The sequence below is a fragment of the Oenanthe melanoleuca genome, chromosome 5, assembly GCF_029582105.1.
Source record: "Oenanthe melanoleuca isolate GR-GAL-2019-014 chromosome 5, OMel1.0, whole genome shotgun sequence".
Taxonomy (NCBI): domain Eukaryota; kingdom Metazoa; phylum Chordata; class Aves; order Passeriformes; family Muscicapidae; genus Oenanthe; species Oenanthe melanoleuca.
Window position 1 is genome coordinate 48,917,248 of NC_079339.1, and position 70,727 is coordinate 48,987,974.

The following is a 70,727-nucleotide window of genomic DNA, read 5'->3' on the forward strand; positions in this document are numbered from 1 at the left end:
TTTATTTAAAACATCTTTGTCAACAAACATAGGAAGGTGCAGCATCCTTCCTAATGCCCTCATGCATTTGTGCAAAGCATCATCTCCACCCAGGAAAGCATATATCCAAATACACACATACATATATATGTATCTATCATAGAATCATAGAATGGTTTTGGTTGGAAGGCACCATAAAGATCGTCCAGTTCCACCTTCATCCCCTGCCATGGTCAGGGACACACCTTTCACTAGACCAGGCTGCTGGAAGCCCCATTTCCCTGCTCTTGAACACTTGCAGGGACAGGGCATCCACAACTCCTCTGGAGCACCTGTGCCAGCGCCTCACTATCCTCACAGTAAATAATTTATTCCTAATATCTAATCTAGACCTACGTTCTTTAAGTTCAAGGCCATCCCTCCACGTTATACCACTAGAAGCCCTTGTAACAAGCCCCTCTCCCGCTCTCTTGCAGGAGCATCCTTATTCTGCGGGCAGAGCAGCTCCGGCTCTCTCAGCCTGTTTCTACAGCAGAAATGCTCCAGCCCTGCGAGGATCTCGCTGTCCCCTGTGGCCCACGGGCGCAGCGTGCAGACACTGTGTGCGGTGTGACACGCTATGTCCGTCTGTGCGAGCCGCTCTAAGGGCTCTTTAAGCCGGGCTGTCCCTCCCCCGGCCCGCCCGCTCGCCCTTTGCTCCGTGAGGGGAGGCGCTGGCCCCGGCGGGCATGGAGGCGCTGTGGGCAGCGGGGGGGCCCCTGCTGGCCCTGGCCCTGCTGGCCTTCCTCCTGTACTGCTGCTACGTGCGCTACATCCACGCCAAGTACGACCACATCCCCGGCGCGCCGCGGGAGAGGTAAGCGCAGGCCGGAGCCGTGAGGCGAGGGCAGGGCGGCAGAGAACGCTCCAGCCGCTCTCCGGGGCCGGGGCTGCCGCAGGCCGGCACGGCTCCCGTGTGTGCCCGCTCCCGGGGAGCGCTGGCCCCGCTGAGCATCGCGCTGCCTGCCCGGACTGCGTGTCCTGAGCTGCATCTCCCGGGGGGCACAGCCGCCCCAAGGGCTCTTCGGAGCTGCCCACCCGCCCTGTGCCTGCTCATGGCCCTGAAGGGACCGGCAGCACCGCCCGCCGTCCCGCACTGCTCCGGGAGGAACGCTGACACTGACTCCGCGCTCTCCTTCACAAGCCGGGTGTTCAGTTTCTGCCAAAAGTAAATAAAAATGTCACAAGTGAAAAGGGACGATGAGAAAGCTGCCAGCCAGGCAGTGGCAGCGCTGTCACAAGCAGTCATCGTTCCTGCAGGTGTGTGTGAGCTTCCCACGTAACCTCACCTGTGGGTGCACATGCCCTCCAAAATATGCCACGGGAAGAGACAGCAGCACTTACAGGGGCACCACTCTCCCCTGCCCACCTCCAGGCTTCAGCCTGCACGTGTAATCAGGGTCAGGTACCAAAACTAGAGAGAGGATCCTCTTTGTCATCCCTGAACCTGCTCGTCCTTAGGTTCATTTTGAGGTGTGAAGTAACACCGTAGAGCGATGGCACACCAGAGGAGCCATGAGTGGGACCTTGTTTCCTGTGCTGCAGATAGAGCAGTTTCCAGAGCTAACAGAGCAGTTGTGTTGTATTTGAGGCTGTCACATCTTTTTGGAATACAGTTACAAAGGTGGAGTCAAACAAGTGGAGGATTAAAAGTTTCTGTAGATGTTGAGTAACTTTCTTGAGTTCTTGTTATTTTAAGCACCTCCCAGTTCAAACAGTAATAAAATAAGTGCCTGTTTTTCCCTGTAACTTATTTATACTGAAAAGGATGATAGCATGGCTGTCTGTCTCTCAAATGGAAAACAAACTTTCAGTGCAGCTTTGTTCATTTAGAGAGGAGCTTGGCCAAATCTTCCCTCAGCTTTATGCAAAGCCAGTGGGAATTCACTACTCACAGCTGAAGGAAGGAATTATCTCTATGTTTTTAGTGCAGCTATTGTATTTGAAGAGTTAACATTTTTTATTAATTTCTTCAATTTCCATATTAACCAGTAATTATCCTCCTCAGTATTTGAAATAATACAGTTTTGGACAGAAGGAGATGGTTCCTAATTTCCCTTAACAGAAGTCTATTGACAGAAATGAAGTTATACTTACCAGGGATGAACATGTATTAAAGAGTATTTAGTGCAAATGTCTCTTTCATGTACAGCAATGTAATAGCTGCAGTCAAGATTCAGTCAGACAGGCAAAGAGCAAAGCAATTTCATGGGGGCTCCCATCCAGACCCAAACATCTCCTATAATACAGCATGAGAAAAAGATCTCATCCTTCATCTCTACTGGTCTTCCTGGCTGTATGGGAGCACCAGCCTGTCTTTGGTCCCCAATTTTCCAGCTTGGTGAGGGCAGGGTGTTGGCACAGCTCAGAGTTATTTTCATCTTCCCTTACAAGGAAAACATGAGCAACACTCACTGAACAACAAGGATTGCAGTCCATACAAAACCCTATGTTGGCATCCTCATGACACTCTTCACCTTCATATTCTGCAGCTTTTTATTTGGACACCTGCCAGTCATATGGAGAATGGTGAGGAAACAGGAGTTTACACCAGACCTCTTACTGCAGTGGTAAGTTGGGGCACACTGATAACATGAATGGGGTAGTCCTGTAGCACATATGGAGAAATCAAGGCATAAAGACCATTACAGAATTACATAATTAGCATCACTGAGAAGGTTGGAAAGGAGCTAGAGGGAGCATTGATCTTTCAGATCAGATTAAATATTAGAAAGAACTTTTCACCTAAAGAATGGTTAGCCATTTGAATAAGGATGCTGGTGGAGTAAATTTGAGGAAATGTTCAAGAGATGTCTGAATGTGGCACCTGGGGATAAGGTTTAGGGGTGATTATGGTGGTGATGGGTTGACAGTTGGATGAGATGATCATGAAGTTGTCTTCCAACCTTGATTATTCTGTCCTGTGATTCTCTTAATGGCTTTATTGGCTGGGGACTGTGGCAGTTCCCACTGCAATGTGCTCTGGTCCTTCGAGGTATTAGGTCTGAGCTGTTACATGTTGCTAGTTTGTACCATCATTCTCTTTTTTTAAAATTTTCTCTTCTTACAGGGCAGAGAAATATGGACCTGTTGTACGAATGAATGCCTTTCACAGAGTCTCAGTATTGATTGTGAGCCCTGAAGGAGTGAAGGTACTGAAAAATAGAGCCAAAGCAATAGTAGGGATCAGCCCATCCCTCTGTAATGGGAGAGCTGGTGCCTGATGATCAGAGCAGCCAATCTGTGCTTGGCTCTGACCAAGAGAATGAGGTGCTTTGCTCTTCAGGCTGTCCTGATTTATTTTTTTTTCCTTGATCACTTAATTTATTTTGTTACTTTTATTTAAAGAGCACATATAGCAAACATCTTCCATTTGTAAAAAGCAGGCTCTCTGCAAGAGCTTAATATCTCAAATAAATGGGACATGAGATACCAAATTTCTTTCTCTTTTTGCAATTACAACTGAGTGAGATTTCAGGTCATTGAGCAAAAAAGTGCTAGAGGCACAGGAACTAGGGAATCAGGGCACACCAAATAATTCATCTACTCTTCAGACTAGTGCTGCAGAAGAAGAAAGTAAATGTGTTGTGAGTGAAAGTTTGTGTTTTGTCTGGGAAATGGATTGCACGCAGTATTCACTGACCTGAGGTTTCGTTTTAGGAGTTCTTGATGTCACCACAGCACCCAAAGGATCCAATAGTGTATGGTACTCTCTTCAGCCTATTTGGTGAGAGGTAGGCAAAGCCCATCTGGAGCCACTGTGATCTGAAAATAAGTGCAAGATTAGTAATATCACAGGCATGATATTTTGACTCAGACAATTTACCTTAGTGTGGGGATTAATTTCTAATTCCAGACACATGTCAGCAGCATGTATCTATGAAGTTATATGTCAAATCAAATGTCTTCCCAGTCAGGGAGGAGGATATGCTGGATTTTGTTTTACCTTGATCATGAATCCTTTTTCCTGCTGGGGATGTCCAGTTAGTGTCAGAGCAGTCTGCTCAAGATCATCATCAGACTTCTCAGATTTTAGATCACTGATTTTAGAGCACTCCATAAGGCATGGCAGTTTGCAGCTTCTAAATTCAATTCCAAAAAGAAGGAATTCTTCTTTGTTTTTCTGAAGCTTTTAAAAATAGAATACTCCAGTTATTATATCAATTATTTGCATAACTGCTGTAATGAACCAGCAGTGGACTCAACAGTCCACACCTACCTGGAGGAAAAATTGGTTTGGTTTTTGTACACAGTGATGCAATGGTTGCATACTCAAAGGTGCTCCCTACATGTGGGAAAAATAAAATAAAGTAGATGTGAAAGATTAAATTTGTGACTACATGGGGCTCAGCAGGCTCCCTTGCATAAAACTATTCCTTTCCTTGTTTTCCTGTGTGCTAGGTTCTTAGGGAATGGCTTGGTAACTGTTTGCAACCACGAACACTGGCACAAGCAGAGGAGGATAATGGATCCAGCTTTCAGCCGAAGGTAGGACAAGTATTTCTGGGATGACCTAGCTGCTACTTTTACTGTATTGTCATGCTTCTCCCTGCCATTATTTGGTATTTGGATGAAAAAAACCCCAACATTCAGTGCCAAAATCATATTTAACGTAGAATCCAGCACTCCATTCCCACGCTAAGTATGATTTGACCAGACTTTCCATGGAGCAGTGACACCCCTGTGAACTCAGCAATGGCAGAAAGGTCAAGGTTGTGTATCCTGGAGCATGGTTATGGCTGCCTTATCCTGTTGGAAAAGATAAGGCAGAGGGTTGGTCTAGTTTTCTTGTGCACCTTGATGCATTGTATGTAGGGTCCAAAGATAAAGTCCATGTGCCTTGGTGGGCCCAGGCCACTGCCCTTTGCCATGGCAGATGTTAATTACTTGGGAGGGCAGAACAGGGCTGCTGTATGAAGAATGTAGCTCATTCTATCTGTTTGCTTTTTAATGTATTAAGACAATTATAAATTTTAAAAAGTTACCATTTTCTATGGAAAATAAGGTTATTTTGTCTGAGCAAAAATCTCCTCTCCAGAGTCCCCATTACTCATCTTTATTGATTGTTCAGCTACCTGATTGGTCTGATGGATACTTTTAATGAAAAAGCAGAGGAGCTGATGGAGAAGCTAGAGGAAAAGGCAGATGGAAAAACAGAGTTTAGCATGCTGTCGATGATGAGCCGGGTCACTATGGATATCATTGGAAAGGTACCAGCTGCCCCTCTCTTGTTTCCACTGCAACTGGCAGGAAGGGATGGAAGTAATGCCTACCAGCAGCAGGGTGGGATCAGGAGCTGGAGGCAGGGAGAAAGACCTTTACCTAGCAGTGCCAGACGACCTGCAGGACTAATTGTGCCACTTCCATTCAGGCTGAGCCGTGGGGAAGGGCAGCTGGGGAAGGGTCTGCATAGTCTAGGTGTGGCCTTTGCAAAAGTTCTTTCAGCCTCATAGCTCCCAGCCCTCCATGCCAAAAGGGACACACCAGGGCTCCTTCATGGATGGAGGTTGTATTATTGCCATGAAGTCTGCCTTACACTTTGCCTTTCTATGCAAACTAGTTTGGGAGGAATGGAGAGTAGTAGTAAATTATTAACCCACCCAAATAAGGAGAAAACATAATGTTGATATTGCCCTCCCCTCACAGCAAGGTAGGATCTAGCTTGAGATATTTTTAGGGGAAAATCTGGTGCTGTGAGGCTATCCTGCTCTTTCACCCCCACCCTAACAAGTTGCCTTTTTCTCTCCTGCTTCTCAGGTAGCCTTTGGCTTGGAATTAAATTCACTGAGTGATGACCAGACACCTTTACCCAATGCTGTGACTAAGGTTATGGAAGGACTGAACAAAGCACGTGTCCCCTTCATGAGGGTCTGTACTCTCCTCACTTCTGTCCTCTCCTCACATTCAGCTGCTCCTGCTTGAGTTCATGGAGCTGTGCAAGGTCCATGTATGTCAGGCAAACAGTCATCTGTAGAACTTTCTCTCCAATGTGCATCAAGATAAAATTAATTAGTGCTTTAAAAAACTAATGAAATTAACATTAATATTTAATGCTTCTTTTCTTTTTTTTTCTTTTGTTCCTCCCTGCATGTGTCTCCTTCTGATATGGTTTTATGCTCTCATACCCATTAAAAATTGAGAGTTTTGCCATTTGTCCAAGAAGGATGGCAGCCTTCACTCAGGGTGGAAGAAATTTGAGCATTCTTGCATTTTCAACCCAAATTCACCTACCAAATTCATCTACTAGGAAATGATGGATGTAATATGAAATATTTAAGTAAAGAATTATTCCAGAGTCTCATGAAAGCTGCAGTTCAGGCTTTTAGAGATCCTGTTTTCATTTTTGAGATGAGGAGTGAGATTCTGCATTGCATGCTGCTGTTTTTTTCCATGGAGAGATGATGAATTTTGCTCACAATGCCTAAAACATCAGCTCTGACAAGACACTACACCAGCATGCACAGATTGAAATATTTCGTATTCCAGCCCAACCCTTCACCCTGTGGGCATTCAGTTTGTTGCATGGAGAGCAAATGTTTTTGTGACAAGCGTCATTTAGTGGGAAACGAAGTGCTCACTTGTAAAATAACACATTATTTTTTACCAGCCAAAGGAATAAAATGACAAAAGAAATTCTGTATTCAGTTCATGCCAGGGAAGCAGAAGTTTGTAAAGGAGGTCAGGGAGAGTGTGAGGCTGTTGAGACGTGTGGCAAAGGAGTGCATTGACCGGAGGAGAGAAGCCATCCAGAATGGGAAAGAAGCCACAATGGATATCCTTACACAGATACTGAAAGGAGCTGGTAAGAGATACTTTGCTGTTGGAGTGAATTTCTCTGGGGTATGTTTTGCTGTGAATTTCAGGGAGGATTGTTTCGGGGATCTAAACTTGGATCTTCCTTTAAAGTTGTTTTCACACCAAGATAGTGAGAGTCACTTTGAAAATTCCCTGTTTCTTTGTGTTGGATCAAGTATTGGTCACTGAAATGCTCACTCAGCATCCTTTCCCAATGCCACCTCAGCCAATATGTGCTAAACAGGGCAGAGCATTCTGGCTGGTCCAGCTGGGGCATGGGGGCATTTTCTAATCCTGCTTGGTTTTTCTTGACAGCTCTGGAGGAGACCAAAGATGATGAAAACATTCTGGATAACTTTGTCACTTTCTTTGTTGCAGGTTGGTAGCTATTTTAATATTGGATATGAGCTGTACTCATGAACTGTCTACAAGGTCATAATTAACACCCTTGTTAATCATAATTAACATCATAATTAACATCATCACTCCATGTGATGCTGCTGCAACCAAGAGTCTCTTGGTTGGAAGACTGGCATAGGACCAGAGGGTGAAGTCTGAAGAAAACTCTTAATTTTTTCACAGGCAAATTATATATTATATATATTATAAATTAAATGTATGCTATATATTATATATATTAATTATATTATATTATATTATATTATATTATATTATATTATATTATATTATATTATATTATATTATATTATATTATATTATATTATATTATATTATATTATATTATATTATATTATATTATATTATATTATATTATATTATATTATATTATATTATATTATATTATATTATATTATATTATATTATATTATATTATATTATATTATATTATATTATATTATATTATATTATATTATATTATATTATATTATATTATATATTTCAGTTATATCAATGCAGCAAATAATGCCAGGCTGGTGTTTTCCAACCACTGGCTTCCCACTCTGTTTTCCAGCCTCCGTCTTTCCACTGCCCACTCAGGTGCAAGGCTATTCCTATGGGGTTCTGGCCCTTCCACACAGATTCCACGAAACCTCACCAAAAACATATTTTACATATTCAATGTCTTGTTGCATCACCTCACTCACATGCTTAAATGCCATTCTTGCCTAAGCAGGGAGAAGGCACTGTCAAGCCAATCAGAAAATGTATGGGCTGAGTATTTATGTGAGATAAACAATATTTTGCAGATCAAGAGGATTTAGGTTCATAAGAAGGTGAGGTCAAAAATACTGTTCTTTGACAAGAAAGTTGTTATTGCAGCAGACATCTTTGCAGGAGTCTGTTTTCTGTAGTGCTTTAAAATAGCACATGTCTATCAATGAAAAAAAGGGAAAAGTGTCAACATCAGAGAGTCACAAAGTGGGTAAGGTAGGAAGGGTCTTCTGGTCCAACCTCCCTGCTCAAGCAGGGTCACCCTTTCAAAGAAAGATGGTAAGGTGCTCTGTTTTCCCTCAAAACCAGTAAATCCTTCCTTTTTGGGTCATATCTTTGCCAGCTATGTCTTTTTCTTGTCGTTGTTGGAAGGTATTTACATAGGCTTTACATACCTTTTATTATTTCCTTTAGTTTCTAGCATATTTGAAATAAAACAGTCAGGGTTTGATGTTTAAAGCTTCCCATTCACAATCACCCTAGTAGCCCACCTTCATATCATGTTATTATTTCATACTAACTTTCAAACTGGTTTTTGTTATCACTAGGTCATGAAACCAGTGCTAATCAGATGACATTTGCAGTAATGGCACTGGGTCAGCATCCTGAAATACTGGAAAGGTATGTGTGCTCCAATTTGCAGACCCAGCTTGATGTTAATTTCAAGGTGAAATTAATTGTAAGGGTTATTAAAAAGATAGGATCAGTTCCAAATAAATTCTAGCCTCCCTTCCAAAATAAACATTTTCCTAGTACTGATATATCCAAAATGTATAAAAAGAAACACCTTAAGATGGATTATTTCAGTTTCAGCTAGGCAATTTTTTCCAAAGTCTTTATACACGTGGGGCCCAAATCCCACCTGATTCAGCTGCCCTATGTGCACATTGCCTAATCCTGATATGAGCTCAGGAAGCCTGGATGGGCTTTGGTTGGCATTTTGCCTGAGGATGGGTGTTTAAGTCCAACTCAGTGTCTGGAAAGTAAAAGAATGTAATTTGTCGACTTGCCCAGCAAGAAGCAGGCATCTGCAGCTAACAAGTTTTAATTGAACTGCAGGGCTCAGGCTGAAGTGGATGAGGTTCTTGGTGCCAAGAGAGATGTTGACTATGAGGATCTTGGCAAGCTCACCTACTTATCACAGGTACTGTAGGAGTGAGGTAAGATACCAGGCAGAACTGTTTGGTAGCACCTCTGACATGTCATGGAGACATGACACACTTTTAAAATTTTAAAAACTGTGCTAATATTTTATCCTGATAGTGTTTGTCCCCAGAAAGTCAACAAGCAGGTAGCCCAACACATTTGCAGCAGCCCAGCCTTATTGGGAAAGATGCTCCTCAAATTTACAGGCTCCTTCACTGCTTTCCTTAATTATTCCCAGTCTGGGAGCTAGAGTAGAGTTGCATGATCCCTATCTGTTTAAGGTGAAACAATAGCTGTAATTTTAAGGAAGGTGTGAAACTTTGAGCCCAACCTCTGTGTGAATCCCACACACTTTCCTAATTCACTGCTCTATTTTTGTTTGATTATTGTTAAAGCATTTCCAGCTATGATCTCACCATATGCAATAAAGTGGGATTTGAGGATAGCCAAAAGTAATGGCTGAGTTGTCTAATGTCAATTTTTCATTATTCAGTCTTGAAACCCTCTTCAGTCACTTGGGGGTAGTGGGGAAAAGAGTTTGGTCCTAAAGGAGGTCTTGTGTATAGAAATGCTAGTTGGTAATGAACTGCAAATCCAGGGTTGGCTATTAGCCAGTGTTTGTGCTGCATTTCCTTTTTTTTTTTTTTTTTGAGATGGGGGATACCAGTAGCCCTCAGGAGAGGCTGAATCACAGTCCTGGCAGCTGTTCTGCATAAATTGCCCTGTGATTTTAGTAGTCTGCCATGATCCTTTTTGTTTTAAACTTTCCTGCTGAGGTGAGCAACAGTGTTTTACCATTTGGCATATCCCATGCCACAAATTACTGTGCTTTGATAGCAGATAGATTTCATAGGCATATTTCTCATAAGGAAAAGGCAACTCTGTGTGATTACAGAAATCAGCAGGCTTCCTTAGGCTTCTCCAAACACCATCACAATTATACCATTCCAATTAGGATGAGGTATCTAAGCCTTTCAGTTTTAAGACAGATCACATGAGAGCTTCTCAAAGCAGACCATTTATTTAACAGCATAAGCTTGGATCTGTACAACCAAAATCAGTCACCCTTGGTCAGAGCCAGTCCATCACTGGAGTATCAGGGACTATGGGACTCCTCTCCTGTTGTTCAGGCAATTCTGAATCCTTTAGTCCAGGTTTCTTTTCCATTAGTCCACTCGTGCATGCACACTGTTAATTGCATTTTCAGTGCGATGCTCATGTGCACTGTTAATTAGGTTTCACTTTGATGAAATAAGCCGTTCTTACAGCTCACTGGCACCAAAAGAAACGGTCTTGTTCCTTTTTTTTTCTCAACATTCCCTATTCATTTTCCTTTGCCAGGTTGTTCTTTGTCTTTTTGAGGCTCTGACCTGGCTCAGCTCCTCAAGCAGCAGAAGCAGGACAAAGGCAGAGCTGGGAGTGGGAAGGAGGTGGGAGCAATCACCCACCCTACAGCAGCAGTGCCCAGAACAGCTCATCAAGGGCAGGAGACTTCACTCTTAGATATTCCCTTTGCTTCCTAAGACTTTTTCACTTAGTTGTTCATCTGGCTTGAGGTGATCTGTTCCAGTGTCTCTTCTGGGTTTTGTGTCTTTTTCTCTGTATTTTACCAGCTGTAGGGAAGAACCAGGCCTGAAGGAGCTGACTTAGCCACGTATTTGCCCTCAGGAGTCCAGGGCAGATAGACCACCATGTGTTCCAAAAATCAAAATCTCCCATTTAGCAGAAGTGCAAGGCCATAGGGAGGTAATTAATTTTATTTCTGCTTCCTACCATGCATGAGCTGACTGTCCTGTGGTGCTCTGTGCTGACACAGATTTTGAAGGAGTCGCTGCGGCTGTACCCGCCCGTCTCAGGCACGCTCCGCAGGCTGGAGAAGGACAATGTCATCAATGGCATCAGAATTCCTGGGAACACCACGGTCTTTGTGAGTCCCACCCACCAGCAGCAGCCCTAAGCTGCCCCAGTTAATCCAAATATAACTGACCTGTGGATGAGAGGGCATAAATCTTCCCTGGGCATATCTGTACATATCTCTAAAAATTTTGACCAAAACTGGGGCATGAATTAAGACTCTCAGTTGGGACTGGGGAGTGGAAGGCATTTTTAGTGTGTTGCTCCTGACTAACAAAAATAAACTCTTTCTTGCCAGCTCAACACTTACATAATGGGAAGGATGGAAAAGTTTTTCAAGGATCCACTTACTTTTGATCCAGATCGATTCAGCAAAGATGCACCTAAGTGAGCTGCTTTTTACTCCCATGTTATTAAATATGTATGGAGGCACCATTACAGGAAGAGATTTCAAGGGAAAGAAAAGTAGAATAAACCTATTTTTCCAGTATGAGTAATACAAAATCATCCAAATGTAAATAGAGAGCAATAATGCACAGCATTTGTTCAATAATTCTGTAGACTACATTACCCTACCAAAAAAACCACCAATATTATTGTTATTAAATGTTTATATTGAGGTCAAAGCTTTGGGCCCAAACAAGATTGAATATTTGCCTTAGTACAATGCCAGCATTTAATGTGTGACAGCCCTGGTGCCAGGGTGATTGAAATGTCTCCATATTGGAGAGGGGAGAAGGGGCTGAGGGAGAGAAGATGCTGCTCAGCCATGTGGGCAGGCAGCCCAAGTCTAGTCAGTGGTCAGGAGTGCAGTAGAAGGGACCAGTGAGTGACCAAACAGATGGAGATCAGCACCAGCTACTTCATGAGTAGGAGTGTTCCTTCAGCCTAGAGTTAGTCTGGTCTCCTAAACCAATCACCCCCTCACTCACATGGTTCAGAGCTGCCCAAAGGAGCAGTAATTGGGCAGGTTGTGACATCCTCATGACAGGCTGAAGAGCATTTAGAGTGTGCTTGACATTCAGCTTTGAAATAAGGCTGGCAGGCAACAAAACAGCTCCAGCAGCTGAGCCATACAGTAAAGAATGATGGCAAGGAAACATGCTGCTGAGCTGTATTGCTGCTCTGGAGCAAAAAAAAGAGTTAATTTGGAGAATGCTTTAACAAGTCCAATGGGCAAGGGGATATTTAGAGCATTTCCTTGCTGCCATGATGAAATATTTGTTTGTTTCTTTACAACCAAGTTGCCAGAGTGACAAATTTGAACGTTTTTCTTTGCAGGCCTTATTACTGCTACTTTCCATTCTCTCTGGGACCCCGATCCTGCATTGGGCAGGTGTTTGCACAGGTGAGTAGAGGTCTGGAACAACACTGGGCCAGCTCAGGGTGTGCTGAGCACAGGTGGTGGTGGGCACCAGGGGCCACACTGATGCCCTGTGCACTGACCCTCCTCTGCTCAGAGGGAAGATCTCCCCCATGCCCATGACATGTCTCTCAGTGCTATCACAGGAGCAGACATCCATGCAGCCAAGGCGTCTGCAGGGAGGGGCAGCAGGCTGCACTCCCTCCAAACTGTCCTGGGTCAGCCTGCTTGAATCCAAACCCATTAATGGGAATGAATCACAGTCAACATCCCTTTGTCAGCCAAAGTCAAGCACACAGGGATGTGCAGGGGGTCTTGGGGACCATCCCATGACTGCCACTGACACAATCAAGGCAGGAAAAGCATCAGCTGGAGGAGGACACAAGCCAGAACTGGCACAGAGAAGGTGAAGAGGTGGCTACATGGAGAGAAGGAACAATTTTATGTGTGTGAGCATGGCAGCCAGAGGCCAGCACTTTGGGTCTGTGCTGTGAGCTCATCTAAGCACCAGTGCTCAGAGTGCTTTAGTGTTACAGTCTGACTTCCAAAATGGGTTTAACACATAAACAGAAAGACTGATTTTAGTGCCTGTCAGTTGTCTTCAAATCCAGGAAGCCCCAAGTTTTCTGCCCAAACACAACCAGCTGCATTAGCAGAGTAATATGTAACTTCTAAATCTCTGTAGTGACAAAGCAGTATAAGACAGCAGACTGACTTTAAGCAGCTGCAGTCCAAGCTGTATTTGCTGTCACTGACAGTTTGTTTTTCTTCTTAACAGATGGAGGTAAAAGTGGTGATGGCAAAGCTGCTGCAGAGGTTTGAATTCCAGCTGGTGCCAGGACAGAGTTTTAAACTCTTGGAGGCTGGAACCATGAAGCCACTAGATGGAGTAATATGTAGATTAAAGCCAAGGAGCTCTGCAAGAGGCTGCCAGGCATGACTGCTCAGGGAGGGGAGCATAGCATGCTACTCGTAGTGTTTCTTCTGATTTTGAAGATCTTGACACTAATCAAAGTTTAGATTTTGTGGATCCCTTTAGAGGATTACTAGACTGAAGTAATTTCTAACCTTTCTCATAATTTATTGAAGAAAACCTTACAAGAGTCACTCTACTGAGCACCTTCAATCTGGAAGTGTACCTGGAATTGCCAAGTTTGTTGTTTTCTTGGGGAAAGGATTTGGTTCTGACCAGACTTGGAAAAAAACATCCTTTTACTGGAATATCCCTGGAGTGCCACACAAACCTAAGCTCCAATCCCAGCCCATGGTTTCCACTAAGCTTATATACAATACAACATGGTCTAAGTAAGCCCTTGTTTGGGGAGTTTCTTACTTACACAATGAAATCAGAAAAGAGTAGAGCACAGATTTGGGCTGAATTTAGGAAGAGATGTTTGGAGATAGAAAAATTGCTTTGATCAAGAGACTATCCCTGCTCCAAATATGAATAGCAATTGATGGGGACAATCTGAAAAAAACCCGCAAAAAATCAGAGTCCGAGGCCCCTACTTTCTCCTGATTTTTACTGTCTCTTCTACTTTTCTTTTGACATTATGCAAAGCACAGATTCCCAGTCCACACTGTAGAAAGGGACTCTCCTGCTTCCTCCTACCCTTCCTCACAGCCTGTGCTCATTCTTCTGAGACATTCTTCTTTGTGGGGTAAGTGTTGCTGCATTTATTTAGACCTGGATCATCTTCCCTGTCTTGTTTGCCACAAAGCTACAGTAACACTTAGACCAGATGCTCTAGTAGGTACAGGAGGGCTGGAAATAAGTGCCTAAACTAAATGTTGCTTAAAATGGTATTGTCACTGAAGAAATGTGTCTGCAATTTGAGCCAGAGGCAGGAGAAGGAAGGTCCTGCACCCCTGTCTTCTGCAGATGTGCCTGAATAGCTCACTGTGTACAGGCTTGCAGCAAGGCTCTGCTAGAGAGAAAAACTGTCATTTGAAAATGCTGCCTTCCAGAAATATGTGAATACCTAATGGGAGTTTGGGCCTCCTCTATAATGAAATACAGAGAATTAAAGGCATTTGATGCTTTCACTGTTGTTTCTTGCCTTTCTGAATTAAAAGGGCAAGAACACAGTCTGTACACTGTCAGGTTCCTGTGGTGGTTTCCATAGCAGGAGAGTAACCTCCCAGAGCTTCCCCTGACTTTGCTGCTGTTGTGCACCATCTCATTCAGTGCAGCAGTGGGATAGCAGGCCCAGAAAGTTGATGCTGCTTTTAAAAATGCAATCAACACCTCACAGTGTACCAAAATTACTTGCACCTGGGGTACCAGTACCTGTATTGCAAGGGGAGGTTTAGTCAATCTATCAGTAGATTAGATAGATCAGTAGATCAGCTTTTCAAGACCTTGTGCTGGAAATCTGATTATATCCTCCTAGACATAAATAAAATCTCATTGGAAAGACTGAGGACTCTTCAGCTGGACATGTGTTCCCAGGAGCTGCTGCACTAGGAAGTGGGATGTTCCAGAGAGGCTGGATGTGCTGGTGGTGTAACAAATCCTGAGAATATGTCAAAGGCAGGGCAGTATCTCCATGCTGTGAGGAGTGGGGGAAGCTGTGACAGGAGTGGCATATGCTGTGAACAGCACATACACAGTTTGACAGACACTGGCAAATAGTGCTGCTTAAATGTGAGATGCCACCACACCAGGGCTCTGCTCAGTGCTACCAGTGAAGGAGATGAAATTCATTAATCACACAAACACCTAACTGCCTTCTGCCACCTCTGCAGTGAGGTCAGGCACCTCCAAGGAGGGCTCAAGAGGGGTGCTAGCATGTTAAAATCCTGCAGTGAGTTTTGTCAGCCCTCATGTGCCCAAGATCAGAGCTTCCTGCCTGCTTTGTGCTTATCCTCCTCAGAGGATACTCTTCCTTCTCTCTCTGCAAGCCCAAATGCCCTCCAGCTCTTCAGGGAATACTGGCCCAGGCCTTTCTCTTTTTCCTGTATCCAAGTGTCTGCTGTCAGGCTGATTGCCTCCCAGCAGATGGCAAGCACTCATTGCCAATGCACCCAACAGCAGCAGGACTCCTCAGCCTTCTCACTCCCTTCTGAAGTCAGGCTGCCCTCATACCACAGGAGGAGGTGATGGCCTGTGGGGCCACACAAATGCCCTGCAGTGTTCTCATGGTTTCATCCTGCGCCTCTAGATAGGATATGAACCAACAAAACCAAAAAACAATTAACAAAAAACAGAGCAGGTTCAGGAAAGCTGCTTCCTAGTGCCCTATATGCCAGTGGCTGCTGGCAGAAACTTTGCTAAACCCTGTTGAGAAACCTCAGACCAGAAATGCCTAGGGAGACACAGTGTGCCTGCCATGGGCTGTAAAAACACCTGGGAGCTGCAGCTGTCTTGGACACCACAGAAAAGGACAGTTTTTCTTCCTGCTGGGGAAGAGAAACATATTATTTTACTTCTAGGGCAATCATTATTGCACCAAGCCCTTGGCTAGGGTTCCTGTCCAGTAAGGCAAAAAAACAGAGCAACTAGTTCACTTGCTTGTAGGAAGGTATCATACCTGCATCTGACTTTATTATTTTTCTTTTCCTGGCTCTTGTGCAATAGAAAGAGAAATCTGGAAGTGGCTGGTGGGGTGTTTTTTTCCTGGGTGCCACCCAGGCATGGCCACACACAGGCCAGTGTCTGGAGGCTGGATGCAAGAAGGTTTCTCAGTTGACATGGAAATGCAAAGTCAGGCTGCTCAGGATGGCTCCTGCCCCTGCACTCTGCAGGTAAGTGCCAGCCCTCCAGCAGCTCCTCTGGCTTTCACCCTGCCCCAGATGTGCACACTTGCAGCTGGACAGGAACTGTCTGGAGACAGCCAGAAGCTCAGCTGGCAGGAGTCAAGGTACCTGCTGCCCTCAAAGGCAAGGGCACCAGTGATGACATGTATTCCCAAGAGTCCTTATTAGAGCTAAGTCTTCCTTCTGTTCTGAAGTGGCTGCTGCAGGTTTCTTTGATCCCTCTCCCAGACCTATAAACTCCTGGCCTCCCTCTTCTGGACTGATGCCCAGGACTTTCATGTATGTGCTCAGAGTGAAAACTTTCCCCCCCAGGATTTCTCCCCAGGTTTTTTATGCTAACCCGAAAGCTTGATCTTATCCCTTCTAGATCAGTGTTATAGACATGAATAGGGAAATGCTGCTGCCTAGATCTCTTGGGATAGGAGAGAACCAGCTAGGGAAATTGCACCCAGAGGTGTCTGTCTTTCAGCAGGCAAACACTTTCAGTGCTGGCATGGGAAAATGAGATGCTTTCTCACACCAGTTAGTCTGGAGCACAGGAGACTCCCAGTTTTTCATCTAACTTCATGTACAGACTCATACATTTTGAGAAAGGAGCCCAGCTAGCATTAGTGCCAGGACAACTTTTCATGGGAGGAATCTCACCCCAGCCCTTGCAGGAAGCCAGAAGAAGCTAAGAAGCATGAGATTCAATCACACACACTGAAATTATAGCACAGCCTGATATTTTCTGAACAGTGGGTAGCCTTCTTCTCCATCTGTAGCCTATAAAGGAATGAATGTAGATAAGAAAGCATAAGATACTGGTGGGCCTAGTGAAAGCACACAGGTTAACCCTATGTGGATTTGCACTTGGAGGGGTTGTATGATGAGAGCTGCAACAGGAGGCCTTCCCTGGGTTTAAGCAGCCTGTGCTGCTGAGACCATACAATCACAAAGCAGGTATCTGTAACACATACCCATCTATTCCATACAGTGCTGACATGCTATCAAAGGCAACAAGGTCAGGAAGAACCCTCCAAGGAACTAAAAGACACTCAGATGACCACATGCTGCACTGCTACATCCTTGCTGCAGCACTTCCCTGCGCTTCCCATTTCAGATGTCAGCTATGTCAAGCAAGGCCACCTCTTGTGCCATAGTCTGCAAAAAACCTGTCACAGCAGAGCTATGATCTTGGCAGGAATCCTTAAGTGCTAGTGTAAAGCAAGCAAATAATCGTTCATTGTTATTTTTATGTATCTGTGAGTCTTCTCTAATAGGTCTTGATACTATTACAGTGCTGAGGACAGGCTGAAATTAGATAATAGTACACACAGCTGGCATCTATTCCCTTGGAAACACAGGTAAAAATTCATTTAATACCTCTCCAGTGACAATGAATATTCATTAATATGACACAGATGTATACTTGATTTGAAAATAAGAACAGTAATTAAAGAGCTATTAAGGTTAAAAAGCAACAAAGGAAATTCAGCTACTGAAAGAGCTGTTCTGGGATTAACTCCTAACCTGTCTGTGCATGGGTAAGCACAGGAGACCTGAGATTTTCCACTTGATTATTTTACATGTAGGCAGAGCGTTTGTTTTTCCTTCCCTCCCCAAACTCTGCCATCTGGAAATTACCTGAGTTCAGAATTCTTTTCTCCTGCTCTCTTACCAAACAACTGTGCTTGATCTTATTGTCTCATTAGCTGCTCCAGTGGTATTGAACCAACAAGAAGTGAAAGGGAAACTTTCTGCAGGCTCTTGGGAAGGAAGCTATTTAAAACTGATTTATATACATTATTTTTGTTAAAATAGCCTTGGGGATCACCAGTCATGATAACTGACTTGCTGTAATCTCTGAAAATCTCCATCCCACTGGACGTGACATTAAAGCTGAATTTCTTAGGGGTATTTCACAAAGGTTCCTTTGCAGGAGTGATTTGTGACCGTGACCCAAGCAGTGCACACAGAGAGTGAGTTAGGAGTGAGTCAGGAGAGAGGTATTGGCACTGCTGTGCATGGAGGGGGGGAAGATGGAGCAGATGTGTCCCAGGGCAGTGCAGCACGGCAGGACTGAGAGGTCACTGCTTGATCACAGCCAGGGCACACCCTGTGCAATCTCACCCACTGTGTGCCGGTGGGTGACTGCCAGAAGCTGCAAGCTCTCAGCAGGGCTGTGTCACTAGGAACAGAGCAGCAGCATCCTCCCCAGCTGTGCCATGCATCACCTGCTCCCTCTCTGGGGAGGGTCTAGTGGCTAGTTATGCCACTGAAAACAATAGGACAGAAAATGAAGCAGACTAGGTGGAGAGGAAGACCATTATTTTAATTTCTAACCCAGTAGCATAAACATAAATAAAAAAGTGAATCCACCCATTTGGCTGGTGTTTCAGGCTGCTCAGTGAGGAGAGTTAACTGCATATTGCCTAAATTAGAAGCAGAGAAACTCCATCTGCCTTTACTCTAAGCTAACCTGACTTTCTGCACAGCAGAGCCCGGTGCAGAGCCGTGTCTAAACCCAGTGACAGAGGCGTGACAGGCACCTGTCCTGCTTCTCGCAGCCGCGTCGGAAAGGCTTTCCTGCCCCGCGCCGGTACACGTGTGTCACACAAGGCACCTGAGCTGTGCCACCACACCGATCGATCTGATCTCCTCACAAACCAACGAAAATGTGTGTTCTCTGCCTGCATTGGCTGGTTTTGCTGGAGCACGGGTTTGGTTTGATTTTTTTTCCCATGGAAAAAATTATAATTCCGTGCTTAGGCAGTGTACTGCTGATTTAGCCTAAGAGGGTTTATCCTTCTAATAAGAGAAACTGCCAGTGTTTGCTCTTCTTAGAAACCTAATCTGAGAGTTTTAAGCGGCAGGGAAATGTGATGTCCCGGTTCTCACTGATTTTAACCCGTTGTATATCCCATCTGCGGTACCCTCTAGCAGGCTGAAATTCACGCCCGTGAAACCCGCGTGTTCTGCTGTAGCAGCCGCCGTCGGAGGGTGGGCGGGTGTCTGCGGGGATGTGCAGCTCCGATTCCCACCCCGGGCCGCCTCCTCCAGACCCACCGGGGCTGCCTGGCCGCCTCCGCTGCCTGGGCGGTCCGGGCCGTGCCGTGCCGGCGGGTGGGGGCGCGGGGAGCCCGACACGCCCCTCGGCGGCGCTGGGCTCCCGGCGCGGCGGAGCGGCATTGCGGGGCACGGTCCCGCTGCCCATGGCTGCGGCGGGGCGGGCGCGGCGGAGCGCGGCGCTGGCGCTGCTGGCGCTGCCGGCGCTGGCGCTGCTGGCGCTGCTGGCGCTGCCGCCCGGCCGCGGTGCCGCTGGTGATGGTTTCCATCCAGCTGCCGGTGCTGCCGGTGAGGCTCAGCCCGGCTCCTCGCCGCCGCTCCTGCTGCCGCCGGGCTTGCGGGAGGAGCTGCGGCAGAGGCGGCGCGACCTGCGGCGGCTGGAGGCGGCGGCGGGCGGCGGGGAGGCGGCGGCGGCGGGAGGGCTGGGCTGCGGCGACCTGAGCCGGGCCACGGCTGTCGGCGTGCTGGGCTGGGGCTTCACCAAGGTGGTGTGGCGGGCGGCGCTGGCGGGCGGCGGCAGCGTGGCGCTCAAGTCGGTGCACGGCGCGGGCCGGGAGGTGCGGCGCTGCGTGCAGCGCTACGGGGCCCCCGCCGGCTGCCGCCGCCTGGCCGCGTACAAGCTGCTCAAGGAGGTGACGCTGCTGCAGCGCCTGCAGCACCCCGGCATCGTCAAGGTACGGCGGGCGAGGGGCTGGGGGGCTGCGGGGGGGTTGCTGCCGGTGCCCGCGCCGTCCCCGGGCTGCCGGGATCTGCATCGCCCCGACCGCGGCTTCTGCTCTCCCGCAGCTGCACGGGCAATGCTATGACAACAGCGGAGATGCTGAGCTGCGGGTCACAGCCATGCTGGAGCTGGGATCCCCGCTGGAGATGATTCAGCTCCTGCAGACCCCCTGGGAGGAGAGATTTAAGGTAAGAAAACAAAGCAAAGGAGTTTTATCAGTCGCTTTAGACCGCAAACTGGGCAAACCGGCAAAGAGCCGGTGGTGACCGCTGGGGCAAACGGGATTCTTCTGCCGGCACTGTTTGATCCCGCAGTGTCTGTAAATCGTTTCCCTTTCCTTCCTTTAAAATCACATTAACACAGCCCTAGCTTGGTGACTCCCGGTGAGTTTCTTTCTCTGTAGAGCGCTGTTAAAAGAACTTCATCTGGGACAAGATAGCCACAAAATCGTACTTGGTGCTAGTGCGGTGATTAATACCTTCGATTACACGATAACATTAGTTTTGCCTCTATACTGCTTATATATATATATATATATATATATATATATATATATATATATATATATTTTTATATACACATATATATAAATGTAGAAGGGGTTTGGTCAAGGTGCCCCTCAGCAACACGAGCTTGACTTGGGAAAACCATCTCACCACGCTCCAAGTCTGTGGTTTGCTGTGTGTTACCTGTTCTAGGAACAAGCTCACCATGTGCTTGTCTGGTGTTTCTGATTTTGGCCCTTTAGGAATTACTGTAGTAAAATCACTACTAAACTTCTTTCCTCCTGCTGTAGATGCTAGGATTGCAGCCCTTCTGGTGAGATCTGCCTCATCTCCTAGGCATCCTGCATAGGGACCCATATGCTCCCCAGGAATAGAAGTGACTTGTGACAGGACACTTACTTTGGTTATAGCTTGTTTTACAGTTTGCCTCAAGGGCTCAGTTGGGGGTTCAATACTACTTGGTTGGGTGCCAGGAGGAAAAAAAAGCATCATGTGAAAAAGCAAGGGTATCTTAGTGTCTGGAAGAAATGCTTTGGGCAAAATAAAAGCACAGCAGAAGTCCTAAAATAAAATCCCTGTCTGCATGTGGTCCTTAATGTTGAAGCCTTGCCATCTGAGCCAGAGGGGGAGTGTGGCAACCGCCTGCTCATCTGTGGGACACGGAGCTGGGATTCTTATGATTGCTCACCAAACAAGTTTAAATAGGATCAAAGCTTCCACTGCCATTTCTCTTGGCTTGGGGAGTTTTATTTTCTTCAATTTCATACTGGCTTCTACATAGCTTTCCTAGCACCTCATCTTCTTAAACGTGCCAAAGTCTCCTGTAAGAAGCCCATGATGCTGGATTAGCTGGTGGTAAAGTTTGGTATGGTGGCGTTAGAGATCTTAATAATCTCTTGACTGCAGAATACACTAATTCAGAATTTACACTGGCACTGTCTAGTCCTGTTTCCTAATTAGGGTGTCTAAACATATGGGATTCCCCTGTGATGAGCCACATCAGATACCAGGGATTGTGCGAGCTGTTCCAAGGGAAAAATCCCTCGCCTGCACAGATCGCTATCGGCAGTGGCGAGGGGTGACGTGGGGCTGCCTGGCACACCTAGCTGAGATACACTTTGTCTGGTGCCAGGGCTCTGAAACTGAATGAAAACTGCTGCAGAAAGTGCTGGTGCAGTATAAATGCACTCCTCTAGCTCTAGTTTGTTTAAAATAATTTACGAAGCTTTCTGCCGAGTCAGGTATTGCCTGGCCTTTCCCTGCTGCCAGAAAGTTGTCATAAAAGCAAAAAAGCTGCAATAAATACATTGCAAGCCTTGAGTAATTCTTCAGAAGCATGATTGTGTGCCCAAATTCATACTGCTGAGTGATGCAGCAAGGCATGAATCTGGTATTAATGACCATGGAGCCTCAGTCTGTGTTAAGCAGCATGGGGGAAGGGAGGGGAATCTATTAATTTTGTGCCAGACTGGGAAAAACCCTTCTGATTTCAGCTAGCAAATCAATATAGCTCCTGAAACATGAAGGCTGCTATTGTTTTCCTCACAGCTTTCTCCTCTAGTTCTTCTAACTGCAAATGTCTCTTTTTGTGTACACACATTTTTAAAAAATGTTGCTAAACTACTTACCAGTCAAATCCTGTGGCAATGTTGATAATAAATTTTGTAGCATACATATAATTACCTTTTAAGTTCTATATGCTTTTTTCCCCCTTTTAATTTAATTGAATGCCCTCCCCTTTGTTCTACTTCCAATTTAATAGCTGTTTTTCATCTGTTTTTTTTTCCATGCATATTCATCTTCTCTTTCTCAGATTTGCCTGAGTCTTGTGAAACTGCTGTTTTACTTGGCACATTCCCCCCTGGGTTCAATAGTCCTCTTGGATTTCCAGCCAAGGCAGTTTGTTATGGTGGATGGAAACCTAAAAGTGACAGACATGGATGATGCCAGCACCGAGGAGCTGTCTTGCAAGGAAGATAGTGACTGCACACTTGACTTCCCTACCAAAAGTTTCCCTCTCAAATGCTCCGTGGCTGGAAAATGCGAAGGAATAAATGAGAAGAAGAATCTGTTCAATGCATATCGGTATGTCCAGCCACGTGGGGGAAGATCTGGGGTGCTTGAGCTCACACCCTGCCATGTAGCCCCTAGCACCTTGTTCTTCTTCCAGGCAGTGATTCCCCTCACCTCTGTCAAAGGTTAGTTAAGGATCACTTTGAAACAAGTTATTTTCCTTATAAGGCAGGAAAATAGTGTAGTTGTCTGGTGAGAATGAAGGCATCTTTCTTCTGCTGCTCCCTTTCCCCAACGCTCTCTAAAAATTTGCCCCAGAGCTTGCACCTGTAAATTTTCTGTTTGCCAAACAAGCCTTGGTGCTTGACATCCATGGGCTGTGCTTGCTGGAAGCAGTGGCAGTGCAGGGTACCTTCAAAACCCCACCAGCTTTGAGTCCTCATTGTTTGGAACAGACTGGCCAGTGCTTCCCTTCATCTCCAAGTCTCCCTGTAGGGTCCTGTGGAAGAGCAATGCAGCAGATGACAGGCAAGGGGCTGAGGCTGCTGCAGCACTTCATGTAGGCTGAAAATGCAGGGACTTCTGGTCACCACTGATGCTTGACAGGTCACATCCTGGAAGGAAGCCTTGGCAGCTTGGATATTTACACAGAAGGACTTAGTAAGGGAGCCTGGATTTCCAGGATTCAGTGCTAAAGGGCAAATCCCTGTGTAGATTATTGCAGCCTTGCAGTTGCACTTGTCTCTTGTGCACTTGTTGCATAGAACAGGAATTTTGTGGAAGGGTCAGGAGATGAGTCATCCTGACTTTCCAGGGGCAATAAGAGGATCAAACCTTTTCAGGGCAAGAGAGAGATCTTGTATGAGTCTTCTGTTATACAGGTCTTTTTTTTTTTTTTTGTGGGAAATACATTGCTTAGTATAGAAAAATGACCCAGGGGAATAAGGGGAGGCTTTATTACATGAAGCTTTGCAAGGTAGATTTCGTGCAGCAAGGACCAGGCTTTCAGCCCAACTCACAAGGAACCATCTGAGACACCAAGATGTGCTCAAACATAACTTTATAACCAAAGCAGACTTACTAGTTGCATATGGATAATCAAGTCACGGGAAAATGCAGACTTCTTAATCACCAGGGAAATGAAGGCACTGTATTCTAATCAGCCTGTGGGATTTTTTGCAGGTACTTTTTCACCTATCTTTTGCCACACTCTGCACCACCAGCTTTGCGGCCCCTTTTGAGTGATATTCTGAATGCAACAGGTATCAGCTGACATTCATAAACTTTATTATTAGAAGTTTCTAAATGGTATTTCGTGAATTGCTTACTTTGTCATCTTTTTCCTTAAATGTAGGTGATTTACGATATGGAATAAATGAAACCCTGAGAGCTTTTGAAAAGGTTTTACATCTGTACAAGTCTGGGCTCTATCTGCAGAAAAGACCTCTTCTTTTAAAAGGTAATTGATTTTGAATGCTCCAAGTGAAGTAGTTACTGAAGGAGTGAGGCACTTGGTAATTGGTCAGATTCTGATCTCCTGTACATTTAGGCAGTTTATAGTCACTAGAATAAGCACCAAAAGTGTCTATTTTGAGCAGGCTTTTGTTGTTTGTTTGTTTTTCCATGGGAAGTATTCATGATTGTACTGCTTTGCAAACTAAAAGCAGTGCAGACAGTCTGCACAGACATGTGTTTGCACTGCTACTAAATACTCTTCTCATAATGAACATCAGTGTTCCAAGGGAATGTATTTGGGATAGCAAACTCAGTGTCTCCTGTCTTGGGATATCCTTATCTTTATCCTTTGGACCAACAGGCCAGTTTTCTGGGCTGATATTCAAACTTCCCATTTCAGTGTGTGGCTTCTGTCTGCTGAGCACAGGTTATTATGGAAACATAGAGTGGGGAGGTGACAGCACCAAGATGAGTGTGGCAGGGTGCCTGGAGCCCTCAAGTTCCTTTTCTCTGAAGATCATTCTGTTGGACCTGTGGATGGATAAATGTGCCTTCATGAGGTGCATTCCTCTGAAAAGGCATTTCACTCACCACCATTCAGTGGTAGAGATGAGGATGATCAAAAGGAAGTTCCAAAAATCCAGCAGCTACTCGCCTTGTGTTTTCCTGAGCATTCACATAAGGTGGTGGGTGATGGTGGCTTGCAGAAGGAAATCTCTTTACATGTGAAAGAACTGTAATTTGCACTGTTATGAACAAAGATATCTGGTCATTTGCATGGAGGGACCAGCAGCTTTAACAGGAATTACTGGTATTTTCCAACAACACCTGTCAGTTGGCTTCGCGCTGTGCCAAAATGATCACCATGCTAGAGGTGTGGGAAGGTGAGGAGAGACTCCCAGGAGTTAGTGAACAATAGCCTGAACAGCACCTGCTCAGGCTTGTCAGGTCTTTTGTGAGGTCTCCTTGTCAGTTGAAGGATCTGGCCTCCCTTTCCCTCACTGGAGTTCCTCAATCTCCTGTTTCTGTGGGTGGCACCATGATGAGTGGGTCAGTCTGTGCCCCGTGTAGTTTGGTGCTGGATCTGTGAGGAGCTCCTGCTGTTGAGGCTGGGGTGTAGGAGAGGCTATTTTGAGGTTGGCTTCTCCAGGGAAAACATGGAGAGCCTGTGGCTTTGCACAGCAGCCTCCTCCTCTTACCCACCCCTGAGGTGGCACCCCTGACCCTCTCCTACATCTGTGGGGGAGTTGCTGTCCTGTGCTCCACTGTAGAACCAAAGGGCAAGATTTGGGTTTCTTTTAACTTTGCAGCTCCACCCCACTCCACCTTGGCAGGTCAGTTCAGTCTGTCACTATTGCAATTCTTCTGAGAGTTTCACTGATTGTGTAGCTAACCAGTCTCTGAAAGTGCACCTGGAGTGTTTCCCTAGACACCTCTTTCTGTCCCCAGACTACATCTCCCTGAGGGGTTTCAGAACAGTGGAAGGAGAAGGCTACAAGTGCTGGCCCTCCTACAGCCACCTGGGCTGCCTGCTGTCCATCCACAGCGCCGAGGAAGCCGCTGCCATTTGTAACTCCCAGCTGCAGTGTCAGAGCTTTATTGTCACCCAGCACAGGACGTGGACAGGTGAGCTTGGGCAGGGTCTGCCACGTGGTGCTGCTGCTTTCCTGCACAGTGCCTTGAGTCTGCAGCACATTCCTTATTCTCTAGCTCAGATGGCTGCCACTGTGGGCATCCAGAAATCCCCTGAGTGTTTGTTTAAGGAGATACAAGGGCAATTATGTTCTCTATCTGCACCTTTTTTCCTCTACAAATTTTGCCCAGGATTGCCAGGTATTTTTAAACACTTATTTCTTGAAGAGATGGATTCACTTTGGTGTTAGGCTAAACAATCCCTGTGGTATGTACAGTTTGCAAAGCTGTGGGGTTTTTAGAGATGAAAGAAGCTGTGTAAAAGAAGGTGGTTACTATTGTTATAATTAAAAGAATCATAGCTTAGAAGTTGCTATCCCCTTTATCAAAACTAAAGCCCCAAGCCAAGGGATTTCCAGAATGTCCCTGTAATTAGCTCTGATTATAGCCTCTTACAGTTAGCCTGTTTTCAGAATTATTTTAAATTATCTCATTTAGCTGACACTTCAAGCGTGGGCTAAATTGTTTCTTGAAGTAAAACACTAAATGAGGTAAATGAGTGTTTTCACTCACAATGGTGCTGAAGAATCATGTTTTGTCAGCTCACATGATATTTAAAAAAAAACCCCCAAACTACCAAAAATGCAGTTTTTCTGTGGGCATATGTACAGTTGGCATGTGGTGAACTAGTTACATAAGAGCACTTACACGGATGTAACATAAATCTCTTTGAGCCACCAAGTTTCACACCAGCAATGGATTGTGAGAGTTGTGCCTCTCACAGCACATCTGGCTTCCTCACGGGGCAGCTGTTAGTGCTGTGTGTAGTGCCTGCCTGGGAAGAGTCCTGCTAGAAACCACAGTGGGGATGCAGGAGAAGCATGTGGGACAGAGACCCTTTCTGCAGTGCCTTGCTGGGGTGCTGATCCCTGACATCCTGCCCCAGGTCTTTAGTATTTCCCTTCCTGACATTTTTCTTCCTTGCAGTTTCATGGCTCATCCTTGCAGCCAAAGATGCCAGAACTGTGTGGCTGAAATGCCAAGTGCCTACGTTTGCCAGCTGGATTAGTGAGAGCTGTGGGAATGTGCTGGTTCTCTCCTGGGGCTGCTTGGTAAAGCAAAGCAAGATGTAAAAGCCTCTGGGGTTGGATGATGCATTCCTTGTGCACACTCTGAGCATCTGGAATTTACTGGGAGTGTAAAACGCATCTATGGCAGGGCAGAGTGACCCTCCATTGAGCAAGCAGTGTGTTCCTGTGCCTTTTACAATATAAATAGCATGGGTCAAGGTGAGCCTCTCTCCTCTATTAAACTTGCATTTTTATTTCCTTTCCAGGACGCCCACTCGCCTCATTTCAGAGTGGCTGGACTGATTTAATACCGGATGCTAACGCTGTAGTCTATATTAAACGTTCAGCTTCCTCTGGGGAAGGACTTTAAAGACAATGAGATCACATAAAATGATCCTGGGAGGAACAAACTGCTGGGGAGAATTTCATCTGCTGGAAAGAATGACATATTTTATTTTGCTTTGGAATGGGATCTCCCTGCCAGCTCAGATAGAGTCAAATGTTGCTATCTCCTTGATCAAAGCTCACATTTCTCATTGCTGCTCCTCTAGCTTCTTTTCTGTTCCCACACTGCTGTTCCACATAAATGGTCTCAGTTTTAGTCAAATTTGCTAGACTCTGCAATACTTACCTTTGCTGCTTTGGCCAGCTTGTCAGCCAAGAAATAGAAATAGCTGCAAGGGATTCAGCTTGGGCAGGCTTAGTTATTTCAGTCACCTCCAGAAACCTACAGATAATGCACTTTGGAGAAGGTAATGGCTCTTTCTGCAGCTACAAACTGAGTTTTCTTACTACTGCAAATGTAGAGGACTGGATTTCAGTGATGAGGCCAAGATTGCAGGGTTGGGATCCATAACCAGAGGTTGATGATGGGGGTGGTCCTCCAAGGAGGGTCCTGATTCAGTTCCTTCCAGTGTAGGGGAGGGAAGTGGTGTGCAGGTCAACACTGGATCCAAATATCTGTGTGTTCAGATGCAGGATTTGGGGTTGATCCTATATGATTTCTAATACCAGCTCCCATGTATCAACCTTGAAGGTTTTTCTCTGTTACTTTCCATGAAAGAGCAAGACATTCAAATTATTTATATGTAAGGTGTGACTTTGTATAATAAAGAATGACTGTTTATTCTAAGCATGCTGTGAAGTTTTTCTTTCTTTAGTTGCCTAAGTCTTTACTGTAACAAAATGAAGAAGTGCCAATGTTTCCTACCTTCAGCTCACCTAGCATTGGCCAACCTGTGAGTGCTCCAAGCAGGGTATGAATGTTCCTGAGCCCCCGTGGACACTTAGGTCTTGAAGGACACTGGCTGTACTTGCAGGCTCCTGAGCCTAGAGGAGACAGTGTGGTCCCAAGAGCCTCCTGCAAATGCCCTTTGCCAAAATTGTAGGTGTGGCCTCTGAAAAATAGCTGGAGTTAGTATAATTTCAGGCTGTGAGAGGTGACAGTGTGTGTGATGAAGCAGCGACCACCCAGCATCTCTTCTATAGCACCTTTAGGAAAGCCTAAATCACTCTGACCTCATGCCTTCTTAGGGAAGGTCCCTGGCTTTGGGCAGGAGAGGACAGCCTGTGAGTGATGCCACATTGTTTTCTGCCTATTCCACACCGGAAATTACAGCTTTTGGGACAGGGGCAGCCACGGTGTAGCCATTTCCATGTGGGACCCTCTGGCAGCTGGGCACCCCTGGGCTGGAGCTGCAGCTCTTGCCGGGAGCCGGGCTGTGTTTTTGATGGTCTCTGCCCGTGTTTCCTAGGGCAGGAGCACACCTTTTCACCTCGTTAGTACTCAATTAACCCACAGCAATGCCTTTGCATGGTGTCTTTCTCATGCACTGTAGCCCCTGCTGCTTACTCCGGGGCTGGAGGTCCCATAGTGATATCAATTAGTGAGAATTCCTAGTTAGCACAACAAGAAGGTTTTTGTGATGGCCACATTACTGCCGGCTTTGTGACAGCTAAGTTTTTGAAATGGACACGGACAGACCCCTCTCAGCAGGTCCTGTGAAAGTTGAGATCTGCTATTGTTCTACATGGACCCCACTGAGCAGGGCTTCAGACATCTGCTGTGCTCTACATTAGCAAGAGGTAATGAGAGTTTATTCCATCTCTCAGCCTCCTGAGATACACATCAGGAGTATTTCCCCCAAAACAAGGCCTTGCAAGGGTCATTTCAGAGAGGAAGAAATAGAATGCAGAAGTCTAAGTGGTTCCAATTTGTGTTAGAAAGACCTTCCCATCATAAAAATTTCTCCTGGCAAACAGAACATTGTGTATTTTAGTCGTATGATGCTTCTTTCATGTGGCAGGTTTTTCTGTCAATGTTCATTGCAGGGTTGCTGCCAATCACGTGCAGCCCCTCGGCAGACGGTGAAGTTGAAGGGAATGCCAGTGTCACTTGTATAAGTGTAATTTCCAGCATCAGACTTGCAGTTAGACCTTGGGAGAAGAGACCACTGGTCATGTCTTGAAAGTTTCGAGCACACAATGATTAACAAGAAATAATAATGATACAAAAGTAAAGAAAAAGGGAAGCTAAACTTTTAAGAATTTCAATGCTCAATCTGCTGCTGTCACAGTATCTTTTGTAGGGCATTTAGACCACCCTGTGCAAAGGAGTAAGCACATTCTTAGAGCCTGAACTCTCATGAACAAATTCATCTGGCTGGCACAGAGAAGTAGTCAGAACACAAGCCTACATCTAGGATCAGAGACTTAGAAGTTGCCACAAATATGCTGGTGCATGCACTGGTTTTCCTCCTACCTCTGTGCCAGCTCCAGTCTGATTTGGGGCGACATCCACTGCAGCCCAATGGTAAATCCTGGGTGATGGAAGATGTTTTCCCACCCTGCCACATCTAGAGCTGTAGTTTGACATGCATTTAAGGAAACACAGTCGCTGGGAAAAGCAATTCCCACCCTGCTTTTCCCCAGCTTCTTGCTGTTATTGTCTGCTGAGAAACTTTTCCCAATGGCTGTGTCAGTTTAAAAGCATGTAGGATCGTTTCTCTGCTAGACTGCAGTGAGCAGCTTGTCACCCCAAGTTTGAGGCAGCTCACACATGGCCCAGGTGCAGATTCTGTGCCAGGTCTGTGTGAAGCACCCAAGCTGTTCCCAGCCCTAGGGGGAGGCTACAGGAGGAAATATCTTCTATACAGCTTTTGGGCCCATGTGGCTGTTTTGTAGTTCATTATCTTTATGCTCCATCTCACTCAGTCAACCTTTATTCATTCTATCTTTTACTAAATCATAACTGGCTCAAGCAATGCCACTGAAAATTTCAGTGCATGCCTAAAAACTGTATTTCAATAACTACAGTACATGAACACTCAGATATAAACATTTAACTGCCCTTAAAACCCCTGGTTGCTGGAGTCAATTTGCCTCTGCTATCGCTGATCAGTATTTCAGCCACCATCGTGGAACATGTAACAGAGGAAACTGCTTGGAAGGGAACAGCAGGGGATCAATTGCAATGGAAACCATGTGTGTTGGAGGAATGATGTTTACCTAAATGTGTCTATCACATCTTCCCAAAGGATGCTGCCTTTAGGAGAGAATGGATATGAAAATATTGCCTCCATAGATAAAAGTTAGGAATATAATTTTTTAGACACAAACATTAATACTCTTAATTAATTCTGTTTGTAGTAATAGAGATAAAGCCACATCTATGAAGGATAATACCATGTACTCCAAAGATATAAACCACAGTTTAATAAATAGCAACAGATGCTGCATTACTCATGTTCAGTGTGTTTGCAGAGACATTTACATGGCCAGTGACTGCATGACAGATTAAAGAGCAGAGTGAGGCAGACAGAGCCCAGTGATGAAAAATCAACTCCTGGTGCATCAGGCAGGCATCAAGTACTGATGAGTGTCATACCTCTATTTTCACATGGCATATTCTGCAAACTTTGATGCTCTAAACAACACTAATTAGTTTGGAGAAAAAAAAGAGGAATCTGTCACAGTCAGCTGGAGATCCAAATCACACATCTGGATTAACACTGATTTCTGTAAGGGCACCTCTAAATTGGTACCAAACACTGAACTTTGTGGCCAGAAGTCAGAGCACTTTGGTCCTACTGGGTTGGAAGAGATGGGTTTGGGCTTCAGTTTGAGGAATCAGTGAAGTGTGACTCCAGTATCCAGAATGGCCCCTCGTGATGGATTGGTAGGACCTCAGAGTGGACAATTCCTGCTAACTGCAGTACTTGGATCAATCTTTCCCCTTGGTTCCATTGTCCCAGTGTACCAACATGTCACCACCAGCAATGTGGAGATTGAAAAGTTTACAGAGAAGAATTTTATGAAAGGTAACACTGAGCCCCTCTGCCTCTTCTGCAGCATTTGCTTAGCTCATGATGGTGGATTTTCCCTGAATTAGAGTTTTTGGCTAATGTGAAAATTTATCAGATTACATCAAACAGGTCTGGGTGTACCAAGGATGAGTGATAGCTGAAGGGAACAGCTGTCAGATTTCTCTAACTGGAATTCAGCTCCTGGCTCTGTGTGGGAGCTCCAGGCAAGGGCTGGTGCTTTAGGGCCTTCTGAGCTCCAGCCTGCCCAGCTGGCAAAAGTGCTGGGTTTATTGGTAGAGAAGAGTTGGCATTGCTGTGGAGGAAATGGAGATGCTGATGGTATTTTAAGAAATGCATGTGCTTGACTTTCTGGGCACAAAGTTTTGTCCCTTCAGTGCTCCCACTGCCACAGCTGCCTTATCCCCATCTGCTCCCAAGGACCACAGCCACTATTCTCCCTCAAACTCAAATCTATGCCTAATGCCTGCACATTCAAATCTCTCTATCCTGTCATTCACTCACACCCCTGCTCCCCATGTGCCATCCCAGAACACCTCTTGTTAACCCCTTGTAAACCCAGACCCTCAACACCCACACATGGCCCCACTGCCTCTTGCAGCCAACACACAGAATCACAGAATCAGAGAATCACTGAGGCTGGAAAATACCTCTAAGGCCATTGAGTCCAACCACTAACACACCAATCCCAGGTCCATCACTAAACCATGTCCCTAAGTGTCACATGTCATTTTAACACTTCCAGGGACAGTGATTCCACCACTTCCCTGGGGAAGTATTACCACATATCCCAGGTGAAATAGCCCTGTGTGTAGCAGGGGCCACATCTGAAAGGTGTAACCACAAGATCAGCCTGCCTTTGATTTGTAACCTCCCTTTTCATTTACCATAGATGGTTTCTAGATTAGCAAGTGCTAAATAGAATGTAACAAAACAACCAAGTTTAAAGCTGTGCATTAAAATCACATTGCTTTAACTACATTGTATGTCACATGGTGCATCACAGCTTCTGAATCCAAGTCTAGACAAGGCTTAGGAAATGCAAATTCCAACATTATGTTACATTTATCAGTATTTATCCTCAAACCTCATCAAAATCAATAAGTCTCAAATTGACTTTCTGGCTAAAATCTGTTGCCCTACTTACAGGCTTGGAAATGTAAGATATAGTCTCAACATTAAGTTAAACAAGAGCAACCCCCAAAATGACAAAACAAACACCCAAATTTTCAAATTGTTATATCTGTGAGTTATATCTCCCACATAATGTCTTTAGCAAGTGAATTGTTTTTCTTTGCTGGGGAAAACCCTGCTGCAAATTCCCTCACTAATTCAGATGACAGATCAGAGAGTTCAGGCTTAGATTAAAAACTTGATAATGAAACTTAAGGACACAAGTCATCATCAAAAATGGGTAGCCAGATAGGTGCTTTATGAATGTCTTGGAAACACTGGAGAACAACAGAAATTCTCTTGGACCTCCAGTAGAAAATGTCAAGAAATATTTTGGCACTGCTGCTGTGTCCTGTCCAGTGGTGTTGTTCCTGATTCACTTGGGGAGGGAGCAATTTACTCCCACTCCTAATTCATCTTGCCCTTGTTTGTTTGTTCTGATTCTTTAAATACACAAGAAACAAGCCATGGTCCCTCCCAATGGAGTTAGTGACATGGTTTGCATTTTTCTGGGCTTGACTCTTTCAGTTTGTCTAGCAAAACTATTGCTAAATAACTATATCAATTAACATTACCTCTGAAACAAAGTAGTGGCACCAGCCTAAATTCACTTGAATCCCAGAGTTTTTTCAAACCCCAAAGTTTTATTGGCAGGGCTAAAGAGCAGTTCAAGATGTACTATGGAAATTACCTATCATTGAAATTGATTTGTTTTGATTTGTTTGCTTGCTATATGAAAACAACAATCAAAATCTCTATCAAGACCCTTATAAATCAGCAACACATGGTTTGATTCACCCAGAAAACCTTTGGTAGAAGCTGCTTTCAGCACAGAAAAAATAACTTTTCCTAAAAAAAAAAGTTATGGTGCTTAAGAACTGCATCTCATTAAATAGTGCTCAATTTTATTTTAACAGAGTGCTTCATCTTTGAAAAAAATCTGTGAACCAGTGTTATTTAGCAGAGCTTCCTCCATCTTACTAAGACAACGCAGCAGCATCGGTCTCTCAGCCTCACCTTGTTTTCGTGCTGATAGCAGCTGTCATTCCATGCTAATGGAAAAACCCATGCCAGTGCTGCCTCCAGGGAGAGGGAGGATGGTCTGCAAAGCCTCACTTCGAATGACCCTGCAGGATGTCAGCGGGGCTGTCAAGGGAGCTGCCACCCTGAGGCAGAGGAGATGGACACAGCATCCCCCTTTCACAGCACCTGGCAGCATTGCCCTGACCCTTCCCCAGAGAGATAAGGCAGTGGCTGCAGACAGTGGTCAGGCACCTCTGGGATCTGTCCATGGCAGGAGGGACACGTAGGGACACGTAGGGACACGTAGGGACACGTAGGGACACAGCCCACCCATGGCTGTCTCTGGCAGCACACATGGAAACAGAGCTCCTGCACCCACAGAGCTGGGCTGGGTGGGACTGGGACCAGCTCCCCGTGTTTTGGCGTCTTTCCAGCTCATGATCTGAAGGATCACCGTCCTAGGGCTGAATCTGATGGTGATGTGCTAAGAAAAGCAACAGCCAACACGCGCTGTAGCTTCTGTTTGAAATACAGATATCAGGAATTCTTTGTTTGCAGCCATTGTTTAGCAGACGAGCTTCATTCCTGCTAGTCTGTAGATGAGCTATCTTGGGAAAGGGGAATTGTTCCCACGCCAGGAACCAAATCAAAGTTGTACCTGCATCCTTAGAAGTGCAGTTTTACCTCACCTGACCCTCCCACCCTCCGGAGGACCCCACGCTGGAGAGGATGGGCTTTGCACGTTCATGCTCAGGAAAAGAATAGGGAGAGCAAACAAAGCACCCCACCCTCTTCCACTTATGTAAGATCAGAAGGAGAGTGTAGGCTAAGCCCAGAGGACTGGATTTATGGTTTCAGAAAAACCTAGTTATTAAAATGTTATGAAAGTTTTCCTCTCCTTTAAATGCATAAATATGCAGATGAAAGGAGCCATGTGATCTGGCCACTGGCCATGCTGCTGCAGGCTCAATCTAATTATCAGCTGCCAGCTCTGCTGCATTTTAAGTGGTGAACATGATTAAAGATACACAGACAATTGAAGAAAGTTAGATCAGTTCTTGAAGCCTGCTTTTATTTTATAACCACATGGCAGCTTGGCCTTGAGACTAAATCTGTCCTTAGATGCTGAGGGAGAAAAGTTCTGCTGATCAGACGGGTTTTTTCAACCACAAGCTCCACGTGCTCTTGGATTCATCGTTTTCATAGCCAGCTATTTGCCAAGTCAGATTGTTTCTCTTCCCTGCTCTGAGCAAAAGGGGGCTCTAAAGGGGGGAAAGATGCAGGTGGGACCAGGTTTGGGGGGTGGGTTAGGCATTGCAACATGTGGCCAAAATATTCAAATGCTCCCAACCAGAGAGGTGCAAACTTGTTTCAGATGGGTTTCAAAATCAGCATTTCCTGAGGCTTCTTCTTTCTCTTGGGACTGGAAATATCATCAAGAAGCCCAGATGGTCTCATGCTTTTGGGGGAGAGCCACAGTTCTGTGGGCAGGACAAGGAACTTGGACTTCTCTTCCAGAGCTGCCAAGTTTTTGAGTCGAGTGTCATTTGCCATTGCAGTGACAGCAAGGCCAAACAGTCTGGCAGCATCTGTCCTTTTGTCATCCTATTCACCAGGGGCTGCAAAGTGACAGACCAGTCAAATCTCACACTCTGGGTGTGAATCTCACACTGTGGGTTTTTGCCTCAGTGCTTCCCACAGCTCTGGCTGGGTCTTGTGCTGTCCCCAAGCCTCACCCCAATCCCAGTGGTCTGCAAGGTGGATGCATCTGCCTGGCTCTGCCTGGGAGCTGCTGTCAAGCTGCACCATGCCTGGGGACTTGAGAAGTGGCAGGCTTGTGAGTCACTTGTTTCCATGTTGTTTCATGGCTTTCCAGAAAGACATGTCTTTTCAAAAGACAAAGGTTTGGCTGGTTTTAGCACCATTGCATGTGTGGCACAGCTATCCACATGGCCTTGGGAGTGAGCTGGTGTCTGCACAGCTGCCATGGCCCATTCCAAGAGGGATGAGCACATCAGCTCTGCCCTGCCTCAGTCTGCTGGGTCACTGCAGAGCAGATTGGTGCCCATGCATTTGGAATCTGCAAAAAAAGGCTGTTTCTTAAGCCAGGTAAGCAATTTGTGCTGCAAGGTTGCACCCTGCTTCAACCTAGCCAAGACATCCTATTTCACACATGTTCTACTGTTGCTTCAGCAGAGTCCCAGCTTCAGCTGGGATTTCAAGATGCCATGACTACCTGTGCAGGTTCACTGCTCCAAGGCACTATGTGTATCCCAGCTCCCCAGCAGCCATGAGATGAGATTCCTGTGCCCAGCTTGGCCAAGGGCAGCTGCCTGGGTGCCACTGAGCTGTGCTCCAGGGCACTGCTGTCTCTGTGACCAAGCTGAGGCTCTCCACAGCCATGTGGCCATGGTCCTGTGTGGTGGCAGCACCAGCTGTAAGTGCTGTGCCACAGCAGGGACATTTCCCCAGGGCTTTGTGGGCAGCTGTAGCAGAGGCAGCAGGCTCAGCACTCCTTGTAATCAACAGAGAGAAATGAGCTCTTTCTGGGGCAATGCATTTGACCCCTATTAGATATCTACTCCTGCACAGGGTGAATTACATCCTCAGAGCCCCTATTGATTATAGGAGCAGTGCAGGGTGACTAGCTCAGACACAGACTTGTGAAATGAATCCTACTCCAGGAGCCTGGTGCCAATACTTGTCTCTATAAGCCAAGAGACATGGCTGGTGCACTCCCTGTGCTGCTGGAAATGTGACTCTACCCTTCTGCTGAGCCAAGGTCTTACATGTCAGAGGCTGGGGAGAGGGGAGCCAGGCTGTCTCCTTGCACCCTGATTTATGAGCTAGATGCTGACAAAGTCACTCCATCCTTTGAAAAGGAGCAGCACATGAATCCATGCAGCTCTCTCTTTCCAAGGTTGGGCCTCCTCCAGTTTCTTGCTGATTTAACCATCACACGTCCACCCAGTAAACCAAAGGGACACAAAGCTGGAAGATAAAACTGATTATTACATCTCACACCTGGGCAGCCCCAATGCCCCCCGCCCTGCTGCACAAATTTTGGGTTTTTAGCCTCCTTGTGTTATGTTTGTCAAGACATAAACCAGTCAACAAAATGCATTTCCTCTGTGCCAAAAGCTATGCCTTAGGGAGCCCACTGTAATTTTGTGTTCCCCTTCAAGACCTTCTGTTTCACTAGTGGGACTGGAGCACTGCTGTTCTCAGATAACCAAAGATCCCAAAGGCACAGTCTGTGATTACAGATTTGCTAAGGTGGAAATCTGTATTTTCCCTATTCTGCTCACCCTGCATTGCTTCCCAGATCACATTCTCTCTTTTAGGAATAAAGTAGTGTTGTGCTCTGTAAAGCACAACTCCTCACTAAAGGCTATTTCAAAACATAATCTCTTTCACCCTTTGACAAAATAAACATGCCTCTTCCTGGAGATTATTCCATTGCAAAAGATAAGCAAAATGGACCAGTTATCAGTGCTAACACTGCTATAAAGGCCATTCCATACTGATCCAATACATACAGGCCACAGAAGTCTGTTTTTTCTGACACATTAATAATGCATAAACATGCTACTCTTTCTAGTCTCAGCCAGATGTCTCTGCATTTTTAGCCTACCCTTGCTAATATATTCTCTGGTAGAGGAAAAGAGGATTAATAACATGCAGCGAATGGCAGGAATATATCTATATATGTTAATAATTCTCTGTTTTCTGTTCTCAGTATTTGTTTGCATTTAAACATGAGGACAGGGTGGGAAGGGATTGCTTGTCAGCCTGCTGGCTCTTCTCTCTGCTTCTCCAGGGCTGCCCCTGAGGTACAGCACAGCCAGGACTTCTGACATCCTCTGCCCTTGGAGTAAAATGTTATCTGTAGATTTGCATCTCAACCCTGCTATCAACTTACTGTTTATCCACACTCCAGTCATATAATAGCATACATTTTGAGTTAGGGAGCTGTTAAATGGTTCAGTGGGGGGGAAAAAAAGTGGCTACATTTATAAGCTCAATTCACATTTCAAAAACTCCATTTTTATCAGTACAGGGGAGGAAAGAACACAAATAATTAAATTGGAGAGTGAGAACAAACAGGAGCATCTGACTTCAGTCTGTCAAGCCAAAAGGGTCTCACAAACTCCTTGTCTGCCTTTGCCTCTGTGCTTCTGCCAGGTACCTCGAGCTCCTGCTCCCTGAAAACCAATTTCACCCATTAAATGGCAGAAAATTTTCTGAGCAAAGTAATTAAAATTAGTATGTGAGGTTAATGAGAAAAAACTGGTGGGATAGGTGCTGGATGAGGAGGGAAGTTGCTGATGGGTTAGACTATATTGTTAAAGAAAGGCTGGAGAATGGGCAGGGGGACATAAAAGGACAGGAGAAAGGGCAGAGCTGTGGCAGGTGTGGCTGGAAGCACCATGGTGCAGGAACATTGCCCTTGTGGTTTCGTGCCCCACTAAAACAGATAGGAATCTGTGTTTCTGGAGAAGCTTTACCACCACTTCCCTTGCACCACCCCCTGCAGCAAGGCTGCTTCACAGCCAGACAGATCAACAGGCATAAGAGACAGCAATGAACCTGAAGCAGGTATTAGTGTTAAGTCAGGGAACTCCCTGCTGGGAACATGTGGCTGCATGAGTGTGGTCTGGAGGCCAGGCAGGAGGGAAATGTGGGTGCCAGAACCAGGGAGCTGCACAAACCCCACTTTTCCATCCACTTGGTGCAGACTGAGACTGACTCAATTAAGGAACTGCCCTCTGGCTCTCCTCCCTGGGGCTGGGCCTTCCACCCTGAGGCTCATGTGCTTACACCTGCTTCTGCACTGGTTTTAATGGGACACAGAATGGTTGAGGTGGGAAGGGAGCTCTGAAGGTCATCCTGTCCAACCTCCCTGCTGAAGCAGGGCCACCCACAGCTAATGGCACAGGGTTGAACCTTGGTGTTTTTTTATTATTTCCAAAGAGAGAGATTCCACAACCTCCCCAGACAGCCTACTTGCAAACACAAGGTGAAGAACACAAGTGCTCATCAGCTTTCTTCTACAAGGGACTTCAGAGAACATCTCAAATTTGAACTTGTGAGATACTGCATTTCATCACCCTGCCTGGACTCCTGTGTCTCTTTGTATGACAGGGCAACTGAATATGCTCTGTCACACTGCTTTAAAATTACTTTGGTTGGCACTGGCATGGTCTCCCTCTTGCCTAATGGAAGTACTTTCCCAGATGGAGATATGCCCTGAGAGGCACTCCCAGACACTGCAATGAGCTAGAGCAGGAGCTTACCTAGCAAAAAGCAATTTTTTTTTTTTTTTTTTTTTTTTTTTGCCAGGTCAGTTTTCTGCTGGTTTAATTTCCTGAGCTGACTTACCCCACGGCCAGATAAGCATCATGCCAGCAAATGGGTATACAGGAGGGGCTGGGACAACAGACCAGATAAAACACTTGGTTAGTGATGTTTAACTATTGTGCAACTGCAGCTTGCACAGTTCATGTAAGTAGCAGTAAAGCTCTTGGCCTCAGAACCCCCAAATCTCTAAACACAGTACTGCACAAAGGGATTCTGCAGACCCATTAACTTGGATTATGAAAGCACAATGAGTAAGGCCAGGATGGCAGCAGTGCTAAGCATTTTGCATGACCCCAGTTACAAGAGTTGCAGGCATCTCCTTTGGACTGACTCTTGGCCTCATTACTGGTGGCAGGAATCTGCTCTCTCACAGCAGCAGCTAAGGCAGCCATCCCCTTGCTCGGCTGCCCCAGCTGTGGGGGCTCTGCCAGGCTGAGGTGATGGCTGCTGGGGAAGGGGCTGTCATGCACTGCCCTTGGTGAAGCCCCAGAGAAGGTCCCACGTGCCCTTGAGTCTTTCATACACTGGTTATTGACTTTCTCCCAGGAAAGGGGTGTGTTCTCCACGAGCCTTGTGCTTGCTCTGAGAGCCAGGCATGCAGCTTCCATGATGTCCTGGTCTCACCCCAGCCAGCAGCCACTTGCACAACCCCCCACAACTGGGACTGGAGAGAGAATCAGAAAGGTACAAGGTAGAAAACTCTTGGGTTGAAATAAAGACATTTCAACTGGGGAAGCAAAAGCTGCACAAGCAAGCAAAGCACAACAAGGAATTAAATCACTGCTTCCCATGGGCAGGCAGGTGCTCAGCACCTCCAGGACAGCTGAGCCCCATCACATGTGATGATGACTTGGGAAGACAAACACCACTCCAAATGTCCCCCCTTCCTCCTTCTTCCCTCTGCTTTATGTACTGTACATGTTTTATGGTCTGGAATATCCCTCTGGTCAGTTGGGGTCACCTGTCCTGGCTGTGTCCCCTCCCAGCCTTCCCTGCACCTCCAACTTCCCTGCATGGCTGTACAGAAAGGAGAAAAGGCCTTGGCTCTGTAAGCTCTGCTCATCAATAACAAAAACATCTTTATTACCAACCCTGCACTCAGCATAAATGCAAAACAACACTCCATACCAGCCACTGGGAAGAAGATTAACTCTCCCCCAGCCAAAGCCAGCACACATGATCATAAGTCTCCTTTTGGCTTGTTTCACCCTCAGTCACCCTTGCTGGTGGCAGCTGGTGGGCAGCTTTGTCACTGGGCTGCATCTTCCAACACTGCTCCCAGGATGAGGGCAGCTGAGGCTCCCTGAGAGTTGGCATGCTCAAAATCACTCTTAATGGTTTCATTTCCTCTCAAGACATTTACAGTTTGGGTCTGTGAGACACACGGTAAATTTGAAAGGGATAAAAGCGTGATGGGTATAAATCATTTTGATCACTCAGCCTTCTAACAGAGGCAAATTCTTCCCCTCATGTGAGTCAGTAGAAGAGAATCCACAGCCATGACTCAAGCCCACAGCTAAAAGTCATGAAGGAAGTATTCAGCAGTTAAAACAGTCAGAACTTCAGGGTTTTCTACTAATTTCTGAAAAACATAAGGGGAAAACAAAGAGGGAGGACTAGATCAGCAGATGGTGCTGGGACAGCTGTGGATTAACACTGGTGTACCAGATAAGGCCTGTATGGGAAAAACACCTCAAAAGAGTTGGAAAACTGAAAATATCACTCTGCAAGAATGAAACTGATGGATGTTGTGATGCATAAACAATAAAAAAGCACTGGGATTCAGGAGAAACATGCCTTCTGAGCCCTATTTCTTAGCCTGCCTTGCAGCAATTGCACCTGCATTTCAATGTTCCTGTTTGTTAACAAAGGACCCCCTTCCAAGAAGAGCTGCTGGAATTCCCAAGCTCTCCCTCTGGCAGTGCTGGTGGAGGCAGTGACCCCGGGCTGCTTTGCTGTGGCTCCCCTCCTTGCCCAGCTGGCTGAGCCCCACGGCAGCAGAGCTGGATGGAGCTGGATGGAGCTGTGCTGACTCCGTGCTCTGCTGCTGTCTGCACAGGGAAAACAGTGCCTGCTACCAAATTATTTTAAGATGGTTTAATTAAACTGATACCAATCTCTCTAATGTAAACACTAAACAAGAAAAAAATGTGTCCTTGCTTTAAACCTGTGTAATGTAGCAAATGGGTAGTAAACAGAAGGTCGAAGGGAGGGTGAGCTGGCTTGTGCATGCTTAAATTTGGAGGCTGCACTTAGTGTTTGATGTAAAGGCAGGTAAGCTGCTGCCTAGCGTTGAGAGAAGGTAGGACAGCAAAAAGGCAAATTTGCAACAGTGAAACCTTTCTTATTATTGCTGTTGAAACTCTCAAAATTTCAATTGTCTATGGATTTTAGTGTGAAATTAGAAAGCTTCCCAGGAAAGGTGAGAGGAGAAAAGAAGATGGTGCCTTTGCTGGTTTACTGCATTTATCCTCAACCTGAGGAGTGCAGGTGAGGCAGCACAGGAGAAAGCCTGTGGAGGAAGAGCTGTTGTGGGGAAAGAGTGGGGTGGAAAGGAGGCAGGAGAGGAAGGGGCAGGCAGCACTGGTGATGCTTTGGGCACAGACTGGGCTGTTGAGCTCAGGGGGTGGCAGATTGCTGGCTGGAAGGATGTGCTGGGGACTGTTTTAGATCCTGCCCTGGGAATGATCACACTCTGGGAAATCTCTCACCTTGACCTCAGGTGCTGGGTATTCCAGCTATTCCCTCTCTGCAGCTGCCCTGAGATCACGAAGACTCCAGTAAGAAGTACATATATGAACTGGAAAGTAGACACTCACAGGCTTTCTGCTGCACTGTCTGGGATGAGGTATTGTTGGGAGCAACCACGTCTTGTTCCTTAAGGACCATCTGCTGTGCTCTCCAGACAGGCACCTCTTGCCAAGTGCACCATATGGAAGTTTGATTCATCTACCAGACATGCCAGGGGATGGGAGAAGCCGCGGGACAGGCTTCCCTGAGGCTGAGGGAAGGATAGATTACGTGGGCTGTGCCTGGTGTGGAAGTCAGAAGAGCACCCAGGATGGGCTGAGAATGTTTCCCTGCCATTCACCCAAAAATAACTATCCCATAGTGCTCATTACTTCTCCAGGCACTGACACAATGCTGGTGATGGGTTTGGTAGGTCCTGCATGCCAACTTAGTCTGTTTCCTGAACACATTAATAAGGCTTGAAGTGGAACCACAATGTGCTATCCCTCACCAAGCTTCATCTGATTCAGTGGACAATGTGGTGCTTCCTGTCCTCATTTTCAAGCCAGATTTGACAGATAGAGCTGCCACATTGCTATCAGCTCATGGCATACCCACGTGAAAGTACAGAATCAGAAATGAGTTTCTGCATAGTCCAACCAATGAGAAGCAGGGCTGGTTTGGGGCAATTTCTTTATTTGTTCTGGTGAGTGAACTGAAAATTCACAAATTCAGATGATCCTAACTTGTCCACACAGGCAGTCACCTACCATCACCCTGCAAGTTTGTAGCAGAGCTACATATAAACCACAAATGCCTCAAGGTATTTTTGCTGGTGTTTCCCAGACTGACTATAAAAGTATTTATTAACTTCAGCACAGAGCACTGCTTGCAGTGGCTGCTCATCTCCTGACTCACAGAGCCCTATGTCCTTGCACCGTGTGGCATGGAGAAAACAGATCTCTCTACAAAAGATTGTACAGGAATTACAGATTTCTGGTCTTAAGCCTTATTTGTGAATTTAGGTTTTATCCTCATTGCAGGTGAGGTATTCAAAAGACCCTGATGTTGCTGGTAAACTAACACTTGAACACCTACTATAGTAACTGGTTATGATAGGGAAGAATCATACCATGTCCTGCAATACAATGTGGAGAAAGCATCCTTGCTGGGAAAGTCATATACTTAAAGTCTACACTGCAGCACACCAGAGGAGTCATACAATTAAGTGATTTCACTCTTTCCACCTTCCATTTAGCAATCAATGAAAGTTCTCCCTTCAGGGAAAAGCTTGATGGGGGGAAGCTCTTGGCCCATTGTTTTGCCTGGGGTGCCAAAAAGAAATACATCATGATTTATATGTTAATGAGGAATTCTCTTTAGGCAATGCATTCTGCAAGGTGTTGCAATGGGGGACTGGGAGGTTGATCCCTCGGAGGAAGCTAATTCATCATCAAAGTGAGCCAGGGAGCTCCCTGCTGAGAGCTGTAAATAGGGCATTGGGAGAGTGACAGATCACTGGGTGGCATGTGTCCCCCCCATTAGCACTCCCACTGACAGCCCTGCCACTGCCAACTCCCAGGCTCCAGCTCACGCACGTTATTTATAGAGCATTTCGCATTCCTGGTTGGTACCCTGTCGATGTTGGTTTCAATTAGAATAAATGCTTATTGATTGAGAGGAGATGGGCTGATTAGCTCCTTGGGAAGCAGAGCACGGCTGGCTGGGGGCAGGCTGGGCTCTGCGCTGAGGCAGGAGTGCATGGGGCTCTGAAAATCTGTCAGGGAGAAGTCTTCTAGATTGAATCAATTCATTGAAGAGTCCATCTAATAAAGATAAGCGGCTAACTTCATTAGGGAATTAATGATAGGCCTCATTAAAAAGCCCTGTGGGAGCCCTGTTGACTTCAACAAGCTCCGGATCCAGCCCAATATTTGCCTTGAAGCCACAGCTCCCCGCCTCTGATTAAGCTACTGAACGCTGTATTCCTACAGCCGGGCAGTGACCAGAGCAGGCACACCATGAGCTGAGAAGCATCTAGAAATATCCACCCAAACCAGAAAAACAACTGTATGTACATTAAGGAGGGAATTTTTGATTTTTCTAGTTTAGGTTCTCTGAAGAAGAATCTTAGCTGGTGGATAAAACTCCCTGCCCGGGGCTCCTGCGGTGCCCCAATCCCGCAGCGAGGGGCTGGGCACAGCCCCGCTTCCCCAGCCGGGATCCATCCCCCAGCCGGGATCCATCGCCCCGCAGGGTCCATCCCCCAGCAGGATCCATCCCCCAGCAGGATCCATCCCCCAGCAGGATCCATCCCCCAGCCGGGATCCATCCCCAGCAGGGATCCATCGCCCCGCAGGGTCCATCCCCCAGCAGGATCCATCCCCCAGCCGGGATCCATCCCCCAGCAGGATCCATCCCCAGCCGGGATCCATTCCCAGCAGGGATCCATCGCCCCGCAGGGTCCATCCCCCAGCAGGATCCATTCCCAGCCGGGATCCATCCCCCAGCCGGGATCCATCGCCCCGCAGGGTCCATCCCCCAGCAGGATCCATCCCCCAGCAGGATCCATCCCCCAGCAGGATCCATCCCCCAGCCGGGATCCATCCCCAGCCGGGATCCATTCCCAGCAGGGATCCATCGCCCCGCAGGATCCATCCCCCAGCAGGATCCATCCCCCAGCAGGATCCATCCCCCAGCAGGATCCATCCCCAGCAGGGATCCATCCCCCAGCAGGATCCATCCCCAGCAGGATCCATCCCCAGCCAGGATCCATCCCCCAGCAGGATCCATCCCCAGCAGGGATCCATCCCCCAGCAGGATCCATCCCCCAGCCGGATCCATCCACCCGCAGGATCCATCCCCCAGCAGGATCCATCCCCCAGCAGGATCCATCCCCCAGCCGGGATCCATCCCCCAGCAGGATCCATCCCCCAGCCGGGATCCATCCCCCCGCAGGATCCATCCCCCAGCAGGATCCATCCCCCAGCAAGGATCCATCTCCCTGCCGAGACCGGCAGGAGCGGGCAGCGCTCCCCTCCTGCGGCGGGTGCACAGCCCCGCTTCCCCAGCCGGGATCCATCCCCCAGCAGGATCCATCCCCCAGCAGGATCCATCGCCCCCCGGGATCCATCCCCAGCCGGATCCATCCCCAGCAGGGATCCATCCCCCAGCCGGATCCATTCCCAGCAGGGATCCATCCCCCAGCAGGATCCATCGCCCCGCAGGATCCATCCCCAGCAGGATCCATCCCCCAGCAGGATCCATCCCCCAGCCGGATCCATCCACCCGCAGGGATCCATCCCCCAGCAGGATCCATTCCCAGCAGGGATCCATCCCCCAGCAGGATCCATCGCCCCGCAGGATCCATCCCCAGCAGGATCCATCCCCCAGCAGGATCCATCCCCCAGCCGGATCCATCCCCCAGCCGGATCCATCCCCCAGCAGGATCCATCCCCCAGCCGGATCCATCCACCCGCAGGGATCCATCCCCCAGCAAGGATCCATCCCCAGCCGGATCCATCCCCAGCCGGGATCCATCCCCAGCAGGGATCCATCCCCCAGCAGGATCCATCCCCAGCAGGATCCATCCCCAGCCAGGATCCATCCCCCAGCAGGATCCATCCCCCAGCCGGATCCATCCCCCAGCAGGATCCATCCACAGCCGGATCCATCCCCCAGCCGGATCCATCCATCTCCCCGCCGAGCCCGGCAGGAGCGGGCAGCGCTCCCCTCCTGCGGCCGGGAGCCGCCGCTGCAGCCGGAGCGCCGGGACATGGCACGGCAGGATGGGGGACAGCTATAGAGAGAGCACGGAGCAGAGATGGATGGGGAAACACGCGTTTGAACAGTTTTAAACTTTGTATTTTATTTTTTTTTCCTGCTTCCTTTCACGTTTTCTTGTTATTTGAAGAGTGCACGCCTCTCTAGGTTCACTTCCAGTCTGTACTCGGACCAGCGCTGTGATTTGTGAGCTTGGGCAGGGATCTCGAAGGGGCTGTGGGGTGCAAAACCCTCTCCTGGTGTGACTTTTCCAATCCTAGGGAGAGCATGACCTTGCAAAGCACAAAATGAGGAAGACTTCAACATGAGTCTCTAATACTGATAAATCCACAGGAACAGCTATTCTGTAAATGATTAATGAGTCCCTGCATTATTCATCCCTGTGTCAGGTGCTTCCGGGGAAAGTCCCACTGCAAACTACCATTGCCTGCCTGCTGCTTCACCAGAGCTGCTGCTGCCACAGGTGCAGGGATCCAGGGGTGCAATTTCTGGGCAGTTTTGCTTTGCAAACACCAGATGAAGCATCAATGGTACAAAAGTGCTGCTCAGATGCCACTGCCTTTTTATGGGTCTCTTTTGCCATTAGTGAATAGGTTTCAATGTTTAATAGAGTCAGGATATTCATTAGCAGCTTCTGTGGTGCATCATGCAGCACACAGACTGAAGGACAATAATGGTGGCTATTAGTGGTTAAGACCAAACAAAAACCAAATCTTAAAAAAAATAATAATAAAAAAAAATCTCATCTACCATTTTGTCTGCAGCCACAACAATAAGGGAGGAAATTGCTTTGGAGTCCACACACATAGGAGGAGTCAAATAATATGAGCAGGACTTCCCCTTAGCTGCAGGATTTTCTCCTCTAGCCTTAGCCTTGGGAGGTGAGGCTAGGACGCTCTGCCCAGGAGGGACATTCACAGCTCACCACCGTAGCTCTCCTACCCTGCAGCCAGAGCTCTAATTACCCACATCATTATCTCAGCCTGCCCTGCTGGAAATGTTATCGTGGGGTGTGGGGATTTTCTAGGAACACTCCTTCCAGTGTAGGACAATGTAATTATTATTGCCATCAGAGAAGGGAATGACTAATAAGGACATTCAGAGAGCATTTCGTTCATCCTTCGATCCGTGGCTTCAAAGACAACTTTAAAGGCATAATTAAGCAGCTCAAGTGCTAAAACTGCCTTGACTCTTTTAGTTAATTTCTTTCCAATATCAAGACATGAAGTGGACAATAATTCCCCAGCAGGCCAGCAGCTCCACCCTTAATGAGCTAATGGATCTTACATCTGCCCACTCTCATGTTTTGCTTTTGCTGTGCATTTTTACCTGGTGTTCACTTTTCCCCTGCTGATTCCAGTGATACTGCCCAGAAGAGGAGATTGGCTCATTTTCATCTCACTCCAACCCCTCTTTGCAGAGCAGCTCCTCACAGCCACAGAAGAATGCTGGGTTTTGGTGACTATCTGCTTGAGAGATTAGTTTGATTAAGCAAGAGATTTGAATGTTCATCACTCAGCACAGGTTTATGCAATTGTTCTGTAGAGCATGAGATGTTCTTCAATTCTTTCTGGGCCTGCAGAGGGAAAAGCTGGACATAGCACTGCTGACTATGGCACTTTCTCCTGTGTTACCTTGACCAACCATTCTTGATATGATGCCACAAGATGACACTGTTATACAGTTACACAGTGTTGTTTAATAAAATATTCTACTTACAGCAGTTCCACATAGTGTAGAGTTGTTTTGGGGGGTTTTATTTGGTTTGGTTGGTTGGTTTCATTGGTTTTTTCCCCTGTAAGGGTGACCAAACCACAGAGAAATCCTATGTGACACATCCATTAGGCTCTCAGAGCATGTCCATGGTGTCCTGTGCCTTCCCAGCTCACCAGTGCTCACAGCATCAGTGAGCACCAAGGAGCTCTCCCAGCACAGCTGTGGTGTAGATGGTAGCAGGGACAGGGCTACAGCTGCTCTCCTACCCCATAGGTTTCAGCATCCCTGCCTTTATTAATAGGAAAGAATGGTTGCAGCTCACCCCTGCTTCTTTTACTGAATTAGTCCTTATGGTAGTCCCTGTAGTATCAATGCAAGCTTTTAAAAAATATACAAAAACCTGAGACACAGACAGGCCCCTAATTCTCATTGAAATGTTTCCCAGCATTAATTTTAAAATATGATGCTCTTTTTCTGTTAAAGAAAATATATGTGCTTTAGGTTCTCTCTTCAGAAAAATGTCTTAAAATTAGTTATTGCAAATTAAAACAATTTAGAAGGTTTAAAAAAAAAAAAAGTTTAAACAAACCCACACATGCTTTTCTGACCTTCCTGTATTGAAGTCAGCTTCCAAAAATAGCAAAGCAGGAGTCTGGTATTCCTTTATACCTCCATGTGTCAAGGGAGGCTGTTAAAATTAATGGAGTAGGACCAACATAAAGGAGGGATAATGAATTTGATTGGTTTTATTGCTTCAACCAGTGCTAATGAGAGGTGCCAATCTGTTTGCAGAAGATGTTGCAAGACACTTCCAGGTGTCTAAAGAACTCAGGCAATGTAATCCTGAATATAGGGCAAACCTAATGAGGCTCCTAAATGATTAATTACACATCCTCTTTCCCACACTGGAGACAAATTAAGCATTTTAATACAGCACTCAAAACTAGGCCAGATATTTTGATGTGGCATGATGAAACCCAATGTTTCTGCTCCCCAGGTGTCTGGGTGGGGCTTTGAGCAAGCTGGTCTGGGAAGGTGTCCCTGTCCTTTGTAGGAGGGCTGGAACCAGATGATTTTTAAGGTCCCTTTGAACCCAGGCCATTCATGATTCTGGGATTCTGAGTTGCCCAGAAGAAAAGCTTGTATCTGCACAGAACAATGATGCTTGGCAGTAACAATATGAATCTTTGTTGCTCTTATCACCTTATTATAATGCACTCCTTAAAAGTGAATTTAGACAGAAACTAGTACAATCTTCTCCAAACAATTAACATTTATAAAAACATGACTTTTTTTTTTTTTTTTTTTTTTTTTTTTTTTTTTTTTTTTTGTTAAACCCCCTTGTATTAATTACTTAATTCTTTACAGAGATTAAGATTCTATGGATGCTTTTTGCTGAAGTGGTGGCAATCTGAAAAAGCACAATAAATTTATGTGTATCCTTGATTTATACTCAGTCATTGCTATGATTAATGTAATATATACATATGAGAAGGAATGTAGCTTAGAGATGGGTATACCTGCACCACTTACTAAAATGTTTTTCAGTAAATCTAGTAAGATTATAATATTGGTAGCTGTAAAAAGAGCAGGTATACTTATGAACTGTTGCATGAAGAAGTACATCAGTTATAACCATGCTCTTAGAATTGCAGAAAATTCCTGTATTTATGCATTTGGTTCATGTATATGTGTGCCAGTGTATGTTACACATATAACACATAGTTTATATTTGTATACTATATACGTATATGTGTTGCACATATGTTGTATACATAACTCTAAAATAGCAAAAGATGTAATTTCCATAGGCCTAACGTTCAGCTGGTTGAAGGAATGCAATAGCAACTCCAGCTTGTTCCAGGAGAGGGCAGTCAGATATATCCATAGGGTTTACAAGCCATTTGTAAACCCAGAGCATATGCAGGGTAACATAACAAATATGAACATTTATTTCTGCTTTCATGGCCTTCCTGATTGTAGTTCAGACTAAAACATGGACCTGAACTTTCCATCAGTCTAGGACCACAAATACTCTTCCTAATATTACAGCCAAAATTTTCACTGACCTCCTGAGTGATGCCTCTTCAAACAGCTGACAGACATTAAAGCAGTGTATAAAGGCAAATTTAAATACTGTGGAGCAGGTGGTCCATGGACATTTCTCTTTAGTATGGCTTTTTCAGGAAGTCCTGTGCTTTTGGAAGAAGGATGGTATGGCACCTTCCCTGCAGCTCAAGCATCCCCACAGCAAGTGGGTAATAGCCCAGGAGTAGCTGCATCACTGAGAATTATCTGAAAGATGCTATTAATTTCTTTTGTTGCACTAATGGAAGGTGCAAGTCAACAAAATATTAATTGCAAACCTGTTCAGTCAAAGTGCTTTGTGCCAAGCAGGCATGATAATACAGCTGAGAGGCTTTGTGTTTTATATTAATTAACTCAACAGAAAGGCAATTGAAATGAAATGTTTTCAGTTGTGTTTCCCAGTGCTAATCAGCAGCTCGTTATCTTTAATCACACCTCCTTTCCAGCAGGTGATAGAGGGACTGCACAGGAGTGTGTGATGTGTGTGACACGGGTGGGGCAGTGCAGCAAGGAGAGGATGAGTGGGGACAGAAACCCCCTGCCCACGTGGAGAGAGCTGAGCCCTGCCAGCAGATCCACAGCCACCATCTGTGCACCCACCAGATGAGCAGGTCCTGCCATTCCAGCAGCTTCCCTCTGCCCCACCATCCTCACAAGGCACTGATGACTCTGCAGGTGCACCCACTGAGATTCTCAAATCCTCATGCGTGGTTACAAAAGGATACCTCACCCTCTAAGGGCCAGGACTGGATAAGTGAGATGTCCTTTCCAGCTGCCTCCAGGCCTGCAGTGTGCAGCTTGCTTCAGGGTATGAGCACCTCTGGTCCCCTCAGAAGCAGACACTGTGCTAAATTACTCCAGGGTGTCAAGTCTGAGAGGGCAGTGGCAGTGACAGGGCTCTCTCAAAGCTCTACCCCAGCCCTAGGGGCCTCTCTCCCTCTGTGCACCGTGCAAGGCACCTCCCTGACTCCCCAGCTGTGGGACCAGCATCCCCAGGGTGATGAGCCAGCATCCACTCAGCTATGAAAGTGTGAGACTCTGAACTCTTACAGAAGTTCTTATGGCTTGTCATGGCCTTCAGTTCATTATTTCCCTACATCTTCATTTCTCCCCAGCACAAGGTGGCTGACTGGTTAACAGAATGACATCTCTGTTAGTTCCTGTAGCTTTTGGGTACCAGATCCAAGTGGCCTTTTCTATCTTGAAATCTTGAAATGTTGACTTTCTTCTCTGTCCTCTAAGTCACTCATGTCCAATATTGATATTTCTGTCTCTGTTGTGTTCTTCATCACTGAACTTAATAACCTGTGTCACCTCACCATGGAGTTGTATTAGTGCCTGTGCTTTCAGAGTAATTTTGGAAATATCTGATATCTATGTGAGTCTCAAAATTTCCAAGTTTGATAGTTTTCCTCCTTCTTGTGTGTTTTATATCTTGCAACATTTAGTACTGACAAGATCAATGCTACTCAAAACATCTATTTCTAGAGCTATAGATACAAGCTTAAAGCAATATTTTGCTGTGTTAAATTATATAGTAAGAGACGTGTAGGTACTGGATAACAAGGTGTGGGTAAATCACCCAAAATAATTAAATCTTTCTTTGGAAGATCCAAAAAACCAAATTAAACCCAGATGCAATCTAGAATGAGAGCCAGATAAAAAGCCAAGTTTTCACTATGGTTTCACAAAATCTCACCCAATACTTTGAGCTTGCAGAGCCATCCCAAGTCTGAGATTATATAAAATCACAGAATGATTAGAGTTGGAAGGGACCTTAAAAATCATCTAGTTCCAACCCTCCTGCCATGAGCAAGGACACTTTTTACTAGGCCAGATTGCTCAGGGCCCCATCCAACCTGGCAATGTATGTGTGTATCTGAATCACTGGTAAGAAGAGATAGCAGTGCTAGCTACTGCCAGATTCCAGATTAAATAGCTCAATACAATGCAAATGCAGGTGATCAGCAGGATAAACCCTAGAGCCAGAACACCAAACATGAAATTCGACTTTTGGGTATTAAAAATCCTCAGGGGAATGTACCTGGTCTCTAACCAGGCTGCATTACCCTCTATTGGGGATTGGCTCAGTACCCTGAGAGCTAGTGGCAAATCTCCCAGTGAGCTCAGTGCTTCCTTGCCCAGCTGCTGGGTGCTGCCCAGGCCCTGGACAGGCAGAGAAGAGTCTGTGCAAGCAGGGCTGAGCTGGAAATGGTCCCTGCATGATGGCACGTGTCCCTGCAGAGAGCTGCTGGGTAACACTGCAGAGAAACCAGGCCCAGCAGCTTTTACATGCTGCAGAAATGATGGGAAAAGTGAAACCTGTAGCCTTTCCTGCTCAGAACCTAAGACCCATAAAGCAGTGTTTGAAAGCCCTTGGGATCCTGTGGCTCAGACCACCTCAGCTCTTCCTGGAGTTAATGTCAGTGCATCTCCATCCTGCTGCAGGCTGACTTGCTTTGTGATGGATTCAGTACACATTGTATGAGCATGTGTTACATCAGGCAGATCTTCCAGAAAGGTTACCACTTTTTCTTCCTTTTTTTTTTTTTTTTTTTTTCCCCAGTTGAATTGGTTAGGAAAAATACAGCTTGTCCAGTATCTGGTAAGTACACAAACCTAACTGCTAATTTGTTCCTCGTATTTTTGGAGAACTTCTGCACCTTTTTCATAAAGGCAAAGGTAAATCACCATCATTGCTGTGGAAAACACGGGGTGAATGACCACCAGAAACAGCTGCCAGAGATGACAGTGCTCAAGAACTGAAAACCCCACTCATGCTGGAGCAGCAGCCACAGCCACAACACCCATTTGGGTGCTGTGATGTATTTCAGCTTTCTTGGCTGTACTGTTGATGCCACGTAACACTGGGGGTCAAGTTCACTCCTGGCCTAAGTTCAGTGAAATCAAATCATCTGCCTTTGGGTTACTGCTGCTGCTCCAGGGACTAATTTGGCCCTTGGTGTTTCATTTCGATCGTATTCAGTTTGAATTAGCATTGATCATTTCACACAGCAGGCAGGCTTTACAAACAGGACTTTTCTCTTCACCTCCTGCTGTGTGTTTCCACACAAGTCTTCTTCCATCTTTGAAAAATTATTCTCTTTAGTCCTATTGTATCTGAGGGAAGTATTCATCAATGGAGAGAGATGTGGATTAGCCTCACATCTGCTTGCCTCCCCTCTATGGAGCAGGGTGATGCTGAGGAGTTTTGCCAAGGGAAAGAGTAGCAGGGAGCACTGTTGATGTAGATAGAAGTAAAAAGTCTGCCCTGAGGACAGCTTGTCAAATGAAGCCTCCTGAGCCATTAATTACAGTTCCAAGGTGCAGATGAAATATGTATGTGATACAAGAGGTTTGCCTTTTAATGTATTATTTGAGCAATTTTTTAAAGAGACAGCATCAAGCCAAGCCTTCAGCTCATACACAGAGGGTTTTCTTTTCTTGTTGCTCATAGACTCTTGTAATTTCTTTCCTGCAACAAAAGAGTAGTTCTGGTTACACCTCCAAAGACTGACTTCTTCTTCCTGGGAAACCTGTGAGAAGGACTCTAATACTGGCAGACTCTTTGTGGCCACATCAGCTCTCATATCAACATTCAGAATAGGAGTAATCCCAAAGTAATTTTATTTGTTGGAGAATTACAACTAATTAAATGGAACTGCATACAGAATAAAAAAGCATATTGTGAAGGACTATAATTAGGCTCTAGTTAGTATTTTTGTGTTGCATATCACAAGTGTAACAAGACCTTTGGTACAAACATACCATGACTGTACTGAGTGCAGAAATACCCTGAGATCTTGGCCAGGGCAGGAGCTCCAGAGGCAGGAGCAGTGAGAATAAGTTGTATAATTGTATAGGTTTCCACCTGAGGCAGGTTACAACAGGGAGCTTTGCTGTCTGCAGAGGGAAACTGAGGCAGGCAGGGAGAAATGTAATCCTTGATTAGTGCAGGAGAGGCTATCCCTGGCAGAGCCAGGAACTAAACTTAGCCTGCTGAGCCCTGGCAGCAGCAGCCCTTTCCCTGGGACAGGCTGCATTCCTCCCCCAAATACTGCAGAGCAATAAATAGCAGCAAGCAGGGAAAATGGAAAGGAGAGCAGGGAGAGCTCGGGGCTCTCCCCTGAGATTGGGGATGACCTGGCAAAGCAGTGAAATGGCCAGGGAGGAGGATTCACAGCTGGGGAAGCTGTGCCTCCCTCCTCTGAGCAGGAAGGTGAAGATGATAGAGGTGGCTTTGAGAAAGAGATGTGTTTTCAGCTTCCTCCTGAGAGGGCTGAGCCCTACAGTGTGAGGTGAAGCACTGCCTGTGGGTCAGGCATCAGTGGCAGTGGGTCTGGGCAGGCTGGCTGCTGGGAGCACACCCTGAGCCCCTGCAGGGCTACTGAGCTCTGCCTTGCCTCTCCCTATTTTTTCAGCTTCAATGACTCGTTTTTTACACCCCAGGCTCTCTAGGATGCCCAGCACACCACAGCATCCCCCATGGCCCCCCCAGCAGCCCCCACTGCAGCACTGCCTGACCTTGCAGCCTCCCATTTCAGATCCCCAGCTTGCTCCTGTGTCTGTGTGACCTGCCTGTGCTGCTGGCAGGGACAGAGCTGGCACAGGCAGGGCAGCCTGGGGCTCTGTGTGTGCTGCACGGCCACCCTGGCCACACACAGGGGCTGTGGGTCACACTGCCACCTGCCTCTTCACAGCATGGACAAGTGGGACCCTTAACTGCTCCAGTCTCTCATCTTTAGAGTCCCAGATGCTTTCTGGAAGCTGTAGGAACTTTAATGCCCTGTGAACCTCATTTTTACTTGGAACTGGGAACATGAGATGAGGATTTATTACCAAAGACACTGTGCAAATCTTGTTTCACGAGGACACAGCAATGAAAAAGAATATTTAAATGTCAAGACAGCACTTGGACAAACTCTAGATAGGTGGATGGGAGTCTTGGTTATTTCAGTGCCAAGCACTGTGTGCCTTTCCAAGGGCTCAACTTTTATCTGGCACAGGTGGGGCTGGCCTGGCTGTGCCACAGGGAGGATTGGGGAAGGGAGCCATGACCTTTTAAAAATGAGCAGCCAGATTTCTGAATGCATGTGTGCTGAAAGGAAAAGCTCACTTTGCTTTCTCTCCCTTCCCTTCCCCCACTGAAAAACTAAGCTCAAAGGAAAAAACTTCTCTGCAAATGGAAATACAATTGCCACATTGCCCTTTGTAAGAGAAACAACATGACATTTGACCACACCTGGAATTTCCTTAGATGTGGGCTCTGCTGCAAGACAGATTTCTCTTAGGCTTCTGTTGCTTTCTAAATTAAAGGAAAAGAATATCAATGATGGTTTAATTCTCAGCTCTGCAGTCTTTGGGACTCTATTCCACACAAGTTTAATATCTTGCCATTAATAAGGTTTAGTAACTTTTAAGTATAATATTGCAATAAAATGTACCTAACTATACACTGATAATGTACTTCAAGAAGGCCAGGCTCCCTGATTAATGCACATTAGCTGCTGCAGTGGTGGCCTGGGGATGGCCCTTCAGCACATCTGGATCTGCTCTGCACATATAATGATCATCTTATGTGCCAGCCCTGTTGATTAACTGTAAATCACATTTTCAGAGGCAAGCACTCACCTGCTACTGCTAATTCCTGTCATTTCTGTTGATTAATAAAGTGATTGATGAGGTATGGGTCTGGGATAAAGCAGAAATATTGGCTGGGGTTAAAGGCACAGTGTGGACAAGGCATCACTGAGAGCTGCAACAGGCAGCCCTGGGGAATGTTTCTGCCCTGAGATGAGAGTCCTTAGGTTTGTTTAACTGCATGTGAGGGTGCTGGGATTGGCCTCCCTGCTCCTGTGAGGGTACAGTGCCTGAGTGCAGGACAGGCAGAGGGGGAAATTCCATCCCCACATTCTCTCTGCATCAGAACTGGAGAGGAAGAAGGAAAAAAGCAGCTCCATGCATCAAATTAGGAAATTGCAAGGAAGCTTGTCCCTCCAGTTTTAAAGTATAAAATATTTGATCTGGACTTCCTGAATGCCTCCAGCTCCCAGAGCAGGAGGGGACATTTGCTCACATATTGAAACCAGCACTTGCTGCTGGCCTGCTGCACATCTCAAGAATGGTTGTAAGATATTTCAGTTGCAGAAGTGATTGCAGCTTAACAGAGAGCAGCCAGGTGGACACCAAGCAAATCACAAAGCTGTCACAGCTCTGTGGTGATGCAGCAGCTGCAGCCAGGCTGGCAAGGGTCCAAAGGGCACTCCTGGACCAGCTGCAGCACTTTAGTACACTGAGGCAGAGGTTTTGGGTAAGTGAGAGAATGTCACACACCTAAAGCAGCCCTACAGCAGCTGAACCTGTCCAAATCCCCAAGAGATCAGTGCCAGACCAGCTCATCCCACAAAAATATTTTTCCATATGTTCACACAATTAATAAGAAATAAGAATAAAGGTTGTTACACTTTTCATGATCATTGAATGGAAACAGATATTTTTTCTCTTTAATTTTTTTATAACAATAAGCAAATTAGACTTCCATGCTTGCAGGCAGCATTCCAAACTGACCATTTTAGTGGATTTACGGGCCAGGCTCCCCTACCACCATGCCACAGACTCACAGGACGACCCCAGGGAAGTCACTTAACCCCCTTCCAGGATTTCCCCATCTCCCTGCTGGCAGGGGGGGTTCTGATTCCTGTCAGGAGCCTGAGCTCAGCTCCAAGGCAGTCCCTGCTCTGCATCTTAGCCCATGCTTCCCACCCTCAAACCCGAGTCTGACAACACCAAGGCAGTCTTGAATTTCTTCATGAGACAGCTGGAGATGCCTGTAGTGAAAAACATCAATATTAGAAAACCTAAAACAAGCCTAACCCTGTTTTTAATAAAAACTGTTTGAAAAAACTACTTATGTGCTATTTAAGCAGTCACAAGCAAGCTCTCCTTTTACCCCAGCAACATACCTCACCCACAACGTGACTTAGAGAGGTTACTTAAGTGGTAATAATCTGCTTAATTCACTGTTCCCAAGGAGTCCTGTCCTCTTTTCAGAAATTGCCAACGAGGTCAGCACTTCCGTTAATTGTGACTGTGTTTATTATGAGACGGAGGCGGCTCCAAGTGACCGAGGATGGAAACTCCTCCCAGACCATTCCCCCTGTCAAACACCAGTGATGAATGGCTGCAGAAAAGCAAATGAACGTGGGTTGTAAAGGGCACCATGTCACAAACTTCACAGACATCCTAATGAATAGTTTACACTGCTATTTGCCTCTGATTCCATTATGAATTTCTTAATCAATTCTGTCTCCTAGCATGGCAGGCCTCCACTCAGTGTTCTGGGGACAGCAGTTGCTTTGCTAGAGAAAATCAGCTGGAAAATTATGAGATCAGATCTCTCTCATGCTCTGTTTCTGTTGCTAGTCATTCCCAAAAGCAGAGTTTGCTCCTGTGCCAAAATTGGGATGAAGGTCTGATCTCTTGGTTACCTGTTATGGCTAACCTTGGCCAGTGGCAATTTTAACATCTTATTTTCAGCTTGCTGAAAACATCTTTTTCTATGTCTGACATAGCACAGAGCAGGGAGAAAGTTTTGGAGATGAGAATGGAAATGAGATGTAATTTGTTTGAAAGCAGGACTGTGTTTGGCTGTTGTAAATATTCTGTCTTGGTTATGTGCTTCTACCAAAGGTGGGTGAAGATGTGATCTCTCTCTGACCTGCAGTGGACAGAGGATGCTTTCATCCCTCAAAACAAATTTCAGAGTTCCTAGGACGAGCCAATATTTCAGTGTGGCTGACACTTCACCTTCCTTTACCATCAAACTGATATCCTTGATCACAGGCAGCTGCAATTAGTCCCCAGAGCACTGATGGTACACAACAAACACTGTGGCTTTTGCCTTCCCAAAGGATGACTCTGCCTCTGTAATTGCTCTCGAGGTTTTCCAGCTCTGAAGCCTTTGTCAGCTAACCTTGGATATACAAGCTGTCCAGGGAAGTTATTGATTTCTCATCTCCACCTCCTCCCTGCCCAGTTAGACAGATTTATAGGAATTTTGGTAGGAATCACTAAAATCATGGCAGAGCTCATTAATCTGTGAATCTTTTAAAGACTTCCCTCCTTGAAGAGACCATCTGTTTGCCTCAGTGCTATTTCTGCAGCTGCCAAATCAGGTTTGCAAGACTCTCACCTTCTCCTCAAACCCACCACATGATACTGTAATATTTACATTCAGGGCTCGACACTTCTTCCTACCGGATCTGTGCAGAGCAAGTGCAGCTTCCCTCATCTGTGCAAGACTCAAACCAGTAAAATGAAAAGCAATAATGCCCCTAAAAACAAAAGCAGCAAGATCAGACTGATTCATATAATTTCTCTTGGATTTTTATGTTCCCTGGGAAACAATTCAGTAACACCTGAAACCTCTGCAGAAGGAACTGCCAATAACTGTAATTACAGCATGAAAATCCAGCATGTATTGATATGAAAAAAGCTTTGGCCTATGTCCTCTGTGCTGGGTGACTCCTGCAGAGCTGACCAACAAAGAGCCACTCATGTTTGTCAGCATATGCCAAAAGCTGGGCTCGTGATGTCATGCTCACCTTTTCTCCATCCTTGTGCAAATGCATCTCACTTGAGGGTCATAGCAGGCTCATTTTGGCTCAGTGTGTCAGAAAGAGCTGTGGCAGCTCAGAATCCAATTCTGTCTTTCAAATGTAGTTTTTTTGTTTCTTCATATCATTGTAGTAGTCTTTCATAACTCTCCCCCAGAGAATGCAATCTTTTATAAATTAGATGGGATGAAAATGCCACCAAGATTCAGACAACCAATTAATTTATTGTTTAAGATAGATCCTCAACTGAATATTTGATCTTCTTATTTTATTTACTGTATATTTGTACATTTGTGTAAAGTGTTTTCTTTGTAAGCCAGCAATAATCACTGGTAAGGTTCACATTTCTTGGAGATAGCTAGAATTTCCTCTCCATTTTCTTTCTGAATGAAAATTATTTTCCCTGCTGCTGGATTGGTGTCACCTGATATAGTTAATCTTCTAATCTTCTCTCTGGGGTGACATCAGAGCAAACCATGGAGACATTTTCTTTCTCAAATACTAAGCTCAGATTCAATTTTTACTAGTCAAAATCTTGCTAATAACATAAAAAATTAAAGATAAATGCAAAATTATGACATGCCTAGTTATTCTGAGGGGCTGCTATTGCTTTTGTATCTGTTGCTTCCTAGAGGGCAGTTTTAGCTGTCAGCTGCATCTTGCCTATTTTTACTCACTCTTCCTTCTCTGGATGAGCCCACTTGAGATCTTGTCAGAGCATCAGCTCCTCTTGAAGTTGCATTATTACACTTCCCATCCATCAAGCTGAAATGTGAAGAGGATGTGTCAGAAAACAATAATGAAATAAAATTCCAATAATTGGGACTTCCTGGGCACTCTGCTTCTCACTGAGCCTGGTTGCTTTTCCTTCTGCAGATTGCTGTATAGAGGTTCAAGCCTCTGACCAGCAGCTCATGTGTCTTAGCTAACAAATTCCTCACATTTTGGGCTCTTCAGTGCCCTAGAGAAGGTCATCCACATCCTGATGCCAACCTGCTCATATCCACCTGCAGTTTCTCTTCTAGCCCTGTCCTTCCCCTCCCCCTTCCCAGGCTGTGAATCCTCCGTGCACAACAGTCAGAAATCTCTTCACATGGCAGGAAAAAGCCCAAGGGAATTTGCATAAATTAGAAAGGAGAAGTGCATTTCAGCCATTCTCTCTTTAAACTGCGTGGAAATCACTCTGATGGGAGATACAAACGCCTGCCATGCAGGCAGTAAGGCACTTGCCTCAATCTCATGGAAAATTGCAGATTTAATAATCAGATCTGACTGGGTTAGCTAAAGAAATAATTCTCACTGCTCATGATATCCCTCTGTCAGGAGAGAGAAAAGCAGAGGGAGGCAGAACAACTCACCCATGCTGCTGCAGCAGGGCTGAGCTTAGCAAAGCCCTTCCACCAGTAATGTCAGGCAGAGTCTGGCAGGACCTGAGATCCCACAGCTCCCTGCTTTTCCTGTGAGGTTTGGATGAGGCTGGCTCCATCCATGGCTGAGAGAGGCAAGTCAGCAATAGCAAAAGCTCTGGTCCAGCAGGGAGCATTCAGGTGGATCAGGCTCTTTTCACAGGCACTGCTGAGTCAGTCAGCACAGGAAAAATTATGACCCCCCCCATGGGGTTTAAAATCTGAAAGTCCAGATTTTCCACAATATTTATTTAAGCACTTAGATCAGGCACAGATCAGAAGGGATGTGTAAACATGTAGATGAGAAACAAAGTCCCACTACATGTCTTACTCATGTAGGTGACAGTATTTGGGCTCTAAGGAGACTGTGTCCTTGTGCCATGGTCAGTGCCCTGCACCCAGGTTTCCCCAAATATGGATATGCCTTTTCCCCCAGGCATATCAGCTCAGCTCCAGGGCTTTTGTATCTCAAAAGCCCATTGCATTGTCAGGACTGGCCTTGAACACGTCCAGGGATGGCACATCCACAACATTCCTGGGCAGATATTTCTTCCTGAAAATCTTCAGAGAGGGGACACCATAGCAACTGCTTAAGTATTTCAAGATGGATCAGGAAAATGCAACTGTCTTCCACAGGAGACTAAATGGTCCAGGAAAATATTTTTTAGGAAATACTCCAGTGACTTCCTTCCATACATTGCATTTACTACTCCACTCATGGTATTTGTCATGGATTTATGCAGAGGGCTGTCTGTCAGGGAGTAGAATGAAGCAGAGAGATTTATAAATGGATTTCTGTGTGTTGAGGGATAAGCATCCTTCAGGTTCCTTGGAAAGCCTAAGTGAGAGCAGTTACTGGCAAATATTTAGCTCATTTCTCACATTAGTTTAATACCTGCTGAAATACGTGTTTTACCTCTCATCTTTTATTGTTTATTTCAGCTTTTGGCTTTTGCCTTTTTTGCCATGGCAGACACTAGGCTTATTCATAAATACCCAAGACTTTGTCTGTCAGACTTAAATTTTCCAGGCTTGGCCCTTTTCCAGGAGCAAACCTGGCTCTTCTCTTTTCTGGCTGAGAAACGAGGAAAGCTAAAAGAAATACTCTGCTTTAATCAAAGAAAAAAAAAAAAAAAAAGTCTTATAATTTATCAAAACCCAGCATTATAACCAAAGTATCTTGGGATCAAAGCTAATTTTTTTGATTGAAGTATCTGCATCACAAGGTGTTTGTTTGTGAGTATTGTTGTAAGAATTAGGTCTGATTTGTTCAACTTTTGACCTGCTTTAGTGTTTCACTGAAGAGCTCTCCCAAGGCCAAATCCTATGAAGGGCTCTGGCAGATGACCTCTTGCCAGCTTTGCTGTAATAGTTTGAGATGTATTTGTCCTTCCCCCTCAGTTTCTTCTCCCAGAAGATGCTAACCACCTGCAGCAGCCATGGCCGTGGACAATGTAATGGGGGTTACTGAGGCTTCTTAAATTCCTCTGGAGGACCAGATAGAGCTGAGACACCAGTCTGGGATTTGGCATGCCTTCCCTGCAGGCACTTGTCCAGCTCTGCTCCAGGGCTCTAACCTTCAGTAGGGGAGCACCAGCACACAGCTGTGAGAGGTAACTTCAAAACCAGCTGCAGCTGTTTGCTCGGGAATACAAGGAGAAATGGTGAGCCCTTAATCCTCCAAATACTTATGCATGTGTTTATAACTGTGAGCAGTTCCAGGAACTTCAGTGGGGCTTGAAGTTAAATTGGCACGTAAATGCTTGCAGAGCTGGGAGTCTGCGTTTTCACAGGGTCAGGCTAAGAAAGCTTTGATTCTCACACACTGGAGCAATATGTTTCTGCAGGCAGATGACACTGCAAGAAAAGTCCCTCAGTCTGGTTTAGGTCTTCTCCCTTTCCCAGATGCATACTGAGATGAAGACCAGACATCTCCCTGGCTGCCAGAATAGCTCATGGCCACTCTTTGGGTCTGTGGGTGGCAGCAGGATGGAGAGGTTAGGCATGATGCCCTGCACTTCTCCTCCCAGTACAGCTCCTGGCAGAGAGCATGGCTGAGGCTCTGCCTCTCCTCAGAGCTGCCCTCCAGGTGAGCCTTACAGCAGTGAATATCTCCCTGTGTGTTGCATGAGCAGATTGAGAAGCAGGCACTGACAAGGGCTGCCCTGACAGAACTGTGCCAGCAGATCCTTGTGCTGGCCAGCCCCAGTAGCCACCGGACACTTCTGGCTCTGCTTGCCCAACCCTGTGTAGGCAACCCGAGGAATGGTTTTGGGAACATGTCACAATCTACTTTTGCAGCTATTTTTGCTTCTTAGTCAGAGGCCTGACATCCTGAATTGAATCCATGGCTAGCTGTGCTGCTGAGTAATGAGCAGAGTATTAAAAGTCTTCTCTTCAGAGAGAGCTCAGGCAGAGCCAGTAGTGTCAGCCTTTGGGTGCTTAGACTGAAACATCTGAGTAAAAACAGCCCAAATTTTCAGAGGTGCTGGGCACCTTGAGATCCTGGTATATTTCATGTGGTTTATGCTTTTCTTATTTCTTCAAGGCATTTTGAAGAAAGGTATTCCCAATGGCTCATTTTCCCCAGGGGCTGTCTCTGGCCACATGGTCTGGAAATGCTTCCCAGAGAACCCCACCAGTGCTTCCCAGAGCCCCTCTTGCCTCCTTTCATCCCTCCCTCTGGCTCTGGGTCCAAAACCCTGACATTTGTGAAGGGCTCAGACACTAAAGTCTGAGTCAGGCAAAGCCCAGACTGTTCCTGCCTGTTCCCAGGAGAAGTGGCAGCAAATCAGCACCACCCCCCCACCGGGTACTGGGGATCTCACCAGGTCCTGCACATGTCTCTGCCAAGCCCAGCCTGGCTCTAACGCTGCCAGAGCCTTTGCTTGCACTTCATTAAGGTGCCTAATGAGCAACCAGTGTGCAGGGGTGCTCACCACTGACTGTGCAAGTCTGGGAATTTCATATCGAGCAAATCCCAAATAAACATTTTCAAAGATTAAAAAAATAAGTTGTAGGAGCAGCCACTAAACTGGCATTAAAGTGGCATATTTTAAGCAAGAAAAGTCACGAAGTTGTGGAGAAATCTGCACTCATAATATTATTATAAACTACGAAACAGCCTTTTAATAACAGTGTCACAAAACAATTTCTCAGATATTGCAATATAAACAAAGACCTTTTTCTTCCTTCCTTCTTAAAGAGATACACGCTGGCTTCTGCCCCCTTTCCAGCAGTGCCTGTAGCGGGACCCTGCAGAAGGAGAAGGCACAGGGAGGTGTCAGAGCCGGTCCCCAGGCACCAGGTGCCCCGCAGCCCCGGGGAGCAGAGAGCCCTGCGGTGTGGCTCCAGCCCCACCGCACAGCAATTAGCGCTGCTCTCCCCGCAGATTTGCGGCTCAGCCCTTAAAAGCCGTTTCATAAATATTCGATGGCCTTTCCGACAGGGTAATGTGCCTCTGTGACATTAAAGAGGAAACTCTGCGAAGGGGAGGGATGACAACAAATTTATCCACCAATAGCACACTCTTTTGGCACAAAAGCACATTCTTATCTTTACATCCCATAATGAGAAGGCAGGGACGGGAGTGTTGCTACAGCTCTCTGGGTGGGTAGATGTGGAGTGCAGGAGAAGGGTGGCTGTGTAAACTGTTAGATATTTTTCCTCCCTTGCCTTTGCAAGGAGAAGGACCCGCGCTTGCGGTCCCGCGGTGGTTTTCCTGAGCCCCCGGTGAGGAGGACTTCTCCCACGATGTCAGACTGCGAGGGACTGCCTGTGGGTAAGAGCCAGATTTATATTTACCCCGGTGTCCTGCCGGCTGGTTCACATTCTCAGATTGCAGAGTCACACGCGAAGCCGCTTGCTTTCAAAGGGAGCCGGAGCCGCAGCAGGGAGCGCAGAAAGTCCCCGAGAGCTCTGCAGAGCGGGTGCGGTGCCTTAGGGGCCGTGGGGAGGGCTGGCAGGGTGGTGATGCTGGGTTTTCTCCGGAGGCACAGGGGCTGGGTAGGAGGAAGAGCTCTGGAATTCGGATAGACGGGCTGAAGTGTCGGTATCGGTGGGGAGTGATGGTATCGGTGCGAGCGGTCCTGGGCTCACCAAGCAGAGTTTGTGGGATGGGTGCTGCAGGACCAGGCGCTGTGTGTGTGCCCTGTTTGCTCCTTGATAAACCTCCCTGGATGGTAACCGACACAGCAAGGGCAGATAAATGTAATGCAGAGGGTTTATTTGCTGAAAGGAAATAGAAATGTACATGAATTTTAAAATAAGTGCATTAAACACTTTACCTGGGAAGGAGGCTGTATTTGTCAAACTTCTCTGAGCAGAAGAGCATGTCAGCAAGAAGTGTGTTTCTCAGCTGTTTTTTTAAAAACTTCTATAGGAACTGTAAATATTATCTAGGCTGCCTGTACAAAAGGAAACTTGTCAAAATGATAGCCTAATTCTTTTCCAAGGCATTTTACTAATAAAGAGATGGACTACTGGAAACACCTTTTATTTTTTCTTTTGCCATGGCAAGCATTTATCTTTTCACATGTATATATATATATACACAACATGTGTAGCACTCCTGTTCCATTGGTCTGTGAAGGCTGTGCATCAAAGATGAGGTTCTGATCTAAAAAGTGCAGCTGGAGAAGGAGAAGGCTGCTGCAGTGTTTTCCATTTTTCCTCCTCTCTCTGCTTCCATTTTGCAAAGCAAATCCCAAGTCCAGAGCAGCATACTCATAACTAGAGTGGAAAAATATAAATTATGTATATGGTGCATAGTGAGCTGCACCATGCACAATTCCCTGGGCTGTTGCTGTCAGCTAAAGACAGGAGAGATGAAAATGAGTGTTTCCTGCTTACCTGCTCAAACAGGTGAACTGTTAACCAGCAAAGTTTCACTTCTCCAGGCTTTGAGTTTAAGGCCTGGCCCCAGTTTGCTTATTAAGCACTCTGAGATGGGGGTGGGATATTTCAGGGTGACAGTATCAGTATCAGCTGGCATCTGATATTATGATGAAATTGATATCTAGAGTGCATGGCATCTTGTGTGCAGAAGTTACTGATATCTCAATTACCTTTGCTGCTGAAAGGACCTTCGAGTTTTCTTCCAGAGAAACATTCATAGATGCATTGAGGGAAGGAATTCTGTGGGAAGGAATGAAAATTAAAATTATGTTTAGACGTGGATCAGAAATGTGCCAGCATACACAGAGCAAAGGTTTATTTCTCTCTGTTCCCCCAATAATTCTCCCATGCTGCCCAGCCCTGTTTCCAGGCCTGCTGCCTCACCCTGCCCCATGCCAGACACAACCAATCTGTCCCAAAGGACACCTGCTTCATGGACCTTGCAAAATATTCTGGTTCCTGTACTTGCAGACATGTGGATGCACATAAAAATATGCACAAAACTAGCAGTGGAGAGAGAAATGGTGGTACTCCATCAGAGTTATTAAGCAATCTTAGTGAACCAGCTGCTGACAGCTTGCTTTTCATGTCAAGGAATTTTGAAATAATTCTCTTTGTGGCTATTGCTCCTTGGCTAGATAGGTCAAAGTTTAATACTTTAGCAGTTTAAAACTTTACAGTCCATAAAAAGACTTGCAAAAAATCATCATCAAACTTACTAATACACTGATTAGTGTTCACTGGTGCAGAAATGCCCCTTTGCTGAATCCAATGAGCATAGCAAGGCTGGAACTGTACTTTTAAAATCCTTGGTTTTGAATGCAGCCAGATAATACAGCTACAAAAAGTTGGTGCAGTGACAGATATCATTAGCACTGCAATGTGGCTGCAGTCCAGAGCCCTGCTTCCAACACAAACCCTACAGCCCTGTGCATGAGCCCATGTATACACATGCACATGGATATAAATAAGTTTAGCCAAAGCACATATTAGTGTCAAGTGTATGCACTGCTTCTGTAACCTCTTTGCAAAGGGTGTGCCTCATGAACAACCTGGAGAACTGCACTTTGTAGTTACAGGAAATTAATGCCAGAGTTTTTAGACTGCTCTCAGCCTACACAAGAATGTAGCAGGAACAGCTGCACAATTGTTCCCTCAGAAAAGCAACTTGGGGGGAAAGGCTGAATACAATCTTTGACTTAAATAGCTGGACATGAGCTGCTTGATACACCAATAATTTTTCAAGAGACTTTATTCAGTGAGAGTATCCTACTTCAGTGCTGGAAATGGTTATGCAATTTTTCATGATGAAAGCATTGGGTGTTTTTATATTACTGGTTTCTGTTCAATTCCAGCATGGCTGCACCCTTCAGTGTTGTGGAATGCAAAATTAAACATGTGATGCAAACAGAGTTTTATTTTGTTGTTTGAATGTAGTACAGAAGATATGAAAAAAAAGGATCTTAAATGCCAGAATGCAGATGACATGTAAGCAAGCATACAGTCATTTTGGATTGAACTAATACCAAAAAAAGGCATTTTGAGGTTTGAAAGTTAATAGAATTCTAAAATTTACACTAATAATTTCCCATTGTAACACAGGGAGATAAAGAAAGAAAGAACAGTCACTTCAGGACAAATGCACTCCAATTTCTTCCTCATTAGCAATTATTGACATACAGATGCTATCCATTAGTGCCAGCTACATAGATTTCTTGTCACCCCTACAAGCAGATAAAAGAAAAGCACATCAATTATTTAAGTGCTTCCCCTTGTGTGTATTATTTTCCTCTTGTAAGGAGTCGTAGTTCAGTCTCTGAACAACTGAACAGCTTTTCACACATCCAGCATTTTGATTAGGAATATATGAGTCATGATTCTGGTTCTTAACACAAACCTTTTGACTTCAGAAAAATCTCTGAAGTCATGCAAAGGTTCTTCAAGTGCCTCTTTTCTTTCCCCTTTCAGCCACAGACTGACTTTGAATAGTGTGGGGAACTTCTTGTGGATAACATCACTGTTGAAATAACACAGGGTATTGAGCCATAACAGATGAAGATTATAATGCTGAAGAAGAACACCAGGAGTCTCATATATGCATACTTTCTTTGTTATTTACTGCAACAGGGCTAAGAAGGGAAGAAACAGAATTGATGTAGCTTGTTTTGCAGCAGGTGGCATGCCAATCTAACTGTATTTCCTTAAAATTCCTCACAAATTTTGTTGGCTTTGTTTCAGTAGAGGAGGAAACAAGACTTTTCATCTGAAGTATGTTCCTGACTCTAGCTAAATACTTCCTTTCAAAGCTAAAATTACATATTTCAAACATGTCTTTAAGACAGACTGGAGCCAGTTGATAAAATTGGTGCTTTCAGAATTAGGATATCCCAGAAAAATATGGGATTTTAGATTTCCTGAAATATGATGCATTCTGCACTGTCATGGGGAGCCCATTTATCTCAGCCAGAGAGGCTGTCAGTGAGCAAGACCTCCAGCTCCCATGCTGGGCTGTCTCTAAAAACAGCTACTGGGAATAAAATACAGCCCACATACATTTCTGTAACAAAAAATCATGACCCAGCACATGCATGAACACTACTCCTGTCACATAGAATTGTCCCACTTTCACATACTCATATGAGCATAAGACTATTCTTGAAATTAACATTTCATTAGATATGGTAAAGAATGTCTATATTTTTGCAGGTAACTCCATGTTTACCTTAGGGGTATAGCACCCCTTCTGCATTGCAGTTTGCAGGGTGAGCCCCTCAGTGAAAGGCAAAAAGGGCAGGGAAAGGCCTGAAACCACCTTGCAGAGTGGCTGTGCAGACTGCAATTAGTGCTCAGGGATAAGCAGAGAAATGGGGAGGTTTTTCCAGCATATCAAAGCAGTTACCTGCTGTGGCTTAGGAATGAAATGACATGATTTGAGGATCTCAAGAGAGAGGTCTGCAGGATGAACCATAGCTCCTGACTGCACTAAACCCACCAGCACTGGCTTGCATGCTCAGAGCTCCCCAGCAGCATCCCCCTGCCAGGGGAAGTGAGCCCAGGGTGCTGGGGTGATGGGGACCTGGCAAGTATCTGTATTATTTATCAGGGTTTGTGGCTGATAAACACTTCACAGAAACTCCAATCTTGGTTTATGGACCACTTGGCACCCTCATTTCCTTTTGCATTTGGGAAGTCAGTTCAGGAGATGAATGCTAGCTATTAGAAAAAGCCACACATTCTCCAAGAGAGCCTTCCTTCATCACAAAATACAGATATTACTAAAACAAAATGCAACATTTTGTTGACAATGTCAATATATTAATACATTTCTAAAGATCAAATTTTTTGAAAATTGAAATTGAGTGTGAGCAAGACAGAAAGCCTTTGGATGATCAGGTAAAATAAAATCTAATCTAATAGCAGGGAATTTTGGCCCAGTTTGATGAAAATGGAATTGAAATACCAGAATTATCTTGGCTGCTGGGAGTTCTCCTTCCAACCAGCTCTGTTGCTCCTCCAGAAATTCCACATGTCCTTAGTCTGTCCAAACATCACTGTGAGCAGCAGGGGCTGTGCATTCAGGGGGCAAACACTGATGGTGATGAAGCAATCATTATGGTTTAAAGCTTTAGAGAGGGTTTGGAACATGAAGATCAGGCACCACACAAGGAAAAATGAGTGACTCTGGTGCCCCAGGAATACAAGTTTTGCAGAAACACCCCCAGAAGCAGATTTATGGTGATGAGCAAGACCCATGGAGACACCAGGTTGGGAGCCTGCCAGAGGTATGCCTGGAAAGCCCTCTGTCCATACAGCAATTTTAGACAGTCCAATGAGCCAAAATATGCAGCCTACAGTCCATGGAGGGTTAAAATCACCTGGGTGCAGCCTCCACCTGCTCCAGAGGCTGGTGGGGCTGAGCCTGGGTTAAAGGGTGTCCTGCTAGGGAGGGATTCCCACCTCCAGAAAGCCTTGGGGCTCTATTGCCCAACTGTGGTCTCTTCCCTTGCACCTCCTTAGATGTTTTGTTGAGGGAAGAAGGGCTTTTCCATTTGGGAGAAATCTGAGTCCTCCCCAGACCACAAAGCATTTTCTTCAGTGCTGAGAAAGTGAGAGAGCTGGGGGAGAGGCAGAGCCAAGGAGCAGCTCCACATTGGCACTTGGGCAAAATGCCACAAATGGCAAAGCTGCTTCTTTTTCATCAAAAGCAAAGATGAAAGAAGGTGGTGTCTGCTGCAAACCTGTGTTAGGGGGTTTTCACAGGGGTTCAGCTTAGCTGAGGCAAGTTTAATGTGCCCATTCATAGCTGTGTAGTACAACATCCCTCTGCCACTCATAAAGTTATTTCTGACAACCAGCCTAAAAGTTTGCAGCCTCTGGGACTAGAAAAATGGCAAAGTCTGTTGTTAGCTCTGTTTTTCTCCTCCCACATGGGTGTCCTGTCCCTTAGGCTTGGTGGTGATTCAGTGGGAGCTGACTGTTCCAGGAGTGTCCTGAGCACAGGCACTGGGTTGATCTTCATCTCCAGCCTCTGCCTTTAAAGTAGCAGGTGAGGTTTTCTTCTAGACTAACTAGACTAGAACTAAACTACTGGGCTAGTCTAACTGTTCAGCTGGCAAGCAGAGGCTGTGCCAGTTCACTGCTTTTCTGAAGGAGAATGTCTGTGCTGTGTGCTACAGAGGCTCCAAGTGAGTATTTAACCTAGCAGACACATTAACATGCATTTTCACAAAAAAATGATTGTTCTTCTTTCTTTGAGGAGGGGTGCTGAAGGAGGAGAACTCTTTCAGGGAGTCAGTAGAGGCAGTAGAAGTTTGCATGAATGTTTTCTGCTGGGATGGTGGTTAAAGGTATAGTTAGAAAATACAGAAGATGCTACATCTTTCCCACATGCTCCTCCTCTCCTCCCCCATTCCCCAAAGGGAGGATTTTCCTTATCTGCAGAAATACTTGGAAGCTGTAGCTTGTCCCAGGGTCTGTGAGCAAGAGCACTTGCACTGTACAGCACATTTCTGAGCAGTCTTATTCCATGGTGTTTACAGTAACTTCAGGCATGCAAAAAACAACCAGTATGTTTTTTCTCCTCCTCTTCCCCATCCTTCATAACATCTCCAGTATTTCCAACATATTCTGTGTTAAGCCATCACTATTTAGAAGCCATAATTGCATTTAACAATGTCTGGAGCCTTCTCTTGCTACAGACCTGTTATACAGGCAGTAATTTAGAGGGTGGGGCCCCCTTCCCCTCTGTCATTCAGACTGCAAAGTGAATGCTCAGTGTGCCCTCCCAAAAACCTGGCCAGTGCCCAGGCTCTCATCACCATATTCAGTTGCTTCTCTGTCCCTGTTATTTCTTTCCTTACAGGCTCCGATCAGCTCCCTCACCACACACTAGTGGTTTCCACAATTAAATTTGTAACATTAAGGATTCCCTTACATCTCAGACCTCTCAAACTCACACAAAAGACTGTCAAGGTCCCCCAAATGTTTTCTTCCTTGTGGGAAAGAAACTCAGGGGCAGAGGAATGGGCTCCTGAGCAATGCCATGGGCATGGGCAGGTTAATATTCCCAGGATCAGCTCCCTGAAGGAGTCCTGGGTTTCAGGGAGAGCTGAAGTCACCCTTGAGTCACAGGGCACACGGGGACTGCTCAGAGCTGCTCTCTGCTTCTGCACAGTCTGCCAATCACACAGATTGCTTTGGAAGAAAAGCCAGCCCTTGCTCAGAGGACTCCAAACTAGGTAAAATGGCTGAGACCCTTGAGGAATCACAACAAATTCCATAAGACCTTGGGAAGTACAGTGCTGTCTCCATCACAAAAAGCAGGGAGCATTTCAGAGAGGTGCCAATGGCTGATTTATGTCCACTGCCCCCAGCACCACATCACTGCTCTCAGCACTCTTTGTGTGGCTCAAGTTTCCACCACTTCAGTGCTCCTTGGGAGAACTCAGGCTCATCCCCACCAGGTATTATGAAGGCATGGCATTAAGTTTGGAGTGATACTTGAAAGGTTTAGGCCCCAAATCCCCTCATAAATCTATAGGCACTACTTGCAAACATGGCATTTCATGTAATTCTCACCTCTCCTACAAATAAATATACACGTACACTCTTATCCTTTGTGATGTGCTCTTTGTGGAGCTGCAGGACATGCTCTGCAATCATGCAGTGCACCCAGAACACTTCCCAGTGAGTAACACAGTTACTGTGAAAATGGTAAAATCCTTGCTGCTGAACCAGAAGGTGAAAACTCCTGCAGCCAGACAACTTGCCTGAAGAGGTCTGCTGAGGAAATAAAGAAAAAAAGAAATAAAAGCACAGACAAACAAAAAGACCTGTGTGTAAAACCTTTGAGCATCTGAGTAATAAATAAATTAAACTCAAAAATCTAAAGCAGTGACAGCAAGCTGAGCATCTCAGGCTGTGCTTGATCATGTGATTCTGAAGGACCTGACTTCAGGTTAAACTTATAATTAGCACATCTCCCACTCATGCTTTGGGAGCATGACCCAGATCCTTTGAACTCAAGAGGAGTCTTTCCATTCAGTCCAATGAATTAGGATCACAACTCTCAAAAATCTCAGAAATATCTTTATCCCCCTGACCCCTCAGTACAAACTGTGGCTGGGTCAGGTTGGTTATACTCCTTAGACCAGCAGCCTGAGCCCTGTGCAGTGTGGCTGGTGAGATTTGGGGGTGAGGCCCCTCCAGCAAGCACTTGTGGTGCATGGGAAGCACCAGGCATTAGTCATACTTTGTCCCAGCACAATTGCTCAGAGAAATGTATTTATGTTAGCACTAATTAAAATTTAGTGAATGTTTCATACTTCCCCTACTGAAACATTGCTAGATTTGACTCAGCAATAAGTCACACAAAGAACCATGGGTGCAGAATTATTCAGAGTTTATATGTGAGAGACTGAGGCACATCAAGATTAATCCAAAAACAGTCCCCAGTGCTGTGGGTGTGTAATCAGAGATGCCAAGGAGCTCCTCTTTCAGAGCACCCAGCACAGCACTGTATTTCACATTTTCAGACCTCATTGACAGCTGTGAGCTCTGGG

At 45.8% G+C, this 70,727-nt stretch overlaps 2 protein-coding genes and 1 long non-coding RNA gene across 4 annotated transcripts; 2 read left to right on the forward strand and 1 right to left on the reverse strand.

Annotated features, from left to right (window-relative positions):
* Positions 1-638: 638 nt before the first annotated feature.
* LOC130253789 (cholesterol 24-hydroxylase) lies at positions 639-14,395 on the forward strand. The gene is made up of 15 exons (XM_056492686.1): positions 639-835; positions 2,511-2,588; positions 3,089-3,170; positions 3,679-3,752; positions 4,420-4,506; positions 5,090-5,228; positions 5,776-5,886; positions 6,664-6,820; positions 7,129-7,191; positions 8,535-8,607; positions 9,046-9,130; positions 10,949-11,059; positions 11,285-11,373; positions 12,268-12,334; positions 13,128-14,395. Exons 1-15 carry the CDS (start codon positions 708-710, stop codon positions 13,287-13,289), a joined length of 1,506 nt encoding a protein of 501 aa, XP_056348661.1. The 5' UTR covers positions 639-707; the 3' UTR covers positions 13,290-14,395.
* A 4,884-nt stretch (positions 14,396-19,279) lies between these two features.
* Positions 19,280-27,683, forward strand: LOC130253790 (extracellular tyrosine-protein kinase PKDCC-like). Of its 2 annotated transcripts, XM_056492687.1 has the most exons (7): positions 19,280-19,830; positions 19,943-20,065; positions 22,197-22,468; positions 23,579-23,658; positions 23,751-23,855; positions 25,301-25,477; positions 26,820-27,683. In XM_056492687.1, the coding sequence occupies exons 1-7, from the start codon at positions 19,303-19,305 to the stop codon at positions 26,921-26,923; spliced, it is 1,389 nt and encodes a 462-aa protein (XP_056348662.1). In that variant the 5' UTR covers positions 19,280-19,302; the 3' UTR covers positions 26,924-27,683. The 2 variants fall into 2 exon arrangements, with proteins under 2 accessions (XP_056348662.1, XP_056348663.1); XM_056492688.1 differs by lacking the exon at positions 25,301-25,477 and having other exon boundaries at positions 26,820-27,677.
* A 34,218-nt stretch (positions 27,684-61,901) lies between these two features.
* Positions 61,902-64,014, reverse strand: LOC130253721 (uncharacterized). The gene is made up of 3 exons (XR_008840601.1): positions 63,837-64,014; positions 62,575-63,000; positions 61,902-62,025 (listed from the first exon to the last, which is right to left on the reverse strand). It is a non-coding gene; the product is annotated as an uncharacterized LOC130253721 (long non-coding RNA).
* Positions 64,015-70,727: the final 6,713 nt, after the last annotated feature.

Excerpts from the sequence above, each read along its gene's own strand:
- LOC130253789 (XM_056492686.1), top strand. The coding sequence starts at position 708 with ATGGAGGCGCTGTGGGCAGCGGGGGGGCCCCTGCTGGCCCTGGCCCTG. Across the intron at positions 836-2,510 it reads CCCGGCGCGCCGCGGGAGAG|CTTTTTATTTGGACACCTGC; the intron begins GTAAGCGCAGGC and ends CATATTCTGCAG. Across the intron at positions 9,131-10,948 it reads AGCTCACCTACTTATCACAG|ATTTTGAAGGAGTCGCTGCG; the intron begins GTACTGTAGGAG and ends GTGCTGACACAG.
- LOC130253790 (XM_056492687.1), top strand. The coding sequence starts at position 19,303 with ATGGCTGCGGCGGGGCGGGCGCGGCGGAGCGCGGCGCTGGCGCTGCTG. Across the intron at positions 22,469-23,578 it reads AATCTGTTCAATGCATATCG|GTACTTTTTCACCTATCTTT; the intron begins GTATGTCCAGCC and ends GATTTTTTGCAG. Across the intron at positions 25,478-26,819 it reads CCAGCACAGGACGTGGACAG|GACGCCCACTCGCCTCATTT; the intron begins GTGAGCTTGGGC and ends TTTCCTTTCCAG.